Raw genomic sequence first — 72,089 nt, forward strand, 5'->3', positions numbered from 1 at the left:
CTGGCCAACATGGTGAAATCTCATCTGTACTAAAAATACAAAAAGCAATTAGCTAGTGTTCTTTTGATTACTTGTAATCAATGCCTTTAAATCTAGTTAGTTTAGAGTACCAATTTCAGAAACCAACCCCAGAACTAATTCAGAAAATTTATTCTTAAGATCTGGTTCAGGTAGAGCTATTCTTGGTACCAAAATCTGTGTGTGTTAGGGTTCTCCAGAAAAACAAAGTGAACTAACAGGATGTATATAGTCTCAGTCTCTGTCTCTCTTTCTCAGAATTGGTCATGTGGTTATGGAGGCTGGCTAGTCCAAAATCTTCAGAGCAGGCTATGGATTCAGGGAAGGGTTGATGTTGCAGCCCTAGACCAAGGGCAGTCTGGAGACAATTTCATCTTCTTTTTCTTTGGTTTGTTTTCTCTTATGGGTTTCAGTTGAATGGATGAGGTCCACCCATATTAAAGAAGGTATCTGCTTTACTCAAAGTCTACTGATTTAAATGTTAATCCCATCTCAAAACATGCCATCATGGCACCATCCAGGTTAATGTTTGACCAAATATCTGGGTACCATGGCCTAGCCCCATTGACACATAAGATCACTATCACAGTCAGATAACAAATATTTTTAGCTTTGTGGGTCATATAGTTTATGTTACAACTACTCAACTGTGTGGTTGTAGTCATGGACAATACATAAACAAATGGCCATGGCTGTGTTCCAATAACACTTTATTTATAGATACTAAAATTTGAACTTCATATAATGTTCACATCACAAAATAAACTTTTCCTTGGATCCTTTCCTCCTTTCCCCCACCCACCATGTAAAAAAAAAAAAAAAAAAAAAAAGGACCGCAGCCAGTTGCAATGGTAGGTACCTGTGCATATCACTATGCCTGTAATCCCAGCTGCTTGAGAGGCTGAGGCAGGAGGATCACTTGAGCCCAGGACTACAAGGTTATATTGTGCTATAATTAAACCTGTGATCCAGCCTGTGTAATATAGAGAGGCCCCATCTCTTTAAAAATATATACAGGCAGCAGGCAGGATTTGGCATAGTTTGCTGACCGTCAAGGGCTCTCTTTTCTAAAACATAGACATGGTAAGAATATGTGCAAAGGCCATGGGTGAAGAGCTTTTTACTGTGTTGCTTGTGTTCCAGTTGGTGCATTCTCAAGAGTAGGTACTTTCTTTTCTTGCTCATTCTCTTCCTGAGCCTATCTTGGGATTTTCTAAGAAGGTTGCTATTAGTCTAGTCTTTTTCCAGCTGCTCCCTAGATTGAGGAGGGAGAGGAGAAATTCAGCAAAGAATTATCTCTCCTCATCAAGGCTGTCCCTTGCCTGCTTTCCTGTGGGACAGATGGTGCATGTAGGCAAAAGGCTGGAACATGTCAGCTGCCCCTGTTACTTGGTGCTTTGAGCAGAAAGGCCTGTTGGGTTAGTTCCTGGGCTCCAGTGCCCAATGTGTGTGTGCCCTGTTTTGTGTTTTTACCCATCTTTCTGCCTTGGCTTTAGGTTTATATATTTGCATTTATAAAAACTTTTTATGGAATAAAATTATAATGAAGAGGAGCAGCAAAGAGTTGTGGTTGAGAGCTGGCAGTACTGGAACCAGAATGCTTGGCTTGAATCTGGGCTCAAATGCTTGAGAGCTGTGTGACTTTGAGTATGGTTCTTTTCTTTTCTGGGCATCAGTTTCCTAATCTGTAAAAGGGATGGAAATAGGGCCAGGCATGGTTCCTTATGCCTGTAATCCCAGGTACTCAGAAGGCTGAGGTGGGAGGATAGCTTCAGCCTAGGAGGTCGTGGCTGCAGTGAGCCATGATTGTGCCACTGCACTGTAGCCTGGGTAACAGAGCGAGACCCTGTCTCTAAAAAAAATAAAAAGAAAAGATGGAAATGAAATAGTAACTCACACGGTTTTTTGTTTTGTTTTGTTTTTTTTAAGACGAAGTCTTGGAATCTCACTCTGTCACCCAGACTGGAGTGCAGTGATGTAATCATGGCTCATTGTGGCCTTGACTTCCTGGGCTCAAGCAATTCTCCTGTCCCAACTTCCTGAGTGTCTGGAGCTACAGGCACGTGCTACCATGCTCAGCTAATTTTTGTATTTTTAGTAGAGATTGGGTCTCCCTATGTTATGCAGGCTAGTCTCTAACTCCAAGGCTCAGGTGATCCCCCTGCTCAGCCTCCCAAAGTATTGGGATTATAGGCATGAGCCTACAGTAGCCATCACGTGGTTTTTATTTTTTGTTTTTTATTTATTTTTAATTTTTTATAGATCTAGTCCTGAATCCAGAACATGATTTTTAAATGAACTAATGTTAAAGTACTTAGAAAAGTATCTGCTGCATAGTAAGGATATGTGTTTGTACAATAAATAAAAATAAAGGGAGCTGCTCTCATAGAGCGCAGATTTCAAACCATCTAGTCTTTCTAGTTTTATTACATTGAATTTCTGCTTCTGAATTTTTAATTTTGTTAAAAGAAGGATGTTAGTCCCTCTAAAGTATCATTTCCAATATTTTATGTTCCATAAATTTTAAGGTTATTTTACTTCAAATTATTTTATAATGTATATGCCTTTTATATTTGTTTTAGTTATATCAAAATGCAGCTTTCAAAAATATTTTAGTGTGTATAATTATTTCAGATTACTATTAGTAGAAGTGCTTTTTTAAAAGACAAATATTATATTTAAGAGACCCTGCCACAGAAGTACTCCTCATGGCAGGGAAGATGGACTGGGGATGATGTGGCAGTTATACAAAGAAAACCTCACATTATTTTGTATTTAAAACATAACCTGAGGCTGGGTGTGGTGGCTCACACCTGTAATCCCAGCACTTTGGGAGGCCGAGGCAGGTGGATCACGAGGTCAGGAGTTCAAGACCAGCCTGGCCAATATGGTGAATCCCCGTCTCTACTAAAAATACAAAAATTAGCTGGGCATGGTGACATGCACCTGTAGTCCCAGCTGCTTGAGAGGCTGAGGTAAGAGAATTGCCTGAACCCGGGAGGCGGAGGTTGCAGTGAGCCGAGATTGCGCTATTGCACTCCAGCCTGGGCGACAGAGTAAGACTGTCTCAAAAAGAAAAAACCAAAACAAAAAAAACATAACCTGATTTTATATTTTGTTTTGTCATACAGTTGTATTTGTTTTAAAATATCTTTCCACCCCCTCCAAAAGTATTTTATCCAAGTAGCAGCACATCTTATTTCCATGTCTGGGTTGGACTTTATTTATACTTGTTTCAAACTAAGGAAAAAGAAAGTAATTTATATCAGTTAAAAGACCTCTGCTTCTCAATAAGTTGGGGGGTGGAGGAATGGGTCTCAATCTACCACTCACTTTTCTACTAGAATTTCTTAATGTTGCATCAGTGTTTCACAATGTAATCGAAAACTCAAAATAGCAATCTTCCTTTATTTTATTTATGTTTTGAGATGGAGTCTCACTCTGTTGCTCAGGCTGGACAGTGCAGTGGCATGATCTTGGCTCACTGCAACTTCCACCTCCCAGGTTCGAGTGATTCTCCTGCCTCAGCCTCCTGAGTAGCTGGGACTACAGACACATGCCACCACGCCCAGTTAATTTTTGTATTTTTCGTATAGATGGGGTTTCATCACGTTGGCCAGGATGGTCTGAATCTCCTGACCTTGTGATCTGCCCGCCTCGGCCTCCCAAAGTGCTGAGATTACAAGTGTGAGCCACCGCACCTGGCCTCATAACAGTTTATATTTACAAAATTATTTCAAAAATAGTAGAGAGTTCCCATGTGTCTCATATGTTTCCCCTATTAACATGTTACACTTGTTTCATTGATGTACCAATATTGGTACATTTTTATTAACTGAAATTTATACTTTATGCAGATGTCTTTGGTTTTTCTAAAGTACCCTTTTTCTGTTCCAGGATCTCATCCAGGAAATCACAGTACAGCTAGTACTCATGTGTCTCAAGGTTGTTCTTGGTTGTGACATTTTCTCACTTTGTTTTGATGACCTTGACAGTTTTGGGGATTACTGGTCAAATGTTTGTAGAATGTCCCTCAATTAGGGTTTTTAAAAACTGATTTATAATTCACATAGTATAAAATTTACCCTTTTAAAATATATAATTCAGTGCTTTTGAGTATATTCACAACGTTTTCCAACCATCCTATGGTTGGAAAATTAGATAACCTACTAATTCTAGAAATTCCAGAATATTTTTTTTTTTTTTTTTTTTTTGAGACGGAGTCTTGCTCTGTGGCCCAGGCTGGAGTGCAGTGGCACAATCTCAGCTCACTGCAAGCTCCGCCTCCCGGGTTCAAGCAATTCTCCTGCCTCAGCCTCTCCGAGTAGCTGGGACTACAGGCGCCCGCCACCACGCCTGGCTAATTTTTTTGTATTTTTAGTAGAGACGGGGTTTCACCGTGGTCTCGATCTCCTGACCTCGTGATCCGCCCGCCTCGGCCTCCCAGAGTGCTGGGATTACAAGCGTAAGCCACCGCGCCTGGCCTAATTCCAGAATATTTTGATCATCCCAGAAAGAAACCTCATAACCAACAGCAATTAGTCTCCTTTCACTCCTCTCCCATCCCCTATAAATCCCTAATTTGCTTTCTGTCTATATGGATTTGCCTATTCTTTTTTTCTTTTTTTTTGAGATAGAGTTTCACTCTCCTACCTAGGCTGGAGTGCAGTAGCACAATCTTGGCTCATTGCAACTTCCGCCTCCTGGGTTCAAGTGATCCTCCTGCCTCAGCCTCCTGAGTAGCTGGGATTACAGGCATGTGCCACCACACCCGGCTGTTTTTTGTATTTTTAGTAGAGACAAGGTTTTGCCATGTTGGCCAGGCTGGTCTTGAACTCCTGACCTCAGGTGATCCACCTGCCTCAGCCTCCCAAAGTGCTGGGATTACAGGCGTGAGCCACCACATCTGGCCTGGATTTGCCAATTCTTAACAGATCATGTAAAAAGAACTGTAAAAACGCCTGACATGTTGGCTCATGTCTGCAATCCCAGTACTTTGGGAGGCCAAAGTGGGACGATTTTTTGAGCGTAGGAGTTGGAGACCTCTCTGGGCAACATAGTTAGAACAGGTGTCTACAAAAAATAAAAAAATTAGCTGGGCATGGTGGTGCATGCCTGTAGTCCCAGCTACTAAGGAAGCTGAGGTGGGAGGATTACTTGAGCCCAGGAGATCGAGGCTACAGTAAGCCATGATTGTGCCAATGCACTCCAGCCTGGGTGACAGCGTGACACTCTATCTCAAAACAAACAAACAAAAAAACAAAAAAATAAACCCCATAATATGTGGCCTTTTCTATCTAGCTGCTTTCACTCAACATAATGTTGTCAGGGTTCATCCATGTCGTTTCATGAATCAACACTCCATTCCTTTTTATAGCAGAATGATATTCCATTGTACCATGCCATAATTGTTTGCTTTTTCTTTTCTTTTTTTTTTTTCTGGAGAAAGGGTCTCACTCTCTTGCCCAGGCTAAAATGCAATGGTGTAACCATAGTTCACTGCAGCCTCAACCTCCCTGGCTCAAGCAATCCTCCCACCTCAGTTTGGGTAGCTGGGACTAGAGGCGCACACCACTATGCCTAACTAATTTTTAAACAATTTTTGGTAGAGATGGAGTCTTGCTATCAGGGAGATCTTGGGACTCCTGAGTTCAAGCAATCCTCTCGCCTTAGCTTCCAAAAGTGTTGGGATTGCAGGCATGAGCCATTGCACCTGGCCTCATATTTTGTTTATTCATTCATCAGTTGATGAGCATTTGAGTTGTTTCCAGTTTTTTTTTTGTTTTTTTTTTGAGACGGAGTCTCGCTTTTTTTTTTTTCACCCAGGCTGAAGTGCAGTGGCTCAATCTCGGCTCACTGCAAGCTCCGCCTCCTGGGTTCACGCCATTCTCCTGCCTCAGCCTCTCCGAGTAGCTGGGACTACAGGCGCCCACCACCACGCCCGGCTAATTTTTTGTATTTTTAGTAGAGACGGGGTTTCACCATGGTCTCGATCTCCTGAACTCGTGATCCGCCCGCCTCGGCCTCCCAAAGTGCTGGGATTACAAGCGTGAGCCACTGCGCCTGGCCTGTTTCCAGTTTTAAACTTTTATTTCATTTTTTTGAGACGGAGTCTCATTCTGTCACCCAGGCTGGAGTGCAATGGCATGGTCTTGGCTCATTGCAATCTCCACCTCCTGGGTTCAAGCGATTCTCCTGCCTCAGCCTCCCGAGTAGCTGGGACTACAGGTGTGTGCCCCCACACCCAGCCAATTTTTGTATTTTTAGTAGAGATGGGGTTTCACTATGTTGGCCAGGCTGGTCTCGAACTCCTGACCTCGTGATCCGCCAGCCTCAGCCTCCTAAAGTGCTGGGATTACAGTCATAAGCCACCGTGCCCGACCCCCAGTTTTTTAGCTATTATAAATAAGGCTGCTATGAAAATGCATATACATGTTTTTGCATTAATGTATGTTCTCATTTCTTTGTGTGTGTGTGTGTGTGTGTGACAGATTTTGCTCCATCACCCAGGCTGGAGTGCAGTGGTGTGATCATAGCTTACTGCAGTCTCCACCCCTCAGGCTCAAGTGATTCTCCTACCTCAGCCCCCCGAATAGCTGGGACCAGAGGTGTGCAACACCACATTTGGCTTTTTTATTTTTTATTTTGTAGAGACGGGTCTTGCTATGTTGCCCAGGCTGGTCTCGAACTCCTGGATTCAAGCGATCTGCCTGCCTAGGCCTCCCAAAGGGTTGGGATTACAGGCTTGAGCCCCTGTGCCCAGCCCCTATGTTTTCATTTCTTTTTTTTTTTTTTTTTTTTTTTTTTTTTGAGACGGAGTCCTGCTCTGTCACCCAGGCTGGAGTGCAATGGTGCAATCTCCCTCATCGCAACCTCTGCCTCCCAGGCTCAAGGGAGTCTTTAGCTTCAGTCCCAAGCAGCTGGGACTACAGGCGCCCGCCACCATGCCTGGCTAATTTTTGTATTTTTTAGTAGAGACAAAGTTTTACCATGTTGGTCAGGCTGATCACGAACCTCCTGATCTCAGGTGATCCACCCATCTCGGCCTCCCAAAGTGCTGATATTACAGGCGTGAGCCACCGCGTCTGGCCGTTTTCATTTCTTTGTGATCTGCTTAGGAGTAGAATTGTAGGTCATATGGTAACTTCAGGGTTAACATTTGTAAGCATTGCCAAACTCTTCCCCTGTGATGGTGCTGTTTTACATCCCAATCAGCAGTATTAGAGGGTTCCAATTTCTCCACCTCCTCCACAACCCTTGTCATTGTCTTTTTAATTATAGCCCCAAGTGGCATCTCATTGTGGTTTTCATTTGTACTTCTCTAATGACTTAACGATTGTGTCTTTTCATGTGCTTATTGGCCATTGGTATTTGAGAACTATTTTAATCCTTTGCCTATTTAAAAAAAATGTTTTTGTCCTTTTATTGTTGAATAGTAACACTTTTTTTTTTTTTTTTTTGAGACAGAGTCTCCCTCTATTACCCAGGCTAGAGTGCAGTGGCGTGATCTGGACTCACTGCAATCTCTGCCTCCTGGGTTCAAGGGATTCTCCTGCCTCAGCCTCCTGAGTAGCTGGGACTACAGACATGTGCCACCATGCCCGGCTAATTTTCATATTTCTAATAAAGATAGAGTTTCACCATGTTGGCCAGAATAGTCTCGAACTGCTGGCCTCAAGTGATCTGCCTGCCTCGGTCTCCCAAAGTGCTGGGATTACACTTATGAGTCACTGTGCCCAGCCAAGTAGTAACACTTCTTTATACATTCTGGATACTACACTCCTAGTAGCTTTACGATTAGCACATATTTTCTCCCATTCTCTTGACTGTCTTTTCACTTTCTTAATGTCCCTTGAAGCAAAAAATTTTATGTAACTGTGATGAAGTTGAGCGTATTTATTATTTTTGGTTGCTTTTGTTTTAGGTGTCATATCTAAGAAACTGTTGCCTAATTCAATGTTACACAGATTTATATATATACACACGTATATTTATACATGTATATATAAGTATACATGGAATATATATGTAAAATATACACATACACAAATGCTATATATCACATACATAGGTATATATGTGTACCTGTATACATATATAACATGTATATATATATGTTTTATAACAAGTGACATATTTTATTGATCTATTTTGAGTTAATTTTTGTACATGGTATGATGCAAGGGTTCTGATTAGTTTTTCTAGTCTCCTTTGTCTATTTTGTACAGAATAGTTTTATTGCAGGTTTAGTGTCCTTTAAGTACATAACCTTAAGTGTTTGGCTTGGGGATAAATATAGACTTTGGGAAAATTTAATTGTTGGGAGACCTATCAGGGTCTACTAACATATCATAGTGGAGTTTAGTGGCAATGTCTCCTTCTCTGTATCTTCACTCCCCAATTGTAAGATATGCTGAATCAGACCTATTATTAACCAACATAAAATATGAGTGAGCCTAATGGCAGTTCTCTTTGGATTTTCTGTAAAGCCCAGGACACCCATTACGACCTCTCAGACTCCAAAGCAAATTTCCTAATGCAGTAGAACAAACAGGAGATTATGAGGAAAGGCAGTCAGAGTTTGAAAAGAGAACACACCAGAAACAATGGAAGAGAGGTCCAAGAAACTAGATAAGTGTGAGTTGAGAATTGAATATAATTTTATTTAATCTTAATAATACTTTAATTGTAAAAGTAATTCATAATCATTGCAAAAAGTACCAGGCACTGTAAAAATTAAAAATACTAAACAGTCTCAAATTGTGACAGCCAAGAGAAACCTAAAGAAACATGATTATAATGTTTGTGGCATGTAAGTTTGGTGTCTACAATGGAAAAAGGATATTAGGAAAAAAAAGAGGAAATATAAGATATAGAAATTAGTTAAAACAATGAGAATAAAAAATGAACACCCAATTCCTACTCCTAGAAGAAGTAGTACTCTAACATTTGATGAAGTTCTAAGAGCCAACATTTTTACCCTGCTTTTACTAGGACCTGTTCTAAATAGTATTTTAGCTCATTTAATTGTTAAGCCATTGTATAAACAGAATCTCTTCTTTTGTTACAGATTAGGAATTTAATGCACAGAGGGTTATATAACTTCCTCAAAGTAACACTGTTGTCAAGAGTCAAAGCTAGAATTTGAATCAAAAGAGCCTGAGTCCAAAGGCATGGTTTTCATCACTGGACTATAATGATGTGTATTTTTTCATAATTTTTTCAGTGTAAAACTGAACATACAGTATGCCTTTATTTATTTATTTTTTCGAGATGGAGTCTTGCTCTGTCACCAGGCTAGAGTGCAGTGGTGCGATTTCAGCTCACTGCAACCTCCGCCTCCCGGGTTCAAGCAATTCTCCTGCCTCAGCCTCCCGAGTAGCTAGGACTATAGGCATGCGCCATCACGCCCAGCTAATTTTTCTGTTTTTTGTAGAGATGGGGTTTCATCATGTTCGCCAGGATGGTCTCGATCTCCTGACCTCGTGATCTGCCCGCCTCGGCCTCCCAAAGTGCTCGGGTTACAGGCGTGAGCCACTGTGCCTGGCCTACATTTTATTTTTCGATTCACTCCCGTGATCAGAGTCAACTTCCCATGTTATTTTATGTGAATATGTATCAATGAACTATTAGAAATTGCAATGTTTTTGTAGGTCAAAGCAATTGAATATTGACAATTTTATATGATTCAGCCTAATACATCATTTTTTCCATCAGCCATATTGCATGTTATTGTTTATATATACATTTATTTATTTAGCCTGTCTGTTCTCTGTGAGGAACATTACACAGTTTCTGAGATTTTGTTATGATAAAAGTCAGCATTGATAAGCCTCTGTGCACCTGTTTTAATGTAGGATCATTGGGAACTGAGCAGTAGCTTACAGGGCTTGGGAGGGGATTTAACCATTTAGTCAGCCTCCACTAACATCACCCTCCCTTCTTTGACAACGAGCAATTGAGAAAGGGCAGATGTGTGTAAAAACTATGCAGATGCAGTTTCAGGATTATTTTCTTCTTCTCTGCAGTGTCTTTTCCCAAGCTACATCAGCGTCTAAATTTTGGAGTTACCGATGCTTCCGTTATTTCTGCAGATAGAATATTATGTCAAAAATAATGTTTACTTGTCCATTAGTATTATGTAAAAGTACCTGTTTCTCCCCACTCCAGCTATCATTGATTATTGGTAAAAATTTTAATGTATCCAATTCTAATAGGCAAAGAAAGGCTCTCTTACTTAAATCTTAGGTGGGGGTCTAAGTTCATATTTTTGTTTTACAAGAATTGAATAGCCAGTGTTTTTGAATTGAATGATCTATCCATTCCGTATAGGAGAGTTTAATTATATTGTGATTTCGGGGGAGATAATTTTCACAATTTACTCCCTCAAAATGTAGAAAGTAGAAAAAGGGAAGAAAAATCGCACCACATTTGAACAATGTAGCATGCTTTTAGAGTTAGGGATATTTTCTTCTGGAAGGATTTCAAGTCTGGCATATTTGCATTGATTGTGGTTATGGCGCATTTAACTTTTCCAAACCAGCTTTCCTGTACCGCACATAGGAAGACCTGAGGGTGAGTGTAAATTAGGATTGTTTGGCCAGTGGTGTGTGCAAAAATTTCTTGTAGAACCAAGAATTATTTCTTTAGTATTTTACACATTTTAAAAAATAGGTAGACATGTCCATTGATCCCAGGTTGCTTATGGTTTCTAGAGGCCCCCTGTCAATGCAACAGTGCTGTGGAGCCCTAGGGGTCCAGTAGCCCCCTCCCCCCAGGTCATTCCTGTGAAGGAGGGAGCTGGGACCCCTGCACTGCGGCAAACAAGCACGCCTGCGCGGCCGCAGAGGCAGGCTGGCGCGCATGCTCAGGCGGGGATGTGTGCGAAGCCTGCCGCTCCTGCAGCGAGTCTGGCGCAGAGTGGAGCGGCCGCCGGAGATGCCTGACGCATCTGTCTGAGGAGCGGTCAGTGACGCGATGGAGCGGGCAAGGTCAGCTGTGCCGGTGGCTTCTCTCAAGAGACAGCCTGGGGAGCGGCCACTTTTATTCATCAGATATTCCAAGTTTTCAGGACTTGGAGTACTAAATAAATGGAATTTGGGCCCTAAAGTCCTTTGTTCTGGAGAACCAGATCCGGAACGTTCAGAGGCTTGCGGTTGTGCGGTTCTGCCCCGATGGTATCCTGTCCGCTCGCTTTGGGGCGCGTCCCCCATCCGCCCCCGACTGTGGTGTCGCGACAGGTCCTATTGCGGGTGTCTGCGGTGGGAAGGGCGGTCGTGACTGGGAACATGCGGGGTAACCGCAGTGGGCAGGGGACATGGGTGGAGGTGGGTACATCGGGGTGATTGCAGTTCCGTGTGGCGAGGGTACGTGGGGGGACCAGTGCATAGGGATTTTAGGCAGAGGGAGGTATATTGGAGTGATCGTGGTGGGGCGGAGGTATATTGGAGTGATCGTGGTGGGGCGAAGGTACATGAAGTGATCGGTATTTGGGGGGGGGGTGTTGAGCACAGGTGGGTGTATTATAGTGACCACTGCGTGGTGGAGCAGGGTACGTGGGGCGACTGGGGGGGGGGGGATTCGTCGTAGTGACCGAGGCGAGGAGGCTATGGCAGTGGACCAGGGGGATGAGTCGGTGTGACAGTGGTGGGGGTTGTGTTGGTGGTCGCGACGCGGGGAGGGTCCGTAGGAAGTGGCTGGGAGGTAGGGGGAAGGCGGCGGCGGTGGGTATTGGCGGTGGGCATTGGCGGGTAGGCATGGAGGTGGTGGGCTTTGGCGGCGGTAGGCATGGCATGGAGGCGGTGGGCATGGCGGCGGCGGGGCCTGTTGCTGTCTGGAGTGACTAAGGGACGCTGAATGATCTCTGTGGCGAGGAGGGGGCATCAGGAGGGGCAGTGGCACAGTCCGCAGCCTTTAATTTTCCTGTGACCTGCGGTGGTCATCTGGTTTGCCTACCGTGGTGATGGTGCTTTTTTATTAAAACTGCGCAATGCCTACACTGCCGCAGGGGCTGCAGAAATGCGTGGAATCCTTGCGTAGTGTACCCTGTTAATGAATAACCCTCGCTTTAGAGGCTATGGCTTAAGAAGACAGGAATGATGTGCAGAACTTGCGTTTACAGATCTTTTGACTGATAGGCCAGGTCATGCCTGAGGGTTACTTTTTTTTCATTGTTTCTCTCTGTTGGGAACCAGGTCTTGGAAGGCTATGTCGAAATAGCCTGAGGGTCTGCGTTGCGTCACTGCCATTGTGCGGCTCCTTCAAGATGGCCGCTGCTGCAGCGGCTTAGATCTGCGCAAGCGCTTCAGGGTGGGGGTGGCCGCTTCCTCCCTGTAGAGCCGCCTGTGGGGAGGGGGCGGCTGGTGTGTGTGTGCTTAGCTTCTGCTGTTCTGGAGTTTCAGCCATACCCTCTTAAGGGTGCAGTGGTAAGGAGAGGAGGCGGGCCAAGGTGGGCGGCTGCCCCCTCCCCAAAGTGCCGCTTGGGAAAGGATGCAGGTTGCGCAGACGCAGTAGAGGTGACAGTCGCCTTTGCTTGCAGTGGGCGAGACGGAGGGCAGGGGAGCGAGGGCTTACGCAGCTTTTGCCTGGAAGGGATAGCAGCCCTCCCCTTCACCTGGCTGATACAGCAGCTGTTCGTGTCCGGTTGTGGCGCAGTAGAAGGGGGAGGAGGGAGATGGGTTGGCGCAGGCTTCGCCTAGCAAGCTTGGCAGCCACCCCTTACCCTCGGTGCAGCAGTAGAGGACTGGTGGGGAATGTGGCTAGAGGCCAGGCATTTGTACCACCTCCGCGTGTGTGGGATGGCAGCTGCGCTGGGCTCCTGCTTTTCTGTTCTGCGGTAAACTGGAGTGGTGGGGGCCTGGAGGCCATCAAAGGTGCAGCCACCCCAAGACCTGTGCTGTTTCAGCAAGCTTCCATTAATGATAGAGATTTTAAATTGGTTTTCTGACTCCCTAGAAAATTGTACCTTTTCATTTTTGTAGTTCCTCTCTTGGTTGTATTGTGCGCTGATTCTCTATTTTCAAAGTGGACTTGTTAACCCCTTTTTTAACTCCCTGTAATCTTTGATTTCCACTCGACACATTTGATAAATGTCACCATTTCAGATTCACTTATCCTTCTTAATCTCTGGATAGTCCATTCTGATGCACTGCATACTTTCCTTAAATGGGTTGGGGGAGAGGGCATCATGATGGCTCTTCCCGACCAAGGTTGAAAGGTGTTTCAAACACTGGACCTCTTCATCTTCTGGGAGTTGAAAGCTGCAAGTTGTGTTTGCTCAAAGAGAATAAAAGAGAATCAGAAAAGTGGAGACAATCTTATTGGGGTGTGGTTGTGCTTGGGATCAGAGTTATTGTCTTTTTTTGGATTTTTAAATTGATGATCATTTTTGAAGTTGGAGCTATTACAAACATTTGGTGAGAAAGGTTAATGAATAACTGCATTTTTATATTCCAGTACTTTTAAAAAAATCATTTTATTCTAAGGATTTTGTCTTCCTTTGCAGGATTTTCAGTGCTTGCCTTTTTTGTATTTACATTTTCCCTCTATCATAACTGGTATGTCTGGTTGCACTGAGTTGTAATTAACGGAAAAGTTGAGTCTACGAAGCCCGAAAAGCCTTGTTCTGGAATAATCTATTTTTGGGTAGTTTTAAAAATAGCAGGAGTCTGAGATTTTATATGATATTTATAATTTACCGCTTTTTTTTTCTGCTTGCACGAAGATAGCACTTCACATATATTTTTTGGTTTAACTTCTGGTCATTTGGCTATTTGCAAGCTGAATATTTAGTCTGATCCGCCATTTTGTGGTCTTGCATTCAGGCCCAGCATCCTAATATGGCAGATCGCTGTGGAAAGGCCTCTTGAAGTTTCAAGGTCTGTGTCTTACTCAGTGAATTGGCTGTGTGCTAGGGCTTTTTGGAGGCAGGGAGTGGCAGCCCTTCCTGTGATACAGAGGAAGGAAGCTTGGAAGCTTGGTTGAGAGACCCTTATGTTGTTGTCTAAGGCAGGGTACTAGCTGGTTTGGACTTATTCACAGACCTTGCCTTATCTTGATTTCACTATTCTATCTGACCAGTGTGTCATTGCCGAAATGTTTTCCACGTTTATAGTTACTCTGTATCTTTATGTTTCCCTTACCCTGTTCCTTTTCCTTTTTTTTTTTTTTTTTTTTGAGACAGAGTCTCGCTCTGTCTCCCAGGCTGGAGGGCAGTGGCGCGATCTCGGCTCACTGCAAGCTCTGTCTCCCGGGTTCCCGCCATTCTCCTGCCTCAGCCTCTCCGAGTAGCTGGGACTACAGGCGCCCGCCACCACGCCCGGCTAATTTTTTTGTATTTTTAGTAGAGACGGGGTTTCACCGTGGTCTCGATCTGCTGACCTCGTGATCCGCCCGCCTCGGCCTCCCAAAGTGCTGGGATTAAACAAGCGTGAGCCACCGCGCTCGGCCCCCTGTTCCTTTCCCTAATAAACATTTTTGTTTTCCAAAAAATTTCGTTTATAAGGTGTCAACGAGGCCAAAATAACCTCCTTTGTTTGTCACCGCCCTCTGTTTAGCTATTTTTACGAAGAATCATTTGAGCAGGTTGTGAGTACTGCCCTCAATGACTGGGACCATGAAGTTTTAAAAATCTTATTTCTTCCACGTGAAGACCTGTCACTGGTCCTGTCTCCATTTTTTTTTTTTTTTTTTTTTTTTTTTTTGTGGCCCAGAGTCAGAAAGCTTGAGTGAGAATTGTTACTACTTAAGGCAGCCTCTCTCCATTTCTGGATGCTAGCTGGCTCAAAGTTTTTTTTTTTTTTTTTTTTTTTTTTTTTTTTTAGTAGACCAGGGTCTCTCCCTATGTTGTCCAGGCTGAACTCGAACTGCTAGACTCAAGCTATGTCCTCTCCCTCCTCAGTCTCTCTCTGGCCACTGTGGCTGGCCCAAATTCTCTTTTTGTTAATTCTCCTCAGATGTGTTTTGGAGGCATTGAGGTTTCTTATGTTCGTGGGGTACAGATTAGCAGCCTATCATTAACCTTTTTTTTTTGTTTTTAGGAGACAGGGTCTGGCTATGTTGCCCAGGTTGGAGTGCAGTGATGCAATTATAGCTCCCTGTAACCTCAAACTCCTGGATCAATCTAGACTCCTGTCTCAGCCTCCCAAGTGCCTGTTAGTAGGCTTGAGGTACTGTGCCCAGCTAACTTTTTATTTTTTTGTAGAGAGGGGTCTCCTTATGTTGCCCAGACTGGTCTCGAACTCCTGGACTCAAGCAGTGCTCCTGCCTAGGCCTCCCAAAGTGCTGGCATTGCAGCCATGAACCGCTATACCTGGCCAACTTTGTTTATTTTTATTCTTGAGATCTTAGTTAAATTTCATGAAAAATTTAGGCCGTAATAAAATTGGGATCGCATTGCTTTTTGCTTTTCAATATATTTCCAGATTATTAGTTTCAGTGTAAGTGATTTGAGGGCAAACATTTAATACCGTTTCTATATGATGATTTTTTTCATGATATCCTCAGTTTCATAAAATGTTGGTTTCTGTGTTGGGGATGCAGTTAGATAAATGCATGTGTGTGTATCTAGAACATTCAATAAACCAGTGTTTTCAAAATCTTATAGATGACATTTTATATGTAGATTAAAAATAAGTAGATTTAAGGCAGGTGTGGTGGCTCATGTCTATAATCCCAGCACTTTTGGAGGCCAAGGCAGGAGGATCATTGGAGCCTGGGCGTTCAAGCTTGGGTAGTGAGACTCCATCTCTACCTTTAAAAAAAGGTAAATTCAGAAAGCTGAAATAATGGAATATTTTGGTTTGATGGCTATTTTCTCAGTTGACCTCAGACCTTTCATATTGAGCAATTGCCGAATGGGTTTTTTTTTTGTTTGTTTTTTGGTAAGACAGTGTTTGCAGTTGTTCACTATCAGATTAATCATGGTTTAGTTGATAGTTTCTTTAATTGTATTATATTAACGTACTACATTATTAGCTGTATTTGTGTGCCCACCATAATGTAGCACTGATGAGTACTAAATTCCTTTTTATGGCTGAAAGACATTCGTTTGGATATACCATATTTTCCTCATTCATAAATTGATGGACATTTGAGTTGTTTCCACTCTTTGGCTATTATGAATAATGCTACTAGGAACATGTATAATATGTTTAATACAAAGAATTAGTTTCACAAAATTTTACTTAGCCCTTGTATATGCCAGGTTCTTGAAATTTTGTCTTTTTGGAAGTATGAGAGTAGTTGTAGCTGGGAAGACTGCAGGTATAATAGAAAGAACATGAACTGGCCGGGCATGGTGGCTTATGCCTGTAATCCCAGCACTTTGGGAGGCCAAGGTGGGCAGATCACCTGAGGCCAGGAGATAGACATCAGCCTGGCCAACATGGTGAAACCCTGTCTTTACTATAAATACAAAAATTAGCCGGATGTGGTGGTGCATGCCTGTAATCCCAGCTACTTTGGAGGCTGAGTTTGGGTCTTGTAATATTACTCCATCTAGCAGTAGAGTTAGTGTCATATGTTACTTTCATGATTAACATTTTTAGGAAGTTGGCAAAGTCTATATATACCACTTTATGTTTCCACCAGCAATTTCCCCACATTCTTTACAAATATTGTGGTGTCAGATGGTGGCATTTCAGTGGGGTTTTTTTTGTTTTGAGGCAGGGTCTGGCTCTGTCACCCAGGCTGGTGTGCCAGTGACATGATCTCGGGTCACTGCAACCTCTGCCTCCTAGGCTCAAGTGCCCTCTCACCTTAGCCTCCTGAGTAGCTGGTATCACAGGCATGCACCATCACACCCAGCTAATTTTTGTATTTTTTTGTACAGATGTTGCCCAAGCTGGTCTCTTGAGCTCAAGTGATCACTGGCTTCAGCCTTCCATGAGCCATTGCACCCTGCCTCATTAGGGTTTTGATTTGCATTTGTTAGTGACTAATGTTCAGCATCATTTCATATAGATTAGCCACTTGTATATGTTTGGAGGACTGTCTATTCAAGTGTTTTACCCATTGTAGCAATAGAATTTGCCCTTTTATTGTTGAGTTGTGAGCATTCCTTACATATTCTGGATACCAAACTTGAAAAAAGACTTTTTTGAGGTGTGAATGACATACAAAAGCTGTAGATAGTTAATGTTAAAAGTTGATATGGTGAGAGATAAGTACATGCCTTTGAAGTCATTCTTATCAAAATGAGTGGCATAAATGTGTCTATCACCTGAAAAAGTTTCTTTGTCTCTCCCTACCTTCTTTTTTTTTCATTGTTTGGATTTCTTTTTGTTTGTTTTGGATACTAGAAACTTAGCTGTATGTTTAGCAAATGTTTTTTCCTGTTCTGGTTATCCTTTCACTTTCTTTAGTGTTTTTGGAACTTTATTTTTTGGTGTTTTCGGAGCTTTATTTTTTGATGAAGTCCACTTTATTTCTTATACTGCTTGTAATTCAGGTGTTATATTTAATAGACCATTGTGTAATCAAAAGTAATAAACATTATCAGTGTATAAAATTTTACCATTTAGAAATCGAATATGTGGGTATGGCTTGATGAGAACATTTAAACTCTTGGAAGAATAAAACAGCTGTGCGTTATTGGTAAGCTATTTTACCAATCTAAAAGTCTAACATGACTTAAAAACATCTAGGGTTCAGAGAATTATTAATAGCTTTTGGCATGTATCTTTGAATTTTGCTTTTGAGGTATTACTTGTGTTACTTTAGTGAAAGGTCCTGCTGACCTTTCTGATTTATCATCTTTAAAGGTTCATAGGTGGTTTCTGCAGTCCTTAATATGGCTAGTCTGAGTGTGGGATTTCATGTTCTGTTCCCTTGAGCAGCCATTTTATGAGGGGTTCTGCAGATGTAACATGGCAGTTTTGTTTGTTTGTTTTTGCTATGTTGATAGTTTTTAGCTTGAGCAGCTCTTCTATTGCTTTGCAAATCCTAAAGAAAGCACCATTTGCGTGTTTTTTTAAGTAGACATTTTATAATTTAAACTATGTTCTATTCCACTATACAAAAGTATGTCTACTGTATCCTAAAAATATTTTTTGAAACCATTTTTGAAATCAGGTTTACTGTTTTGGGGGGGAAGGTGAGTAGGGTAGTGGTGGTATGTGTGTATATATATCTGCAAAAGTGAGAATTTTATATGTACGTGACTACAAATAGAGGTAGATATATTATTTTAATTTCATTTTCTGATTTTTTTTAAAACCAGGTTTTCTGATGTCATGGGCTTCTAAAAGGAGAAAAGAAGTGGTTATAGCATAGATTCTGACTGTTGGAAGGTTAAAGATCTTGTAATAATTTTACCTTGTTTTAATTAGATTTAAAAATCCATTATATTAAATGTAGTTCTAAATATAACCTTGACAAATAGTTATTTCATAGATTGATGCAATCTACCAAACAAATCCCTCTCTTTTCTGTATCAGGGATCGCTTACACCTGAGACGAACTACAGAACAGCACGTACCAGAGGTGGAAGTCCAAGTCAAACGCAGAAGGACTGCCTCACTGAGCAACCAAGAGTGAGTACAGACTGTGTTGGGAACAAATGCAAGTCAGAATCTCATTTCAGATTAGAACAAAATATCACACAATGAGGGGATTAAAATGAACATAATTGAAGAAGCAGACACATCTAATATAGAAGATGTAGTAAAAAAGCAATGAAATTCTTAACCATATTATCCTAAAATAATTCACCCTCTTAGAGATTTTAGTTTAATTTTCTTTTTTCCTATACGTGTATAAGTGCATTTTATCTTCATAAAATTTTGTAATTACCCTTCAACATAAGCATATTTAAATTTTTCTGCATTCTTATTAAATCACTTTGTATGCTTGCAAAATGTACTGTGCACTGAAGTGATTAATTTACATATTCATTCTTGCTGTGTGATATTTAGGTGTTTGTTTTTGGTTAGTGCATTTATTCTGTTAAAATTTAAAATACATTTGGGTTTTTTATCCTGCTTTTGGTGTATATATGTGGAATGTGTATATAGAATGTATACACAGACACACTCAGACACATATTTTAATTTAGATCTCTTTTTTTTTTTTTGGAGACGGAGTCTCGCTCTGTCGCCCAGGCTGGAGTGCAGTGGCATGATCTTGGCTCACTGCAAGCTCCGCCTCCTGGGTTCACGCCATTCTCCTGCCTCAGCTTCTCCGAGTAGCTGGGACTACAGGTGTCTGCCACCACGCCCAGCTAATTTTTTTGTATTTTTAGTAGAGATGGGGTTTCACCGTGGTCTCGATCTCCTGACCTCGTGATCCGCCCGCCTCGGCCTCCCAAAGTGCTGGGATTACAAGCGTGAGCCACCGCGCCCAGCCTAATTTAGATTTCTAGAAGGGAAATTTTAATTACAAATATGTGAACATCTTACATGACCTAATATATATTTAGTCCACATTGAAACTTTGGCATTTTGTCATTGCCATTAAAATTTTGACAGTCAGTAGGTAGCATTTTTTTCTTAGCTACAATTTTTTTTTAATTATAAGTATTAATAATTCATGAAGATGATTCTTTTTGTAAAACAGTTTTGCGTAAAAAGTAAGTCTCGTTTTAAAGCAACTACCAATTTACTGGCCTTTTCCTCCCCAGAGATAATCATTAAGTAAATAGCCGTCTGTCTTTTCAGGCCTTGTCCTATGCATTGTGTGTGTAGTGGGGAGAGAGGGAGGACATGGGACACATTTGAAATTTGTGTGCATACGACACCATGCTGTCTGTATTTTGACAATATGTCTTGGTGATCTTTTCGTGTCAGTACACATAAATCTACCTTATTTTACAAAGTGTGGATGGTGTGAGAACATTCCTATTTTAATCGTTAGCTTGCTGCTGGATATTTAGTTTGTTTGCATTGTTTGGCTATTAACAATGAAAAGAACAGTCACTTTGAAAACATAGTGTAGGCCAGGCGTGGTAGCCCACGCCTGTAATCTCAGCACTTTGGGAGGCCAAGCCAGGCGGATCACGAGGTCAGGAGTTAGAGACCGGCCTGGCCAATATGGTGAAACCCCGTCTCTCCTAAAAGTACAAAAATTAACCGAGTGTGGTGGCATGTGTCTGTAATCCCAGCTATTTGGGAGGCTGAGGCAGGAGAATTGTTTGAGCCCAGGAGGCAGAGGTTGCAATGAGCTAAGATGGCACCACTGCACTCTAGCCCGGGTGACAGAGCAAGACTCCATCTCAGGAAAAAAAGAAAAAGAAAATGCAGTGCATGAATACTAATTTATTTTATTTTTTTCAAGTTAAAGGTTTTTCCTCATAGTAACAACTGGGTAGTAGTTTGTGTGTCTTTTGTTATTTCCTCATTTTATATGTGAAAAGTTGAGCTGGACGTGGTGGCTCATGCCTCTAATCCCAGCATGTTGGGAGGCTGAGGTGGATCACTTGAGCTCAGGAGGTAAAGACCAGCCTGGGCAACATAGGGAGACCTCCTCTCTACAGAAAAATTAATTAGCCAGGTGTGGTGTTGTCCACCTGTAGTCTCAGCTACCTGGGAGGCTGAGGTGGAAGAGTCACTTGATCCCAGGAGGTTGAGGCTGCAGTGAGCCATGTTTGTGCCACTGCACTCCAGTCTAGGTGACAGAATGAGATCTTGTCTCAAAAAGAAAAAGTTGTAAAACACCTGTTAGCAAGTTTTAAATTATGGTGAGGGTAAAGATTTTTTTTATTTTTTCCTATTTATTTTGCTGATTTTTACTATAGTGAGTATATTTAATTACATTTTCATTTTTAAAATTGCTTTGGAAGATGTATTTTATGTACGTTTTGTTTGTATATTGATAAATTTTGAAAGTATTTTGTGTAATATAATTTGTCCTTTATAATAGGTTATTTGATCATTCATTTTATTTGATATGGAAATCTCTTTTTTCATCTCTTCATTCTTTTTGAGATGGAGTTTTGCTCTCGTTGCCCAGGATAGAGTGCAACCTCTGCCTCCCAGGTTCAAGTGATTCTCCTGCCTCAGCCTCCCAAGTAACCGGGATTGTAGGTGTATGCCACCACGCCTGGCTAATTTTGTATTTTTTTAGTAGAGATAGGGTTTCTCCACGTTGGTCAGGCTGGGCTCGAACTCCCGACCTCAGATGATCCGCCCGCCTCAGTTTCCCAAAGTGCTAGGATTACAGGCTTACAGGCGTGAGCCACTGCGCCCAGCCTCTCCCTTCATTCTTTTGCAGCTCTGACATTTTTTTAAAGTGCCGTTACTATTCCCTGAGTTTCTAGAGGTAGTTCAGAGATTGTGGTGGAGGTAGGGCTGAGGTTTAGGACTCTTAGGTTTAGGACTGTTAAGTGGGTGAAGGTTCTATCTTGCTATATTTTTGTTATAGTTTTTTTCCTATATAACCTCAGTGTGGACTAAATAACAGGTAGTCTCATCCTCATCTTGTTGTGGGTTGAGGTTAGCCTTCTAGGCATCTTGTCCATATTTATGGAAACATTTTGATGGTTTTGAAGAAGAAATAACTTGAGTTTTTCTGGTCTGCACTGCATATATATGTACAAATACTGCAGGGTCTTGAGTTGGGGGAACGATCTGAGTAAAGTGTAGAGTTAGGGAAATAGTATAATTTTTCCCACTTGTGCCTTTTCATTTTGAGAGTAATTGGATTATGGAATGGGTAAGCAGGATTGATTAGCACTGCCTCATTGTCCGTGTGTTTAGGATTCTCAGGATTGGTATACTTAGATTGTTATACTAGAAGTGTTCAGTATTTACCCATTCATCTCCTACTTCCTCCCAAATCATAAGTAGTATTGGGAGGCAGTCTTCCTGGAGGAGATGTGTGGTTATTAGCTCTAAAGATCAATGAAGGAGGCTGGGTGCGGTGGCTCATGCCTGTAATCCCAGTACTTTGGGAGGCCAAGGTGGGCAGATCACCTGAGGTCAGGAGTTCAAGACCAGCCTGGCCAACATGGCGAAACCTCATCTCTAGAAAAATACAAAAATCAGCCAGGTGCAGTGGCATGCACCTGTAATCCCAGCTACTCAGGAGGCTGAGGCGGAAGAATCGCTTGAACCCAGGAGGCAAAGGTTGCAATGAGCCGAGATTGTGCCATTGGCTGTGCCTGGATGACATAGCAAGACTCCATCTCAAAATAAAAGAAAAATAAAAAGTTCACTGATTATTTTAAATTTTTTATTCTGTCTTTCAGTGTATATGTCACTAAATTAGCTCTTATTCTTTGGGGCTGGATGATGTATTGTGAGTTCAAGGGGAAATTGGAAATTGGAGCTGGAGAGTTGTCTTAATTTATTTTATGCAAAGCTTCACATGTCTTTTCAAATTAATATTCTGAGCCGGGCGCAGTGGCTCACGCCTGTAATCCCAGCACTTTGGGAGGCCGAGGCGGGTGGATCACGAGGTCAGGAGATCGAGACCACGGTGAAACCCCGTCTCTACTAAAAAAAATACAAAAAATTAGCTGGGCGCGGTGGCGGGCGCCTGTAGTCCCAGCTACTCGGGAGGCTGAGGCAGGAGAATGGCGTGAACCCGGGAGGCAGAGCTTGCAGTGAGCCGAGATTGCGCCACTGCCCTCCAGCCTGGGCGACAGAGCGAGACTCTGTCTCGGCAAAAAAAAAAAAAAAAAAAAAAAAATTAATATTCTGCACTTAATGAATTAAATACTGTGTAGGCTGCCTCATATTTTCTCAGTCTTTAATCTTCTGTTGGGTTAAAGGTTAAATCTGAGGGGGACATTGCAATAGAGAATTATCTTAGGTTTCGAGATAACTTTTTTTTTTTTTACTGAAACACTTTTTAGACCTTTATTAAATCAGAAACTTAGTTGTCATTTGTAAACAGAGGTTAGAGTGGACAATGCCCAAATTAAGATGTATTTATTCAGTGATTAGACAATGAATTAGAGTATAAAGTAGACTATGAATTAGAGTGTGAAGATTTAAAGGTATGTGCAGTGCAATTCTGACTACCTGGAGTTAGTGCAAATTTCACAGTTGTCCAGATGCCCTCCAGAACATTCCCCTCAATGCAGACACCACTTCCAAGCTCCAGGGTTGGCAGGGCACCCACACTTCCGACCAACTGTCTATAGATTCTGAGTTCCTACTATTTTCTCAGATTTTATAATTGACTAAGGTTTTATAAATGACTAGTAGATCTCAAGAAAGTGCTATACTTACTAGTTTTATTATAAAGGTTACAAATGAACAGACTCATAGAGCAAAATCTGGGCAGGTCCCACACAAAGCTTCCCTGTCCTCAGGATGCATTACCTGCACATTAGCATATATCACCAATCAGGAAGCTCGCCAGAACTCCAGATGTCGATGATTTTTGTTGGGGATTCATTGTGTTGACAAGATTGAATCATTGAATATGTCATTGAATTCAGTCAGCAACTTTCCTGCCCTCCCAGGAGGGCTTGCTCAGAACCCCAACCCTTTAATCTTTGTTTGATCTTTTGTGGCCTGGTTAGTCACCATCTTGAGACATCTCACTCATTACCATGAACTCAGGTGTGATCCTAGGGATGCACCTTGAATAACAAACACATTTCTTTCACTTGGTAAATTCCAAGGATGTATAGGTTACTTCCCAGGAACCAGGAGCAAAGGCCAGCTAAATTCTTTATTATACAGAACCAAGTTTAAAATGTTCCTGAAAAACTATAGAAAAAAGTCCAATTTCCAATTCCTTACATACCAACAAGGGCAGCATTGTTGGTGATCCCCCATCTCCTCACCTCAAGGCAAGCTAACTGTAATTTCCTGTATCTCTTCCTTCTCATGATCAGATTTCACAGCCAGGTTACTGATTCATAGGGGTATGTCAAGGGCTTTTCTCTGGAATTCCCTGCTTACCAGTAGATGATTGGTTTACATATTTTAAGAGCCCTTAAATAGCCCTGGAAGTTCTATATTTCAGGTAGTGACTTGTCAGGAGGATCAGTATGAAGGACGGCCTAAACATCTCCCTGCAAATATTTTAGCAGCATATCCCTCCCCTCACCCCTGGGGAGAAAGGATTGTTCATATAGGATAATTTGAAAGTGTGTGACTATATATGGTACTGATGGTGTTTCTTCAAGGCTACCAGCTCTTGTGTTTTTAGTTCTTTTGGAAATATTTCTAGACTCGGTAAGTATCTTAAGTATCCACTAGTCCCTTGTACAATCTCTGTGTAGAGATTTCTGTTTTGTGTTATAATTTCTCATAAGATAGTGTCATGCTCTGACCCTAAAGAAAGATCTTCTTCCCTGGGCGTGGTGGCTCACGCTTGTAATTCCAGCACTTTGGGAAGCCGAGGTGGGTGGATCACCTGAGGTCATGAGTTCCAGATCAGCCTGGCCAACATGGTGAAACCCCGTCTGTACTAAAAATACAAAAAAAACTAGCCAGGAGTGGTGGCAGGCACCTGTAGTCTCAGCTACTCGGGAAGCTGACGCTGGAGAATGGCGTGAACCCGGGAGGCGGAGCTTGCAGTGAGCCCAGATCGCACCACTGCACTCCAGCCTGGGCGACAGAGTGAGACTCTTTGTCTTAAAAAAAAAAAAAAAAAAAGAAAGAAAGATGGCCAAGCGCGGTGGCTCATGCTTGTAATCCCAGCACTTTGGGAGGCCGAGGCAGGCGGATCACGAGGTCAGGAGATCGAGACCACGGTGAAACCCCGTCTCTACTAAAAATACAAAAAATTAGCCGGGCGTGGTGGCGGGCGCCTGTAGTCCCAGCTACTCGGAGAGGCTGAGGCAGGAGAATGATGTGAACCCGGGAGGCGGAGCTTGCAGTGAGCCGAGATTGCGCCACTGCACTCCAGCCTGGGTGACAGAGTGAGACTCCGTCTCAAAAAAAAAAAAAAAAAAAAAAATTAGCTGGGTGTAGTGGCAGGGCGTCTGTAATCCCAGCTACTTGGGAGGCTGAGGCAGGAGAATCACTTGAGCCCGGAAGGTGGAGTTTGCGGTGAGCAGAAATTGCTTCATTGCACTCCAGCCTGGGCAACAGAATGAGACCCTGTCTCAAAAAAAAAAAAAAAAAAAAAAAAGGAATATCTTCTTAAATGTAAGGGTACCTAGTTTTCTTTCATATGGTTTCCTATAAAAACAAATGTCTTTTTATCATTTATGTATATTGTGCTCTTGTTGTAGGTGTCAGTTGTACCCGAGGCGTTCTCAGCAGCAGCAAGTACCTGTGGTGGATTTCCAGGCTGAACTGAGGCAGGCATTCTTAGCTGAGACACCAAGAGGTGGTTAAAGCCATATTGGAGTAGCAAGGAATCTGATTCCAAGAAAAAACCAGGTTAGAGCTAATGCAGCAATGATCAAGAATAAAGACGTTAAAGAATGGGGTGTTGGGGGTTGTCTTAATTATCAGTGACACATTAATTTTTTTCCTTAGAGCTTCATACAATAAACACATTGCAGAAAGTTTTAAAAAGTTTTGCAGGACCTTAAATTTTCTGCTCTGACACTTTTGTCATGTTTCTGTATTCCAGTTATTGTAGTGCATGCTTTTCAGGTAGTTTTCTTTTGCGTTTTTTTTTTTAATTATATAAAAATATTTCACTATAAATGGCTCTTGAATACCCTGTTACTGAATGTTTATAATTTCTTTTTGTGGGAGGTGTCATTTTTTTCTGCCAGTAGTTTGAAGAAAGCTTTAGTAGATAGCTTTGTTTTTTCAAATATGCAGATGTGAAAATAAATGGTATCAAGGAATATGAACTTAAGGTACATTTTTCTAAATTGTGTTGCAGAGTGTTAGTATTCATTGCTTTCAAAAAATAAAAGGCCAGTTACAACATACTTTCACAGCATTATTTTAATTCGAATATAGTTTATGTCTAGTGAATTATAAATATACAGCACATAATTAACAATGAATATTAGAGAATCTAAATACTTTCTCATGCTTATTTATTAATTCCTTTTTGTTTTGTCTTTTTCTCACTTTCCTGTTTTAACCAATGTATTTCCTATTTGAATCAGCAGACAATGTAATAAAAATATTATTCATAATTTTTCAACGTGATGTAGATTTATTTAGTTTCTTTTTATGTTGCTTTCATTTTTTAGGAAAAAGTTATTACAAAGTTGATTTTGATTTGTTTTCTTGTTTTTCCTCTGTGATTTTTCTTTTTTTCTACTTGAAGTTTTAGAATGCCCTCATTTCTGAGAGTTTACTGTTTACTTTTTACAAAGTAAGAGCAGAGAGGAATTGGGTTTACTGATAAATTCCTTCTAGCCTTTTTATAAGTCTGTTTTTGAAATATTATCCTTCAAACTTGAATCAATTAGGCTTGTTTATGGCCACCATTTTGAGTTATTTATTTATTTATTTAGAGACGAAGTCTCACTCTGTTGCCCAGGCTGGAGTGCAGTAGTGTGGTTTCGACTCACTGCAACTTCTGCCTCCCAGGTTCAAGTGATTTTCCTGCCTCAGCCTCCCAAGTATCTGGGATTACAGGCACCCACCACAACGCCTGGCTAATTTTTGTATTTTTGGTAGAGACGGGGTTTCACCATGTTCTCCAGGCTGGTCTCAAACTCCTGAACTCAGGTGATCCACCTGCCTTGGCCTCTCAAAGTGCTGGTATTACAGGTGTGACCCACCTCGCCCGGCCCATTTTGAGTTTAGATCAAAGGAGACAGAAATTTTCTGAGAAATCCTCCTTTCTTGAATCCTTTATACACAACATTTTCTGGTAATTGCATGAGCAAATTGTAATCTAATCATTGTCCCAAACTTTTCCCTTGACTAAGGGAATTTTTCATTGTATAGGTGTGCACACCTGATTTTTTACTTTTTAGGAATTTCTTAGCTTCTCAGTTCAGTTCACAGATTTTTGTAAATTTTTAAATACAACATTTAAGTCATACATTATAGTCTGCAAGTAGGACCATCTAATTTTATGATACTTAATTATATCTTATTCTAGTCTCAACTGCTAGTTCTACCTAAATAGTACCCATTACTAGTATTCCTGTAGAACAGGGGTTGGTAATATATCCGGACCACTACCTGTGTCTATAAATGAAATTTTATTGGAACACAGCTAAGTTCATTTATTATGTTACCTTTGGCCACATTGGTGCTACAGTGGTGCAGCTTTGAGTAGTTGTGACAGATTGAATGACAGGCAAAGCTAAAATACTTAGTATCTTGCTATTTAAAAGAAAATAATTGGCTGAGTTTTGTTTTAGAGGAGCAGATTCAAAGAAGAAAACACCAAAGTGGGGGCCAGTGAATATAGTCATAATGTCATAAAAGGTGATGAAGAAAGGATTACAGAAGTATATATGAAGTATACATTACAGCGTAGACAATCAGATGTATTTCTTGGGGAAGGGATCAGTCTAAGAATCATGTTAAAGTCTGCTGTGGAGGAAGATGGGTAGTCTTTAACAACATTTAAACACTTGGTACCCTTTTTCATTAAAAATGTAAGGCACATGATGGCCAGGAAAAATAGGGAAATAAACTATTAACGTGGCCAGGTGTGGTGGCTCATGCCCGTAATCCTAGCTCTTGGGGAGGCTGAGGCAGGTGGATCACCTGAGGTCAGCAGTTCGAGACCAACCTGGCCACATGGTGAAACCCCGTCTGTACTAAAAATACAAATATTAGCCGGGTGTAGTGGGGGACACCTGTAATCCTAGCTACTCGGGAGGCTGAGGCAGTAGAATTGCTTGAACTCGGGGCAGAGGTTGCAATGAGCAGAGATTGTGCCATTGCGCTCCAGCCTGGGTGACAGAGCAAGACTTCTATCTCAAAAAAAAAAAAAAAAAAAAAATGTGTTATGAATATTAGTTCTATTTTTGTTTGGTACCTAAATATTTACTAGGGTACATATCCAATTGGATACTTACCTAGTAGTTGGGATGCAGGGTGTAATATTAGTATGACTTTTAAACTTTTTTTTTTTTTTTTTTTTTTGAGATGGAGTCTCGCTCTGTCGCCCAGGCTGGAGTGCAGTGGCGCAATCTCGGCTCACTGCAAGCTCTGCCTCCCGGGTTCACGCCATTCTCCTGCCTCAGCCTCTCCGAGTAGCTGGGACTACAGGCGCCCGCCACCACGCCCGGCTAATTTTTTGTATTTTTAGTAGAGATGGGGTTTCACCGTGGTCTCGATCTCCTGACCTCGTGATCCGCCTGCCTCGGCCTCCCAAAGTGCTGGGATTACAAGCGTGAGCCACCGCGCCCGGCATAAACGTTTTTATTACATTGTTTTCTAAACACATCATGAGAAGTGCTGATGGCCACTAAAAATTAGTAGACCATTAGTTTCTCAGTACCACCCTTTGTATTCTGGTGTTTTTTTGTTTTTGTTAAGTAAACCTTTCCAATAAAGGAAATTTGTTTTCAATTGGAATTATTGTGTATTAATATTTTGCATTTAGTTTTCTTTTGTCACTTTGCATACTCTTCGATGGAGGATCTCTATGGAGATCCTCTATAATTTTAAATTTTAACAGATCAATACCGATATTCCATGGTGTCTCTCATTTGCTATGTGTGCCTTGGCCAACCCTAGTCATCTTATTTTACTGTTTGCTATGTGTGCTTCGGCCAACCCTAGTCATCTTATTTTACTTTTGAATTAAGTAGATTTACATTTTTATGCAGTTTAATCATTTGAAAGTCTACGTTTCCTAAATTTTGAAAACTTGTGCTTCTGTGAGGGATACCAGTTCATTTATTTGCTTATGTGCCCTTTGATCTCAGAAGATACACTATGACTGCTCATCCATCCTTGCGGTGTGATGTTGCTACTCTTGTCGCCTTTCTCATGAAGTTTTGTTTTCTTGTGCTGTTAAGATAAATTTGACCACCCTGCAGTGATTTATTTTCTTCTTTCACTTACAAGGTCATGACTACATTGTATCACATTTAGGGATGAGAGAGAACTGTTTCTAAATTCCAAATCTGTCTCCTAAGGGAATCCTTTTAACTGCTGTAGGAGGTCAACTCCTATTGTGAGTGAAACATATATCTCTTCTATCTATACAGGTTATTATTTTATTATATTGTTTATGAGATATATATATACACATATATATATGTGTATATATATATATAAAAATATAAAATAATCTGTCCCTAATTCTCTAGGTCTTCAGTTCTTTGGGCCATAACTCAACATCCCTAGATGTGTTTCATACATCTGGACTGCTAAGCTTGTGGGAGTTAGTTACATCCTGTTGCTCAAGGTCATCGCCAAGGCCTGATTTTTCACAAAATAATTCCAACCTCTGGCATAAATGGGTTAAAAATGGCTTTAGTGATGTAGAGCTGATAAACATAAAATTCACCCAATTTAAGTGCATGAAGCAATGATTTAAGTAAATTTACAGAACTGTGCAATCATTGCCCTGAACTACTCTGGAAACATTTTCATCACCACAGTAAGATCTGTCTTGCTCATTCACAGTCATGATCCTCGTTGTCTCTTTGGATGGCTGAAGGTCCCAAGTGTTGCAGTGCTATAAAAATGGATATTGCTGGCTGGGCGCAGTGGCTCATGCCTGTAATCCTAGCACTTTGGGAGGCCGAGGCCGGCAGATCACCTGAGGTCAGGAGTTCGAGACTAGTCTGGCCAACATGGTGAAACCCCATCTCTGCTAAAAATACAAAAATTAGCCAGGTGTGGTGGCGGGTGCCTGTAATCCCAGCTACTCAGGAGGCTGAGGCAGGAGAACCACTTGAACCAGGGAAGTGGAGGCTGCAGTGAGCCGAGATCACGCCATCGCACTCTAGCCTGGCCAACAGAGCGAGACTCTGTCTCAAAAAAAAAAAAAAAAAAGGACATTGCTAATGAGTCTCACATACCATGTTTTCTTGGATTTAGACTGCTTTATAAAGAATCATAAGATAATATTCAAAATTTCTAAGTTATAGGCCTTAAACTCTTACTCATTATATTTAGATCAGAAACTACATTTAATTTTTGTGGAAGTCTTGGTTTGCTTATTTGAAAAGTTCTTTTGAGATGTTTATAAGTTTTATTTAATATGCTTTTTAATGTACAGACATCAGATTCATGGCCACTGAATGACAGCCAGGCATTAAGAGTATTCCTTTTTTTTTTTTTTTTTTTGAGACGGAATTTCACTCTTGCTGCCCAGGCTGGAGTGCAGTGGTGCGATCTCAGCTCAAAAGGATACTTTTGAATCCTTTCCAAAAGTAACTTGTGTTTCAATTTTTAATTAGTATGATAAGCACTTTGAGACCCTTTACAATTCTGGCTAGATTTGGTTGCCATATTTAATAGCATTTTTTAAATAATGGAGAAAAGGGAAACATTATGCATGCTTGATTACAGTCATGAGCTGCATAACAATTCCATTCAACAACAGACTGCATATATCATGGCAGTCCCTTAAGATTACAAAATCATGTTTTCATTTTACCTTTTCTCTCTTCCCCATCCCCCCTTAACCCCGAGATGGAGTCTTGCTCTGTTGCTCAGGCTGGAGTGCAGTGGCACCATCTCAGCTCACTGCAAACTCTGCCTCCTGGTTTCAAGTGATTCTCCTGCCTCAGCCTCCTGAGTAGCTGAGATTACAGGCGCCTGCCACCACACCCAGCTAATTTTTGTATTTTTAGTAGAGACAGGGTTTTCACCATGTTGGCCAGTTTGGTCTTGAATTCCTGACCTCAGGTGATCCGCCCACCTCGGTTTCCCAGTGTTGGGATTACGGGCATGAGCCACCACACCCAGCCTCTTCTCTATTTAACATTGTGTTGTGAGTATTCGTAGTATTCAGGATAGTAACATGATGTACAGGTTTGTAGCCTAGGATCTAGCATATAGCCTAAGAGTATAGTAGACTGTGTATCCTCTACGTTTGTGTAAGTACATTGTTCATACCATGATGAAATCACCAAATGGTCCTAATGTGTCCCCGTTACGTGACTTATTTATTTATTTTGAGTTGAAGTTTTGCTCTTGTTGTCCCCCCTCGTTGCCCAGGCTGGAGTGCAGTGGCGCGATCTCGGCTCACTGCAACCTCTGCCTCCCAGGTTCAAGCGATTCTCCTACCTCAGCCTCTCAAGTAGCTGGGATTACAGGCACCCACCACCATGCCTGGCTAATTTTTTGTATTTTTAGCAGAGACGGAGTTTCACCATGTTGGCCAGGCTGGTCTCGAGCTCTTGACCTCAGGTGATCCACCTGCCTCGGCCTCCCCTAGTGTTGGGATTACAGGCGTGAGCCACCGCACCTGGCCGTTAACGTGATTTATAACTTTGTCCTTCATTACTTGATGTATGAAAGTTGTTTATGTGAGTCTCTCTCTCTATATATGTTCCATAGTTGTGTGTCCTCTTTTGACATGGGAAGTCTTAGGCAGGTTTATAACACATTTGGCTCTTAGTGGGGAAACATTACCTGCCGTCATCTTGAAGCGAAATTAGGGGAAGAAAGAATATTGCAAATGACAACATAGGTATTTCAGAAAAATCTGAATGAAAGAGTAATTGAGATGTTGATATAGAGATGACTTCATATTAATTCTGAACTAGAGAGAGACACACTACCTTAAATAAGGATGGAAAGAAAAATACTAAATTTTGGAAAATGATGCTTAGTTTTTGAAACATTTAGGAATTACTAGGTAAAATAAAATTCAGTGAGTTTCATCAGTCCTAAGTGTGTCAAATGTGAGAGTTAAGAATGAGGGACTAGTGAAATTTGGCAGTCCCTTGGTGAGGAAGCTAGTATGAGAGGAACGATGTTTTTGAATGTGTGTGTCATAGTGATTTTCATGCAGAATTGTCTGCCTGTTTCAAAACATGGTAGATTGCAGTGCAGCTTTAACATGCTTTCCTCTGCAGGCTCCATCTACTCTTTGAAGCTTCTGCCCAGCTTGCATTGTTTCTAGGAGAACCCGCATCATACCTTTATCTATAGCCTTCCCCTAGGTCTTCAGAAGCACCACGTTTTAACTGTGGACATTGGATTTGGTGGAACAGCAATCATGGTAAGCTGTATGATAAGGCTGAGGGTTGAAATGTGCTGTAAGGGCCGAAAGAAATAGTTTGCCAGCATGTGCAGTGATCTTGGGTTCGGAATGTTAGAAATAAGGATACACCCATGGATATGGATTCTCATTGCATTGAGTATCAGCTGAAGATGAGCTGATTTTTTTATTTTTATTTTTTTCAGACGGCGTCTTGCTCTGTCTCCCAGGCTGGAGTGCAGTGGTGCGATCTTGGCTCATGCAACCCTGGGTTCAAGAGATTCTTGTGCCTCAGCCTCTTTATTAGAGACAGGGTTTCACTGTTGGCCAGGCTGGTCTCAAGCTCCTGACCTCAAGTGATCCACCCACCTCGGCCTCCCAAAGTGCTGGGATTACAGGCATGAGATGAGCCACTGTGCCTGGCCATGAGAAATGTTTTATGATGTGAGAAAATACAGGAGGTTTTGGTCATGATTCCACCAGTGGTGAAGGACTGTCCTGCAGATGATGGACTCTCAGATCAGATTACAATAGAAATAAAGAGGACTTTGAAAATGGAAGAGTTTTGGCATTAACAGTACAGAGAAAAGCAGTCTGGAGAGAGAGAACACCCTACATCATTGTGGTTTGGTTTAGTTGGGGGAGTGGACAGTTTAGAGCATGCATTGTCACAGAGAAGGATAATCACCTCTAAGGAGGTGAAAATTGGTTCTTGAGATGTGAAAAAATACTTCATAATCCTTTGTGGTCCTCCAAAGAGACATACTAAATATGGAAGAATGTTGGTGAAAAAGTAGGAGAGAGTATTTGTTTAGTTAAGGAAACCAGGCTTAGATTATATAAGGGTGGAGAAAAAACAGGAGAAGATTAGAAGACTAGGGTGTTGGCAAGCTGAACATGACTCTTGTCTTACTGCTTCTAGACTGTTGGCAAGAGTAGCAAGATGCTGCAGCACATTGACTATAGAATGAGATGTATCCTGCAAGATGGCCGAATCTTCATTGGCACCTTTAAGGCTTTTGACAAGCATATGAATTTGATCCTCTGTGATTGTGATGAGTTCAGAAAGATCAAGTAAGGCTGATTTGGGTAAATGGGGGTTGGACACAGGGGCAATGGGAAGGGAAGGCCAGAGCTGGAGTAAGCGATTTCCAAGGGTAACTGAGGTAGTTAGGGAAACTATGGTAGAGCCAGTCTATTGTTTAACCTCTTGACCTGATCTCTGAATTAGGTCAGAGTCTGCATCTAAACTCTTTTAAGTTTGTGAAACAATCATGGATTTATTACTGGGAATAAACGTATATGCTATGGTCAAAATACTCATATTTATTTTTAAAATTGAGAAAAATGCTATTGTTAATTAATTGGTTGGCTTCTGCAGCAGTCTTAGACCAAATAAATCTTGGTTGAAATAGAAAAGAACAGTTGTTCTTCATGGTTGAGGAGCTGGGATATGGTTGCCATTTGATATCCTCTCTTTGCCTATTACCGTTCCCATTATTTCAGTTCTGTGTCACCTGTCATTATGATTTAATTATTTAAGTAATTTTTTAAAGAAATTTCCATTTTAATGTGGAAACCGAGGTTTCAATTTTGTTTTTCTTAAAAGGTATTTTACAAAAGAAATTAGTCTTGTTGTAGTGTAACATCAAAGGAACATTCTGTAAAAGACTAAAGTTAGATCAGAAAACAGCTTTACTATTTACCCTTGTATATTAACTGTGCTTACGGATTTTTTTTTTGGTTTTTCAGTGATAACTCAGTAACTGTTTAAATAGCATCAGTTGTCTTAATTGATACTTGATGTTGTATAAATATTTTGATGAGTGAGTGATCACTAAAATTTATCTCACTAAAATTTAATTCTGATTTGTAGGCCAAAGAACGCGAAGCAACCAGAGCGTGAAGAAAAGCGGGTTTTGGGTCTGGTGTTGCTGCGTGGGGAGAACTTGGTATCCATGACTGTGGAGGGGCCACCCCCCAAAGATGTAAGGAAGATGTAGGACAGGACAGAACTTTAATTTGCAGGGACATCATATTATGTGAGATGTCTGAAATCACGGTAGAGCACAGACACAGTTCAACATGGATTGTGAAATAAAATGTGCCAGGCAGTTAATATCAATTGTTGGTTGCCTATGCTATTCGGGATTAGGAGTTTTTTGGTGAATTATTCTATGTGCTGGGCATTACTTTGGTAAGGGTAGGAGTTAGTGATTCATGTTTGCTTGGTATGTTTATAAAAGAGGTGTTTTCACAATTTGACAAATAATGTGCATTTTATATACAAGATACCTCCATGGTATACTTGCTTGTTTGTTCATTTGGACACAGAACTAATAATATGAGATAGGTGTCATGGAAAATGGTGGAGAGAAGTGATCTCTGATGAATAAGAATACTGAGAACTTGTAAATTGTTTGGTTTTAGGCTATAAATTTTCTTGTTTCAGACTGGCATTGCTCGGGTACCACTTGCTGGAGCTGCTGGAGGCCCTGGGGTTGGTAGGGCAGCTGGTAGAGGAGTACCAGCTGGTGTGCCAATTCCCCAGGCCCCTGCTGGATTGGCAGGCCCTGTCCGAGGAGTTGGGGGACCATCCCAGCAGGTGAGGAACCAGCAGAGGGTTTTATATTATTGGGAGAATATGACTAAGCCAGAGGCCGAGGAGATTTAAAAACCTAAGTGTATATGTCATACAATGTAAACAGCATATGGTCTAGGAGGAACCAACAGACAGATACACAGGGGGAAGGGAATAAAACTAGCTACTTAAAATGGTCATTGGGTGGTTAAAGTTACCCAAATTACTCTTGGCAAGAGTAACTAGCCATTAGTGGTGAGTGAACAGAATGCATGGATATACCACAGTTGAAAAGATCAAAGGGCTTTTTGGATGTCAGTGTACTAAGATTAGTTTTTAAAATATGGGACTAGGCCAGGTGCAGTGGCTTACGCCTGTAATCCAGCACTTTGGGAGGCCGAGGTGGGCAGATCACTTGAGTTCAGGAGTTCGAGACCAGCCCGGCCCACGTGGTGAAAACCCCATCTCTGCTAAAAATACAGAAATCAGCTGTGCGTGATGGTGGGTGCCTATAATCCCAGCTACCCGGCAGGGAGACGAGAATCGCTTGAACCCGGGAGTGGGAGGCTGCAGTGAGCTGAGATTGTGCCATTGCACTCCAGCCTGGGTGACGAGTGAAACTGTCTCAAAAAAAAAAAACATGGGAATAATGAGAGAAGTACAACATTGCAACAGTTGTTTGTATCTAATTGGTCATTTTTCTCATTTATTTTCTGTGTTTGAATAATGTGAAGGTTTGCATCATTTTGACTGTTTCTCGCCCTGCCTTCTCAGGTAATGACTCCACAGGGAAGAGGCACTGTAGCAGCTGCTGCTGTTGCTGCGACTGCCAGCATTGCTGGAGCCCCAACACAGTACCCACCAGGACGGGGCACTCCGCCCCCACCCGTCGGCAGAGCAACCCCACCTCCAGGTAAGGGATTGGTGAACATGAAGACGAATTTGAATCTATGATGAGAGATAGCTTACTGATTTAAGATAAGCCTGAGAGCCTAAGAATTTGGGGAATATGCTTCCTTCTTCTAGATACTGGTTTTTAATGAAAGACATGGAAGAGTAATTGTCATATAGAAATTATTTGACTCTGTTATCGTTGTCTGGCCCATTTCTTTAGGGATTATTTGGGCTAAATTCTAACAACTTTTCTAAGCCATTTTATGAGGCCTTTATTTGTACCATTTTTCATTGTAGGCATTATGGCTCCTCCACCTGGTATGAGACCACCCATGGGCCCACCAATTGGGCTTCCCCCTGCTCGAGGGACGCCAATTGGCATGCCCCCTCCGGGAATGAGACCCCCTCCACCAGGAATTAGAGGTGAGTGGGAGCATAGGGGTTTGATGGTTCAGCTAGGCCCCTGAATATGTGTATCCTCTTTTTCTCAATGTTTCTATTTCCTTTCCAGGTCCACCTCCCCCAGGAATGCGTCCACCAAGACCTTAGCATACTATTGATCCACCTCAGTCACTTTTTCCCCTGCAATGCGTCTTGTGAAATTGTGTAGAGTGTTTGTGAGCTTTTTGTTCCCTCATTCTGCATTAATAATAGCTAATAATAAATGCATAGAGCAATTAAACTGTGAGGTACTGTTGTATATATTTTTTTGCCTGTTGATTTTGGTGAGATCTTAAGTTACTGTGGATGAGGTGATGCCTATTAAGCAGTTGATTCAAACCATATTCTCTTTAATTCTTAGGATAAAAAGGTTTTCTGCTTTCTAACTTTCACTTTGTGCATTGACTGGTGTTGGTTAATGTTTTCATGACCCAGGGGGTTTAAGTGGTTGTGCTGCTTCACACATGGCCTCCTGCTTCTCATGTTGCTGTGTCACGTTATCTGAAGGGAAGTGGGGATGGGATGAAAGGCCTTGTAAGGCCACCTATATACTGAAGGAAATTGTAATGAATCACAATCCGTGCTCATTACATATCAAGGCATTTGAAATAGAAGTTACTCTTTTTCTTGGGATGTTGACCTCAGTTGATGAGGTTTTACAGTGTCCTATGATCAGAATAGAGGATGTGATACTGGAATAATCATTTTCTATCATTGAGTAAGTATTTATAAATTACTAAATGAGTGGAAGATACTGGGTACTGGGAGGCAGGAGGTTGCATATTTGAGATAATAACTTGTACTACTGATAATAAAGATAACTGACACACTAAAACATACTTGGTACACTGAAGTACAAATTACAGTTATGTCCAGTGGTGTCATCAAGTGACAAACTGGGAGCTAAATAGTTCAGGAATGCCCTAGTCTCTAGGTCCAGTTTGAGTTGGTTATGGAACAAAGAAGCCATTTATAAAAGGGAAGAGATTTTTAGGTTTTGCAGCTAAGGTTTATAGTAGGCAGCGAGGGAATGATTGATAGTGATTGTAGCAGGTGGTTTACCAAGTACTATAGAGATTGGTGTTAACTCCATAATACTGATGGACTGATTCGAATTATATTTTTTCTCTTGAATTTACCAGGAGTGGTTGTGAATGTCATCTTTTCCATCTTTTAAATTACATCCTTGCAGGTGGTAGTCACTCAAGGAAAAGGAACTATCAGAGTAACAATAGTTCCTGTTACTGACTTGATATGGTCTCTGCCAGAATAGCTTCTCAGATTAATGGCCACTCTCAGGTAAGGAAAATAAAGAGGCGAAGCCTTAGTTGCTTTAGGAGATTATATAATACAGGTGTGACATCAGTGTTTTCAGAATTTGTAAATGTTAAAACAAACTTCTTGATTTACCAAAGCTGCAACCAAAGTACGTTATCTGGATCTTTAAAGACAGAGCTTCTCAGTTCAGACAAATTGACTGATGATAAGACAAACACTTTCCCTCTACAAACCGTGGGGTAGTATGTAGAGAGACCTGTGATTTCTTCCCGTACTGCTCTGGAACTACTTCTAATTATACTTTTTTCTTTGTTTTTGGAGGGGAAGCATTTCTCCTTGCGTTGGTTTGCTGGTATGGATGGCCCTTAGATTTTGGCATGAGTGATTATGCAGCATATTTGAAGAAAACCTGTTTTCAGGACCTTTTTAATTAAATATGGCGTGTTACATGAGTTAAAGGTAGGTTATAAAAGCTCTAGATTCTGCAAGATGCGTGCTTATTGTAGTTATTTTGCTTGGTGATAATACATTTTCTTTTGTCTGGAGCTTCCTGGACTTTTTGAGAATCCTGATTGTGATGATATAATAGAAGAAAACTTGGGATATAGATAGTATAATTGAGTGTGGTGAATCTTTTGTTGTGGAATGCTAGTCTAAGCTTCTGCATGTTTCCACTAGGGACGCACATCAACATATCAGTCTTAAAACATCCTTGGTAGTTAATGCTTGATGTTACTTAAAAATCATCCTACATTCTTGCATTAAAATACATACGTGTGGCTGGGCGCAGTGGCTCACGCCTGTAATCCCAGCACTTTGGGAGGCCGAGGCGGGCGGATTCCGAGGTCAGGAGATCGAGACCATCCTGGCTAACATGATGAAACCCCGTCTCTACTAAAAAATAAAATTAGCCGGGCGTGGTGACAGAGGCTGCGGCAGGAGAATGGTGTGAACCTGGGAGGTGGAGCTTGCGGTGAGCTGAGATCGCGCCACTGCACTCCAGCCTGGCAGACAGAGTGAGACTCTGTCTAAAAAAAAAAAAAACAAAAAACAAAAAATACATGTCTCATCTAAAACATGGTTGGTCAACAACTTTCTGATTTCCTGATACACATTTTATTAGCCGACTCCTTAAATATATCCATGTTGCATATCATGTTTGACATGCTTTCATTGTAGCGTGTAGAATAATTTCTAATAGAATTTTGGGATAAAAATTATGCTGCCTTAAAATAGGTTATGAAGTATTTGAGGTATTCTCTTTTTATATGATAGGTAAACTTGCCTTGGAATTAAAAAGATTTTGAAAGTTGCTTAGGAAGCTGCTTGCTTTTGTGAACTCATTATTCCTTAATTATGATGTCAAATTTCAGAAGTTTGTTATTAACATACTGGTATTTTGCTTTTTATAGGTTCTTGTAATAGGATATTACAAGTAGAAACTGATTTACATAGATAATTATGTGAAATAGTGCTGCTTGACTAGAATTTTCATGATCTCATTTCAAAGATTAGCAAAAACACCCTTTATGTGGTATGTTTACCTCTGATACTACCTTCACTGATTTCAGCAGTTAGTCAGTTATAATCCATGGATTGAAGTTTTGATTTATTTATTTATTTGAGACAGAGTCTCGCTCCGTTGTGCAAGCTGGAGTACAGTGGTGTGATCTTGGCTCACTGCAGCCTCTGCTTTCTGGGCTGAAGCGATTCTCCTGCCTCAGCCTCCTGAGTAGCTGAGATTACAGGTGTGGGCCACCATACCTGGCTAGTTTTTGTATTTTTGGTAGAGACAGGGTTTCACCATGTTGGCCAGGTTGGTCTCAAACTCCTGACCTCAGGTGATCCGCCCAACTCAGCCTCCCAAAGTGCTGGATTACAGGTGTGAGCCACTGCACCTGGCCATGGGTTGAAGTTTTTAAATGCATGTTTTCTGGTGGTTAATTGCCTGATTCTGTCTTATAATTGCATTTCAGTTCTCTTCATCTTGTCCATACACGTAATAATGCTTAGTATATGAATTTTATGTAATAAAGCAAGGTATATTTTCATGGGATTTTTGTAGTGGGAGAATGACATCTGAGCCTGAAATGGGATATTTGTGTTGTAACTTTTTCAGTGTCATGCGATACCATTTTTTGACCACTTAGTTGATGCCTCTGAAAGGAAGAGAGAATCAGATCGCTAAAATTTGATGTCGTCAGTGTGGATCCTACTCAGTAGTGTCACAACGAGGCTGAAAATCATATTAAGTGCTTTTAGGACAGAAACGTAAACTGCTCAGGTAAAATAACCTTGTAAAGAGAAATAAGCATATATTGCAGAGGCCTTGGCTAGGTTCATGATGACACAGGACCTTGTCTGAACATAGTGATTTCAAAATTTGAGCTTAAAAATGACACTCTGAAATCCAGTCAGTGTGCCTCACTAGACTTTTCGATTTCAAAATTTTCTGCGGAAAATGTTGTGAAAACTTTGAATACTTAAAAATGGCAGGTGTAGTATTGCACTTTGCTAGTTGCTCAGATACCCTTTTTTATTTGTATAGATATTCTGAGTTCCTTTTTTTTTCTACATGTTGTACATTGTCGAAAGCTAAAAGGAAACTTACCCTTGGATCACGGAAGGCAGAGGCACTTGGTGAGATGGAAACAAGGATGTGTAAAAATGAGACTACCACTTCTCGGATAAAAAAAAAGTGCCAGAGTTCTAGGGGGTTCTAAGTGATGCCCAGGAAGGAGGAGGAATAATATTTACGGAGCATATATTATGGAACACAGTGAGTATAGTACATGCCTTTAAATGAATACTGTTGGTTTTTTAGGACAGTTGATTTTGTTTATGTTTTTTCTTCAGCTGTGTGCAGTTGATTAACTTGTACAGATCCCATCACACAATAGATGTTTAAGAAACATTAAGTGAATGAATGAGGCAGCATTGCTAATTTTTGTATAGTGAGACAGTATCTCACAGTCCAGGCTGGAGTTCAGTGGCATTAACATAACTCACTGCAGCCTTGAACACCTGAGCTCAAACGATCCTTTCACCTTACCCTCCAGAGTAACTGGGACTACAGTCATGTGTCAACATGCCTGGCTAATTTTAGTTTTCTAATTTTTTTAGAGTTGGGATCTTATATGTTGCTTAGGTTGGTCTTGAACTCCCGGCCTCATGCCATCCTCTTGCCTTAGCTGGTATTGTAGGTGTAAGCCACTGTGCCAGGTACTAATTTTTTTCATGTTAGAAAACAAGTTTTTAGGTATTTTATAGTTACTTCCTTACGACAATATCTCATCAGAATCTAGGCCTATCTGATACCTGACTCCACATGTTTATACCATGTAGTCAGCCCTTCCCAGATAGAGGTCATTTGAGTTACTTAGTGTTTACCAGCACTTGTTTAGTACCTTGTGATGATATTTACAGTGTATTTTTGGGTATGGTTTTGGGGTTATTTGGTTGTTGTTAAAACGCCTGTAATCCTGGCACTTTGGGAGGTTGAGGCGGGTGGATCACCTGAGGTCAGGAGTTCGAGCCCAGCCTGGCCAACATGGCGAAACCCTTCCTCTACTAAAAATACAAAAATTAGCCTGGTGTGGTGGCAGGCACCTGTAATCCCAACTACTCGGGAGGCTAAGACAGGAGAATTGCTTGAACCCAGGAGGCAGAGGTTGCAGTGAGCCAAGATCGGTGCCAGTGGCACTCCAGCTTGAGTGACAGAGGTGAGACTCCCATCTCAAGGTAAAAAAAAAATAGAAATCAGCAACTGCTATTTGAGTTTATAGGAGTGAGAAGTCCTCTCTTGCATGGTAAGATGGGGAACATTTAATTCAATAGAAATATTTGAGACCAGGTGTGGTGGCTCAAGCCTGTAATCCCAGCACTTTGGGAGGCTGAGTTGGGTGGATCACCTGATGTCAGGAGTTTTGAGACTAGCCTGGCCAACATAGCAATACCCTGTCTCAAAAATACAAAAATTACCCAAGCTTGGTGGTGTGTGCCCGTAATCCCAGCTTCTCAGGAGGCTGAGGCAGGAGAATCACTTGAACCCAGGCGGCAAAGGTTGCAGTGAGCTGAGACCATGCCACTGCACTCCAGCCTGGGCGACGGAGTAAGACTCCGTCTGGAAAAAAAAAGAAAAAAATGAGATATAAAGTTCAAAGGATGTATTTATTAAGCCAATAGAAAGTAAAGAGGTAGGGAATGTTGTAGAAGTATATGTTGATAAAGGGATGAGGTGGTTGTACAATAAGAAGGGGGTTGCAGACATGGAGAAACAGTTCTTCTAGCTCTTCCACTTTCAGCGTCATCTGTGTAGGTCACTAGAATCCTTTTCACAATGCCTGCTTGCCCATGAGTTTTAAAAACTAGTGCAATGTAGAAATGATTAGTAGGAAAAACTTGGCTGGGTTAATTTGCTTTGCTGAGCTGATTCAACTTAAAAATCGAGGTCCATAGTAAGTGCCCAAGATCAAAGACGGAGCCTCACATTTGAACTTGATGTTTAGTTAATGTGAATCATTTTCTGTTGAACTAATGAGAATACAGTGACCTTGAGGGATAGGTTGTACATCTGAGTTGTTCGGACTGTTTCCCGTCTTTTGGATGTTTTGTTTGTATAGATATTTTCATTTTATGTTACATCATTTGTTCTTTGGTAGCAAAAATTGAGTTGAAATGATACAGTTCCTGAAATCTAATGATTTCATGTTTCGGAGATATGTATCAGGAATAATAGTGTGGGTTCTCATGAGAAAATTTGGATTGCATTACTGTGCTACTTTGGTTTCTTGTCAGAGAAGTTAGTAGTTAGTTTAGTCCTCCTTCAGAATCCTTTCTTTGGACTTTGTGTTTCATATGTTGTGCCAGCCTTGATTTTATTTGTCTATCCTCTATCTTTCCATACCATTTGTTTACACTTAACTCTGGAATTTTTTGATGCATGTTTTCAGTGTACTCTAGTCCTAAAATTGGTTTATATTTAATTATTGGGGAGAATAGAAAGTTGTTGATAGTATCTGTGTTGGCATTAGGATATTTCCGTTTCAGTTCTTTGGACAATTTGCTAGTGGAAATAATTATTGTATTTAGCTCTATGAGACCCAACTGGCAGATTGCTCTGTGTGTGTGTGTGTGTGTGTGTGTGTGTGTGTGTGTGTTTCCTTCATGTAGATTGCTGTGTGTGTCTTTTTTTTCATAATTCCCCTTAATTCTGTGTGCTTTGAATGTTACTGTTGTTTTATATCCATTGTCACATAAAACTCTTATCATTTATTCTTCCAGGCCAGGGACTGTCCTTATGGATAGAGATACACTGTCTGCAGGAATTTATTTTTTCACATATTTTTACTAGTTGATGGGAAAGACATTGGGAAAGACCTGGGCTGGATTTGTGATGAGCTGTGTTTACTGAGCATGATGAAGTAAAGCTCAACGTGATTACTCTGAAGTCCAGCCTTACTATTAATCTAAGGACTCAGGACGCAAATACTCAAAACATAAATTCTTAGACTCTAAATTTCACATGGTTTTTCCTATCAATACAGGTTAAGGATAATGGCGTGTTGTAGGTTTTTCCAGTGCAATAGAAGGAAGTTGGTTCTAGATCCTTTAGTACAGTTAATGTTTTGTAGAGTGTGTTCTGTGTTCACTGCATTGTATGTCTCATCTTTGGCATGATCTTGGCTCACCGCAACCTCCGCCTCTTGCGTTCAAGCACTTCTTGTCTCAGCCTCCAGAGTAGCGGGGACTACAAGCATGTGCCAACATGCCCGGCTAATTTTTGTATGTTTTTGTGGAGACAGGCTTTGCCATGTTTGCCAGGTTGGTCTCTAAGTGATTCACCCGCCTCAGCCCCACAAAGTGCTGGGATCGCATGCGTGAGCCACCGCACCCAGCCACACCTTTGCGTATTTCTACTATGCATTTCAAGTGATCACTTCAAGAGAATAAGTACTTAGGAGCTCCTATGCTCTTTTTTTTAAAACCCTATTGCTTGCATCACCCGGTTCCAACCCTGTATGAAAGTTTCATGAGCATGTTTCTGTCACTGAGGCAGCTTCTCCATTTAGCATATAATTGAGAAATTGCTAGTTTGTGGCTGAGACATTGTTTGAGAGGAGACTTAATTTATGTATTTAGCAGAATGCTTAAGTTACATTTACAGAGATTAATTCTACTTTTAATTAAGTTAACCCTTTGCTGTATCTTTACAAGACGTAGGTGGAGATTTAGTTTTGACTCTTAGATTTAGTTAAGGTGATGAAATTGGCATTATATAGTTTTTGATGCTGAGCCCCACGGAGATTAAAAGATTTGCTAAATACCATGCAATTTTTGAATCACATCTCTAATCTCACATTATTCTATACTCTATTTTTGCTTGTGTGATTGATGGGTCTTTTGTTATCTGTGATTGACATTCTATGAGTAGGTGCTTTTGCTTTGCCTATAAGTAGTTATTATGAAGGAGGAATGGTGAATAAAAAGGTAATTTAGAAAAGCCTGTATTAAATATACCACAGACATTGAATATAGCAAGATCTTATTCTCTAGTTGTTACCTTAGTTGATAAATTCTGTATGTGTTATGTGTATACATATGTACATATTAATGATGTGGGTGTTGATACTGTAATCAAATGACTGGTTTATAGTGAAAAGCTGTTGGGGTTCAGAGAAATGGACATTCTTTTAAAAGTGAGATAGCTATTTTATAGTTATTTTATGTAGTTATTTTATAGTTCTTGCCTTTGAGTCTCTGTTCTTCTGGTAGAAATGTTAGTGTATTTATAACCTCTCAGATTTGTTTGGTTCTCTTAGTTTTCTTGATCCAGGCAGTTAGGGATATGTTGGATGAATTCAGAAAAATGAGTTTTTCCCTTCCTACTAACTGAATTAGATTAGAAATAAGCAGTTAAGTGAGAAAAATAGGGAATTAGTGCCAGATCTGTTGAGGTGTAGTGTTGACAGGGGGTCTTTTACCTTCTGATGTTTGGTGCAACTTAGAGAATGCAGTGGTAGTTGCTGGCCCAGCCCATCCAAACAACCTCATTTGTGGGGTGATACTTCACAGATGACTTAAAATAAATCCCCTGAAAATAATCTCTGGAAGAGATGACACGTGTGTGTGTGTGTGTGTGTGTGTGTGTGTGTGTGTGTGTGTGTTTTGGTGGAGGGGTAGGAGGAGGGTTGGCTTAATGATGAGAATCATTATTTCTTGAATTGGATGACACTTTCCATTCCTACAAAGGGAGCGTGAGGTCCAGCCTTGCTAATTCATGATCAGAGTAATTTGCTGAGAGTAGTGGAAGGAATGAGTTAGCAATAGATGGCAATTAATGAGTAGTAGGAGGAGAACAAATAAGCAAATTTTAATGTGGTTGGAACATGTTCTTGAGTTCTATGAAGGGAGACAGGTAAATTGAGAGTAATGTTATGACTGTTTCATTTGTTGGAAATAATGAAAACTTGCACGGTTTGAATTGTGGAACAATAGGTGGTGTATGTTAGGAGTCAGAATTATCATCTGCTTGCAAGTTTCTGTTTTACTTCAGATAAAGAATGTCAGCTACCTTTCCCATGTTAGCTTCTATACCTTTTCTTGAGGTGACCATAAATAGTTAATATTGTCTTTTACTGAGATTGTTTTAATTAGTGAAGTGTGCTGATTAAATGTCTTTTCTTGATAAATTATTAGAATGAATAAAGGACTGTATTTCTAGATAGCTTTGGTTAGTCAGTGATTTGTTTAAATTTAGTGTGGATAAGAATCACCTGAGGGCTTTTTAAACACAGTTTACTGGGTCCTGACCTTAGTGTTTCTGGCTTATTAGGTGTAAGTATGAAAAGTTGATTTTTATCAAGTTTCTAGATGCAACAGATCTAGGAACCACACTTAGAGTGCTATTATATGTCTTTTAATGTACACTGATATGGAAAAAGTAATGATATATCATGTTATCGCATATTTTAAAATGTGATCATGACCAGGGAATCTTGAAAGTTGTCTTACGTAATAATGCAAATCAGTGTAGAATACTATATATTTTTTTCTTGCAAGGTTATTATTAATAGGGATGACTGTTAGTAGCCAGTGTGTTCAAATGCATGGGAGGACATAAACACTTCATAATTTCCTGGAAATATAGACATATATCACTTACAATAATACATTTCTAACATAAATTTAAATTACCTACCTCATATGAGGAAACAAGCTTATTTTTGATAATTTTCCTAGCAGTGAATCAGCTATACCCACTTAAATCTAAATTAAATTAAATTTGAGTAAATTCAGCCATTTCTATATTCAGTCCATATAAATTCACTTTGGGTAAAAGAAGACAAGAATTCCAGAAAACAGTAGATTAAAAAAATAACATTTTAAGAGCAGATACGATCTCAATGAATATAGTGTGGTAATTTCTGCCTAATACCTACCCTTTTGGAGGAAGGAAAGGTGATCCTGTTTGTGTTTAATGTTAATTACTGAACTCTTTATAACTTGTTTTATTTATTTATTGTTTGATTTTAAGCATCTACTTCTCGTGGATTTACATATGTTGGGTTTCGGAAATTTCAACATACAGTTTGGCATTCCAGTGGCTATAGTTGTTTTTTGAAATTTAGTACTGTTTTCCAATGATGATTCTCTTTGAGAATAGACTGTGTTCTCTTTTACTTAAAAACTGTAAAATTAGCCACTTCAGTTGAGACTCCTCCAGGTTTGGAAGTGGTGAAAGAATATGGATATATTCAAGTCAAATCAGTCATTCTCTGTGGTACAGCAACTGAACAAGAAACCCAGACTTCAAACAAGCAGACTTCTTTGGGTTGGACTGAATAAAATGAGAAGAAATTACAGAGGATTTAAAAATATATGTGGCCTAGGAATTATTGAAATTATTTTGGAGGGTGGCAACCAATTTGGAACATTGTACATTTTGTTTTAATGTCAATTGTGTAATGCGTAACTCTAGTGAGCATGGCTGGACACCGTGGCTTCACATTTTAGGTAGACTGGGTGTTTTATCTACTGAGTGAATTACAGCCTTAGACAATGATGTCAAAGCAGCAACAAAAACCAAAAAATCCATCCTTTAGAAATTGTTTAAGTCACAATGATGATACCTTCTTTAAAAGCTTTGACTTACTGAAATAATGCTTTTCATTTGTCTAAGATGAGTACATAGCAGAATTTGGAAATATGGTTCCAAAAGGCTAGACTGACTTTTTTGATGTTTTTCACTTATAGGGAGAAAGAAACATTAATGGTTTATCAGATGCCTTGACTGTACTTTTTACTGCTTTGTCTTCAAGGCCTAGTGTAATAATTAGCATCTAGTAAATGTTTGATGGATAGTCAATTTTTGTTTCATTGGTATGTTGTTACCACAATCATTGGTAGAGTCAATACATGAATGAAGAAAGTATAACAAATTTGCCCTCTAGTAGAGTACAGGCAAAGTATGGCTGTCAGTTTCACCCTGATTTTTTTTCCTCCATTCTTTGTTAGGGTTTAGGTCAAGAACAAGGGCATTTCATTGTACCACATAGCTGAGAGTAGGGAATTGGGACATACTGTCTTGCTTTAAATTAAAGTTGTCTGTTTCATCAAGTAGAGAGGTTCCTAAGATACTGTCAGATTTCTGGCTGGGGGTTTGTTAAAAATAGAGAAAAGGTAGTTCCTTAAGGTTGTATTTTATTGGATGCCTCCACCTGCTTCAGGCTAGCTCACTGGAGAATAAATATTCCAGGTTAAAAAAAAAAAGCATGTGTTCACATGAACTTGTCCTTTGAGCAAACTTGTTGGAAATCAAGAGGGCATTGCTGTTGGAGAGGATAAGAGGGTGTACTTGTTGGTGTGTTAAGAGTAGTTGACAACATAAAAATAAATGTAAATGCATCTATTATATTTGGGTTGGCAAAATATATTGGTTATTGACTCTGTTGATTCCTGTAGTGTACATAACTGTGATCTACAACTCAGTGTAAACAAAAAGGCTTGAAAAATTGTTCTGAAAATGGACAAATCATGAACAGATAATTAAACGAGAAAATAAGCAGAAAGTAAATTTGTGAAATATTTCAAACTCATTTACATTCAGAAACATCTTTTTAAGATCACTGTGATACATTTGACTGTCAATTCTGGAGAGACGTATAAAGGAGATGCCAGCTAAGGAGCAAGGAAACAGCTTTCATTCATGGGCTAAATTGCAGCTTAAAAAAGATGGACCAGGATTATTTCCTTTAGAAACTTACTGTACAAAAGATACTGTTCACTCCATTAGATAACTGATCTGGAGTTACTCTTCCATCTGAGGGCTTTGTCATCTTAACTGTATTCACATACTTTCAACTGCTCCGTTTGCTTCTAACCTCAGATTCTTTAATTCATCTATCCGGCAGAGCTGATTTGGGGAAAACAAGACAAACCTTGTCAGGTTCTCTTAATCAATAAGCAGTTGTCATGTTTCAAGAGTTTTAGAAATGAGCAATAATCAAGGAAGAGGACAACGATTGCCCACATTTATAATATTTAGAACATCTTTTGCCACAGTAAACACTGGAAACCACCCACTTGCGGACACCAAACATTTGGATTAGTATATTTTGTGGCATTCCGTCACTCTAATCCTCTCATCCTTAAAAATTTTCAGAAATTTTTACAGCAAGAAACACTGATTGTAGCATATGATTTAGGGTAGATTTGTGAACCATTTTTTCACTGAAATACATCAACAGGAGTGAGTAGTCTGAGTGACCACCCCAGCATGGAGAAAATTGTAGTTTACAGATTCTTCTGGAGTATTTTTATTTCTAGGCTGCGGTGGAAGTCTAAACCCCCTTGGAGATGTCTGCCTTAAAGGGTCTTTGGCCAGCGTCCACTGTAGAGCCATAGTCCAGATCTACTCTATTTGCATGCTCCTTACAGCATCAGAACAGCAACTCTCAATCCGGATTCATCCCCAAAATGCCATCTGAGTCATAGATTGGCAGGTGCATAAAGAATTATCTACTGAATTGAAAAACATTTCAAATATATAAAACTTGAAATATTTTGGGTAGTCTGTACAAACTCTAGTTGACAAGCCAACCCTGCAGGGGAAGGATAACATTTGTTGAATTCAGCTAGATGCCTCATCAGCTAGAAAACCTTGGAAGAAAGAAAGATTGATACTTGCCTGAACTTCATCAACCAAGAATATTTTTTTCTTGATGTGGAGAGTCTACTCACCTTTTGAAGATTTACCAGTAAAAGCCCTTCACATGATATGCTTGTGTGCACATGCAATAAGGACATCATTCCCCAACTCCTGCTAGCATTGTGAAAGAGCTCCAAATATTCAAATAATATAAACTTTTTTTTCGTGGACATTTAGCTTACGAGTTTGTTTAAATATGGGAAAATTATGTTTGGATAATAGTATCGAAATGAAAATATAAGATACACATTGAATGATAAATGTGTATGAATTGTTCATTGTGCCTTAGGTAAGCCAGACAGTGAAATTAAATGTGTAATAATTGTATTTTTTTTGCATAATCTTAGAATGTAATTAGTTAAAAGCAAACACTTAGATTTTGAACATGAATCTATTAAGCTTGTTAATGTAGTTGCTGTGGCTAAATAACTGGTTTCCTAGGGAAGCTTCTATTTGGTAGAATTTTATTCTGGAACAGTTGTTAGAAAGGAATTCTCAGGTCACCTTTTAAGGATATACACAATTCTCTATTCACTTTTTGAGTGCATAAGGGTAATAGAAAATGATATGGGAAGTGTTAATTAGAAAAAAAGGCATTTTGTTTATGTGCATTTGAGGATACAGTGTATGAAGTTTCTAAATAATTGTTTTATGACATTTTCTTGGTACATAGATATTGCTAACAATTAGTTTGCTGAAGTATATAGAAACATTTTAAGAAATGATTTTAGAAATCTAATTGTTAAAGTACCTCTGAGTGATGTACATTAAAAATCCTTTTATTTTGGTTTATTGCTATGGATGTTTTTCTGGGGGAACTTAATGTATACAACTTCTAACTTAGAAGTTTTATTAATGCTGCTTTATGTATGAAAGTCATGGATGTAGATGTTATTTTGTCAATGGTCTTTCTGTTAAAATTTATTTACATGGTATAAGATTTTCTTTTCATGATGGAATTGCCGAAAAAGCCAGCCTCTAGAACACTTACATGTTAAGGGTTGGGTGGGATTTGTATTACTTTGTATATATAACCAACAGGATTGTGTTACTAAATCTTAACCAGCATAGAGATGGCTGACATTTTGCATTTTGGGGGACATTAAATTGTTAAACAATGATGTCATTGGTTACTGATAGGAGTGTCTAGACTCTTAGATGGCTTTGTTAGTATTAGGCAAATATTAGATGTGGATTTAGGAGATAAGAGGGTGGGGTGTTGGAGCCCTGTGTGCGTATGAGCATATGTTGCAGGGCCTCCAGACTTAAATCCATGTGAAGATGTTGGTGGTGGTCTTACATATATGTTAACATTACATTGTAAACAGGTAGACTACTTTCCTTTTGCTAGTGGGAGTGTTAAATCACCTCTCAGAACATTAATTCATTAAATTGCCCCTAAACATTAATGCATTGCTGGTGGATATGCTTAATGTTTTTAACATCTATTTTTCTAAATGTATAGACGTCATTTTTAATTCATATTGGATAGAACCAGTTTTGCTTGCAAAAGGCAAACTGCTCATTGGATCATTGGGCTTAATTTTTAGGTTGTGGTAGATATAATAGAAATGTTCTTACAATTTATAGTATAATACTGTATATCTCAACATAAATATGTATGTGACTGTTTTTCTGACAGATGCAACATGATGGAAATGTCATCATAAATGTTGGTCTGCCTTTGTTTATAGTTTTCAGATGTGTATATGCAGTTTTTTTATATAACAGAAAAATTGCCACATGAGTCAAATAGCATAGGTTAGAAAAGTTCTCATTTGCCAAAAAAATGTGACTTTCATAATAGTGAGTTGTTTTTGATTTAAAATGTTTCTATCTGTAGAGGCATTTTATTAGTTTTTATGGGGATACTAGCAATGGGATGTGAAACCTGAGTTCATTAGATCATGGGGTGATAATGGAACCCTTATGTGTGTACAATATACATGTATACAATATACATTGTTATATGTTTTTTAAAGCATAAGAGCTATTATGTCTGCATGTTTCTAAATATATATACACACACGTAAACACATATTTATATATCTATATATAGATAGATATGTACATACATATGTAGTGAAAGATTTTGTTCCCTCCCTCACATAGGCAGATTATTTATGTGTATAAATAATTGAGCAGCTGAAGGGGAATTTTGTTACATGTGTATAAAACAGTCACAATATATAATTGTTTTGCTTTAATTGTTTAGTCTTTGATTTGTAGGAATTGCCGACACGTGTATTTGTGTGTATGCAGGTTTATATATACATACATATCACTGTATAAACAACATTTATTGTCATAGGATAGAAATATTCTTAAGTTGCCAGAGATATTGTATGGATGCTAAATATATAGTAGAAAAATGTTACCTTTTGCTTTTTAGCATCTGCATACAGATTACTAATAGGCATATATTGTGACCAGTAAACCACTAGACAAGGGCATAAACACTTTAGTTTGATCAGTAGAATTGCTATGCCATGTTTATATGGGATTTATTTGGTTGGTGCAGAATATATAATTATATTGTATATAGAAGATACATATTACAACAATATTTTTGAATATGCAATTTCTGTCATTTTTTGGAAATATATTTTTATTCAAAAGTAGAATCATTGTTTGCCAATAGAGTTAGCTTCTTTGTGTGCTTGTGAGGTTTGGTTTTGAGGGTTTTCTTGGTTTTGTTTTGGGTTCTGGAGTTTTAAAAAAATGAGATTGTCTAAAAAATTTTTATATAAAAATATACATTTTTATATATTTTTTTCTTATTCCAACCTAATTGGTGGCTTGTCCCTTCCTGTGTTTATTGGGCTGTTGGGTGCCTGGATAGAGCTGGAGACCATTCGACTGCTGTGTGAGTAATAGATAAGTGTCTTGAATAACATCTGAATTTCCTAGATATGTGGAAACACCCACCATGCACATATATGAACATACAGAATATATGAATGTTAAAATATGGTGAAAACAATCTTTTGCCAATAGAAGTGTTAACCTTTATTTGTTTTTAAATTTGGTGTGTATGTAGAGGTTTATTTGATTGTTAGTTGTGTCCATGTATAATATGTCATCTACCTTTACAGATGTGCAGAAGTTTGTTGTATTTAGTGGATATATTTTACTTAAAACTGTAGGGCAGAAGCTTTTTATGTTTGCTGAAGTGAAATGGCATACCCAACCTGTGTGGCGGAGTGGAATTTTTAGATTGCTGTGTTACAGTCAGGTTATATCTTTAAAATACCTATTATTTATATATTAATATATAGACATTGCTGATATATATGTATATAAAAATCAGAGGTATTTTTATTAATATAGGCATTAGCTTCTTGATTCACTTGTTTGTTGGGAAGCACGTGGAGAAGGATGTTTAATACTTTGTCATTTCATTTCTGTGATATACAGTTGTCATGTCAACCCTCCTATCTGTGGGTTTTGCATCTGCAAGCACATGCAGCTGGAAAGTACAGCATTGGCAGAATCTGAAACCCGAGTAAACAGAGCACTTCATTTTCATAACCATGGGTTCTGAAGAGCTGAGGGAGTTGAGTATGCACTGATTTTGGTATGGGGGTATGGTACAGGTACAAATCCCTGATGGATATCGCTAGATATCCTCTTTAGCTTTTTTTTGTTTTATAGACAGTGTGGACATGCATATATTGCAAGCATCACTTTGTTAAACTATGCTTAACCCTGCAAATGATTTTAAGAGCTCTGTGTGGGTGGCTCTCTTGGGTTTACTATTAAATAGCTGTGTTTATCATAGTTGTTCTATAACATTTCAACTTTGTAAATATGTAGTTTGTTGATAAAGAGGATAGAGACATTTGTCTTTTGTTGATAGATTATTTTTCCCCTTTGTGTAGATTGTTTTTTCCCCTTTGCGTAGTCTTCATTGTGTTGCTGGGATTGTAAAAGACAAATTACTTGCACATATTTAAGCTTATATATTAAATGTATATATGCTGTCATGTTAGAGAGGGAGAGTGGTTCCCTCCCCCACATTTTTATTTAAAAGTAAAAATTAATTTTTATTAAATTGTTTGGGTCAGTTTCATGTAAAAATAATCTCTATATTGAAAGCTATATCTTGGCCGGGTGCGGAGGCTCACGCCTGTAATCCCAGCACTTTGGGAGGCTGAGGGGGTGAATCATGAGGTCAGGAGTTTGAAACCAGCCTGGCCAATATGGTGAAACCCTGTCTCTACTAAAAATACAAAAATTAGCTGGGTGTAGTGGTACCCATCTGTAATCCCAGCTACTCTGGAGGCTGAGGCAGAAGAATAGCTTGAACCCAGGAGGCAGAAGTTGCAGTGAGCCAAGATCGTGCCACTGCACTTCAGCGTGGGCGACAGAGTGAGACTCCCTCTCAAAAAAAAAATAAAAGGTGTATCTTACTTTCTTTGATGTACTGAGGTTCATGATGCAATTCATTCTTAAGCATATACTATAGAATCTTTAAATTATATGGTTCTGTGTTCATTTGTGGCATGGCAATAACCAAGACAATTTAGTAAATAATCAGCAAATGAAATATTTAATTTTAAACATCTAGTATTTCTAGATGTATAGAGAGTCTCACAAAGTAGATATTTTTAAATATCTTGTTGTAAATTTGTTAGTACTGTTGTCTTTTGCAATTAACGTGGCAATGAAATTGATTATTGATACACAGGCTCTTGGAGCTAAACAAAATTTATCATGTTTTAATTTGGATATTGGAAGGAGGAAATGACAAGAGACTCTCTGCATTTTACCCCTTATTATATAGCTTACCATTATATGAGATATGAATTGCATATTTTAAAAAACTTAGATTAAATGTCATGTAAATGCATTTGGTCTTTCCAGGTACACTTCCTGATATCATAATTTTTATTTCCTGTTAATATTCAGATATAAATGACTTGATTAAAGAGATTTTCTACTACCTCTAGGAACTATACAAAATTCTGTATGTGTTCCCATGGTTGCATGACAATATTCAAGACAACTGTGTAAATAATAGATAAAAAATTTTAATTTTTAACATCTAGTCTTTCTAGATGTATAGAGTCTCACAAAGTATAATTTTGTAAATAGGGCATTGTAAAATTTCATGGTTTCATTGTGTTTTGCAAATGTCTTGGCAATGAACTTGATAAAATTTTGGGCTTCTTGACCTATACATATTTTGGTATCTCTTTATTGGGTTGTTTACTGTAAGGAAAAAGTTAAAAGAATATGTATTTTCAACTTTGAATTGTAATCAGAAAGAAAATATATTTTAACCATTGTTTAGTGCTTCTATTATATATTAACTTCAGTCTTAATTTTGTAGTTACATTGTTGATAGGGCATTATATAAATATACTTTTATAGTCATTGTAGGAAATGTCTTTTATAAGGAAAAATTTCTTCTACCTCTCTGAATTACAGTTTTGTATTTACTTGGACTGCATGGCAACATTCAAAAAACACTTTAAATAACAGATAAAAATGACATTTTCTAAAGATCTAGGTTTGCTAGATGCATGAAGTCTCAAAGTATAAATTTGTAAATATTTTATTGTAAAATATCATAAATTGACTCCTTTAAGTGTTCAGTAGTACAGTAGGTAATCAATAATTGGCCTCTTGGGACTGACTGTGTAACATTTTGGTGTTTGTGTGTTTTGAGACAGAGCAATAGATTGCCTCCATATCTTTTAAACATTAAGGTCTCTTGTATAAGAAAAATTACCATTGTGGGGTTTTTGTGCATTGTATACTGATACGAAACAAAGAAACAAAACCCCCTAGATATTTTATCTTTAGAAAGACAGAGGAAGACATGAGAAGGGAATGGTCGTTGTAAATTAGATAGATATATTGAGTGTTAGAAGATTATTTAAATAATTGTTCTTTTGTTATTTGTACTCTTTGCAAATTTATTTAAATGCATATCCATGTATATCATAAGTATATATTCACGTGCATGTCTAAATTTAATTTAGTGGCATAGATCTATCTCGGAGTATTAATCTTCCATTTGTGTACTGATTAGTGTTTTATTTTCATTTAAAAAACTGTGGAACCAGTGGCTGGGCATGGTGGCTCATGCCTGTAATCCCAGCACTTTGGGAGGCCGAGGCGGGTGGATCACCTGAGGGTCAGGAGTTTGAGACCAGCCTGGCCAACATGGTGAACCCCCGTCTCTACTAAAACTACAAAAATTGCTGGACATGGTGGTGGGTGCGTGTAATCCCAGCTACTTGGGAGGCTGAGACAGGAGAATTGCTTGAACCCTGGAGGTGGAGGTTGCAGTGAGCCGAGATTGCACCATTGCACTGCAGCCTAGGCAACAAAAGCAAAACTCTGTATCAAAAAAAAATTAAAAAATTGTGGAACTAGTGTTTTATTTCTAAGCTTGCAGATATTGCTAGAATTCCACTTACTGTTACATCTAAATGTATGCTGATTTTTCATTAAATAATAAGCAGATCTGTAAACATTTTATTTATAACCTCTTTCCATATTCATATGAGTATAGAAAAACTGTGGTTATGAATATTTTTTACTTTTTGATAGCTTTTAAAAACTATCAGATATGTGATAATCAGATAGATTTCAAGTTTACTTACAATGTAAATTAGGAAAATTTTTATAAAGATTCTACCCAGTATTGATCAAAAGTATAAATTGTGTGTCTTTTTAAGCAGCAGTTTGGCAATGACAGTCAAATTGATACTATGTAAAAGTTTTGAGACGTTATAGCTGGCTATTGGGGTTTTTATCTATTCCAGTTCTCGAAAATTTACCAAATATAGGTTGGCTATAAAATCGTAACTATCTGAGGTATCTGTCAGTAAATCAAAGATTGCAGTGATTATAGCTTCTGTAACATAAATGTAATTCTAACACTAAAAAATTTCTATATGGAATATGTTTTATAGTCCTAAATTGATATTTTATACCATTTTTCAGTGAACAACTAGTTGTTTACAGAGGTCTGTGCATATGTCTCTAGTTTTTCTAACTAAAATATTAATAGTTAATTATAAAAATATGAATTATGTGGGGCTTCTCATTCTGACATTTAATACTTTAGCGTGGTGATAATGGTGATATACTGTTTGAAATTGTAACACATGAGTTAAAATCAAAAGATAGATATGTACATATTTGTATATTGCTACATGACAAAAATGTAGAAAGAATATGATTCACATGAAAATTGTTTGGAAGGACGTGACAAAGTTTTAACAGCCCTGTATAGTGAAAGGAGTATAGAAGGACTACTTCTACTTTCTGTATCTGAAATTTTCAAAAGCTATTTCAAGATGAACATTTAAACAACAGGAAATTTTAGAGACAACCACTTTGTGCCTGTCTTCATCCTTGACATTCAACATCCTAGGAACAATGGGCTGTTGTATTCAACTTCTTATTCCCAACAGCCATTATGAATGGTTTTTGATTGATCTCACAAAGAGCATGTGATTTAGACATTAATGCAGCGACTACCATGAAACAGAGTATTGGATTACCTAAGGAAAGAAGCAGAAGATGGAATTTGAGGTAGGTGTCAAACAGTGAAATTTCGGTTGAGAAACAGATGAGTGAAAGAAAATAGTAACTGAAGCATTCATTCTATAAGGAGAGTACATTTTAATACTGGCGATGCTGTATTTGTGGGTAATGACTAGATCAAGATGTTAGAGGAGGTATCTCTTGGGATAAGTTGGAAGTTATCCTTCATTAATTTGGTATAAACTGAAAACAGATTGCTTCCTTCCTTTTAGAGTGATTGAGTCTCTGATGGATTTAAAGTAGGCCTTTGGGGATTTATAGATCATTCAAAATTAGCAGGGGAAAATTTTAAATATTCTCTACATCTTTCTAAAAGGTGTGGTTTAAAGTTGGTGAGAAAGTGAAATGGTTGCTGGTTGAACTTGATTTTCTCTATTCACTATGCCTGGCTATCCTAAAATTATCCTAATGGGTATGTTCAGGTGCCTGATTTGTATCTAAATGTTTCTGTATTGAATACTGTTTTTCTTAGGCAATCAGGAGGAGTGAAAAATTTATTTGCAGCTAACCTGCAAATGGAATCATCAGGAACATCCCTTTCTCATGGAATCCCTTAATTTACAAGTTAACTGCAAACATAGGTAAGAAGGTTCTGGTGCTATTTGGGGGTGAGGTTTTGGTGAGGTTTTGCCTAAGCTCAGGAAAATAATACTGGTATAGGTATATTTCTTGGCCACCTTGGAATTACCAAATGAGTTAGTCTTTAAAATATATTTTATCAAAGTGAAGGTATAGTTTGGTTCCCAGACCAAACTCTGAGGGTCGGGCTGCTATTTTTCGTGCCCCAATAATGAGATGCAGATGAACAGGGGAGGAAAAGTTAGAGCTAGTTACAGGAAGAAGGCCTGGAAATTGTCACCACACCAACTCAAAATTACAAAGTTTTTCAGAACTTATATACCTTCTAAGCTATATGTGTAAGTGTAAGTGTGTATCTAAAGACATAAGTGATCTATAACTAAGGTCTGAGTCTTGGAGACCTTCCTCTGGAGCCTCAGTAAATTTACATTAATCTAAATGGGTCCAGGTGCTGAGGTGATTACCATTATCTTGTCTCCTACTAAATCATGGAGGTTTGGGCAGTTCCTTCAGACCCCCAATAAACTCGTTTGTGGAGGCCTGGAGAGTTTCTTCAGACCCCTAATAAAACTTGTTTAATCGTGCTTTAAGGTTCAAGAGAGGCCTAGGTAAAACTTGGTGGGCTTTCGTGACATTCCAGCCTTTGTATAACAAAATGGCTCTTTCAGCTTTTAGTATTTAACTTAACCACTCCGTCAGTACTGCAACAGTTGTTATGGAGGCCCGCATTAGTGGGACCTGGCCTGCCACAGGTGTGCACGCACACACAGATGAGAGTACCTTTAATTAGTTTACTTATCTATGGTCAAACACGACAATTTAACTAATAAAAGAAATGACTAGGCATCTAATTACTAGAAATTATAAAATTGACAATATGTGTGTTTTCATAAATGTACAGTTTTCACAGAATGTTTTCACATACAGTTCTTTGATAAAGGGTGAAGTTCATGGAAACCACAGAAAGATGCTGATACTGTAAACTATTAAAGTCATTACTGAGATTGTAAGTTGACTTTGCTATAGGATTGATAATGGGAAGTGTTTCTAAATGTTAACATAACCTGTAATAAAGTTCAACATGAGCATTCACTTAACCTGCCACCTTAACTGTTTCATTAGAGTGGTATATATCTCATCTTACAGTGTTTCTTCTTTTTCCTTGTCGGGAGATGATAGTTCCAAGAAGGAACATTTTATCGTCTTTGTTTTTGATCTCAAGAATGGTACCTACCATCAGTGAATGACCTGTTGCGCAGTGCTTTCACTGAAGTGTTCTTGATTCCCTCAGCAGTATGATTGTAAGGGCAGTTGAGTGCTAACTTGATTGGGAGAGGGGTGGTTTGGTTAGACAGGACTTGATATATTCTGTTTTTCATAAGCTTGATTTTTTTCCTGGCAGCTACTTGACATTCAGATCTGGTTGGTTATATATTGCTATGTAATAAATTATCCTGAAACGGGCATAAAACAATATTGTTATGTCCATGGATTCCGCTGGTCTGACCATGCCCACGACAGTTTAGGAATTGTATCCTCTCCAAAGTTTCATTGTAGCTTCTGTGTTTTTAGTATAGTTACTATTTCTTTCTCATCAAATAGGCTGAACTCCTTTTGTTATTATCATTTAAATATTTAGGCATTGTTGTCATGTATATTGTGCAGAAATGCATGTATACTGCAGGTAATAATTCTGTATGTGAACAAGTGACCTAGAGGTAAAGGAATCCAAATACAAAGACATTGTGTGGATAATGTGGGAGAGGTCAGTTTTTCACAAGACATAGGAAGGGCCGGGCGCGGTGGCTCAACCTTGTAATCCCAGCACTTTGGGAGGCCAAGGCGGGCGGATCACGAGATCAGGAGATCGAGACCACGGTGAAACCCCGTCTCTACTAAAAATACAAAAAATTAGCCGGGCGTGGTGGCCGTGGGCTCCTGTAGTCCCAGCTACTCGGAGAGGCTGAGGCAGGAGAATGGTGTGAACCCGGGAGGCAGAGCTTGCAGTGAGCCAAGATTGCGCCACTGCACTCCAGCCTGGGCGACAGAGCGAGACTCCATCTTGGGGGAAAAAAAAAAAAAAAGACATAGGAAGGAAAGAGGCTGGGCGCAGTGGCTCCTGTCTGTAATCCCAGCATGAGGCTGAGGTGGGTGGGTCGGTCACTTGAGGTCAAGAGTTCAAGAACAGCCTGACCAACATGGTGAAACCCTGTCTCTACTAAAAATACAAAATTAGCTAGGTGTGGTAGCGTAATCCCAGCTACTTGGGAGGCTGAGGCAGGAGAATCGCTTGAACCCAGGAGGCGAAGATTGCAGTGAGCCAAAATCACACCATTGCACTCCAGCCTGGGCAACAAGAGTGAAACTGCATCTCAAGAAAAACAAACGACAACAACAACAACAAAAGAAGGAAAGAGAGCTAACATCTGACCTCCTTTATTATTAGAATACTCCAAAAGGAATTTTGATCCACTTGCTCTTTCTTCATAATAGAATGAATGTTGCATGTCATTTTACAGACAAATTTTATTCTTGCTGATACAAACTTTGCTTCTAACCTTTTCCCATTTTCCCAACTGTGTCTCTCAGGTGATGACTGAAAAAGGGAAACTGTGCCACTATTTGTACCATCATCTTCACCAAAATCTAAAAATGCTTTTTATGATGTATGGAGACACTCTTCATGTTTGTTTCAGTGGACACTCCTTGCAGATGTAAAAAACTGAGAAAGCTCACTTTTGGAAAGTGACCTAAAGAGTGTCATTGAAGTGAATTTTAAGTAGGCACGATGATTGTTTTCATGGTTGCTGTTGAATCATATCTCAGGAGCTGGAATGACAGACATTATTGTACAAAGAAATCAGGATAGTGGAACTTAAAGGGCTTCATCTCAGTGCTTTCATAAGTATGAAGTGCATATATTTATAATTTTCACTAATCACAGGGTAAATATAAAATTGATTCATTAAAAATGTTTCATAAGAATTCAAAGGACTTAGAATTTTGTGAAATGTAGTATTTTTACTTAAGTGCCTTTTCTCTACTTCTGCCCCACAGCCAATTTTTTATAAACCAGTTGATACATAAGTAGTTTTGGGGGGACGATATATTACTTATACATTTTCTATGTAGTAAACATGTATGTGTATGTGTGTGGGTGTGTATCTAATTACTTTGTTGGAGTGATTCCTATGGTTTGGAACTGCTGGGGCCAAGTTTGTGCAAAAATCTACATTTTTGAGTAAACTTCCCATGACTCTAATAACTATTTTCCACAGTATTTGAGAATTCTTCATTTCCTAAAGCTGTACAAACATCAGATAATGAATATTTGTAAGGATCGATAATTTATAATGAAATTGCTTTCTCAGCTATTAATGTTAACTACATAATCTTCATATAGCCTTATAACTCATTTGTGCTATTCCATTTTCCTCTGTTCCTTTTATTTTCACTTCCCTTGTAATGTTAGTCTCTTTGTTCTGATTTCTGAAGAGTTCATTTATGATTAAAGATGTTAACATTTTGTCTAGAATTGCAAATATGTTTTTTCTCATTTACTATGGTGTTTTATTTTTTGGTTATACAGAAGTTGTATATTGAAATATTTTGTTCTGTTTTATGACTTCGGAGTTCTGTGGTTTTTTAAAACATGTTTACATTAGTATCATTTATTTGTATTGCCTTCTATTTCAGCAGTTATTTTGTCATTTCTTTTTCCATTAATCATCATTCTGGTGTTAATGAATGCATTAAATATTTAAAGTACTCACTTTGACCTGTGTAGTTATCTGTTAAGTTCTACCATAAAGAAAATTTCCAGGTAAAATTGGCTACATTTCTGTTAACTTGCCTTACCATTTTATTGATACTTTAATAATTACTAATTTATACTGTCTTATCTATTCCATTGAGTTCTCATTTCTCTTCTTTTTCAGAATATTCCCTGTCTATACTTGCCTTTTTTTCTATCAATTGATGCTTACAATATTTTTGCAAGTTGGAAAAAAATGCAGTATTAATTTCATTTGCAACAAAGTTAATAGATTAATTAGGAGAGAATAGATATCTTTAAAATTGAGTCTTCTATCCAACTGCAAGGTAGGTCTTTCTATTTTTAATGGAATAATAATTTGGGGATATTGCTAGTGCAGTTTTTTAAAGTATTTTTTAATACTAGGCATTTTTCAGTTATTTGTTAATTTAGTGATTTGGATTAGTCATTCAATTTACCTAATTGATACGTGAAAGCTTTTGGTATGTCTTTTCTAGTAGTCTTTACTGAATTTCTAAAATTATGACTTTTTTGAACAATTTGTCATTTTAATTATCTTGATAAAGTACATTTGTAAGTACTTCTAGGATATATGGAAGTAGAAAATACACTTGGCAATTGGACTGTTAATTGCAATCCCCTTAGGTCATGGTTGTTTTTGTTCTTATTGGTATTTTAGTAATCTTTTAGAAGAAAGATGTTTTACCAAATTTGGTGACAGGTTTAATAAAATTCCTTTTTGTATAGTTGAAAAACTTGTCCTTACAATTATTAAGGTTAAAATTAACATATTCCAAAATTGAACATTATTCCATCCCATGAATGAAGTAAATTATGTTTTAGCATATACTCCTTGATTATAGTTGTTATAATTTCATTTGGAATTTCTGAAATGATCCTAAAGAAACAGCTTTATACTTGTTCTGTTTTCAGAGGTTTTTAATGTTTTACTGGCTCTTTGAAACCATTTTGGGTATTTCTGGCACAGGCTAGAAACAAGTAATATTTTTCTTTAATTATTTTGAAATGTTGGCTTAAAAAGGTGTTGAAATAATAGCGTGTGTTTTTTTTTTTTTGTCCAAAATCAACTAAGCATTTATGCGCACATGTGTTTTTTGGAACCCTGTATTCTATTTCCTTGTTGTTTGTGTTTGCCTTTATGCCAGTATCACCCTGTTTTGATTATTGTAGCTTTGTAGTTAGCATTTTGAAATTGAGCACTGTGACTCTTCCAGCTTTGTTCTTTTTCAGGTTTGTTTTGCTCATTTCAGTACTTTGAAACTCTGTATGGGTTTTAGGATTTTTTTTTATTTTTTGCAAAAAATGTCATGGGAAGTTTACTAGGGATTAAGTCTGTACATTGCTATGAGTAGTATTGACATAAACAATACTAACTCTTCCAGTCCATGAACATGGGATGTCTTTTTATTTATGTCGTTTATTTCTTTGAGAAATGATTTGTAAATTTCATTGTACAAAAAATTTTCTTTGATCTTACTGGTTAAGTTACTTTCTAAGTATCGTATTTTTTAAATGCTATTGCAAGTGGAATTGTTCTTTGAATTTCCTTTGTGAATTGTTCATTGCTATTTTTGCATGCTGATTTCGTAGCCTGGTATTTTGTGGAATTTATTAGTTCTAAGATTTTTTTTTTTATGCTCCAAAGGAAAATTTTAGCCCGTAATATTTTTTTTTTGAGACATAGTCTCACTGTTCTCCAGGCTGGAGTGCAATGGCACTATCTCCCAGGTTCAAACAATTCTCCTGCCTCAGCCTCCCGAGTAGCTGGGATTACACGTGCCTGCCACCACGCCTGGCTAATTTTTGTATTTTTAGTAGAGATGGGGTTTCATCATGTTGGCCAGGCTGGTCTCGAACTCCTGAGCTCAAGTGTCCTCCTCCCTTGGCCTCCGAAAGTGCTGCAATTACAGGCATGAGTCACTGTGCCCGGCCAGCCTATAAAATTTTAGTGGATGCCAGGAGAGATACTTTTACTTCTTTTCTGACTTGGGTGTCATTTCTTTCTTTTTGTTACTTGATTGCTGTGGCAAGGATTTGTAGTACTGTGTTGAAAAGAAGTGGCGAAAGCAGGCATCCTTGCTTTGTAACTGACACTAGAGGAAATCCTTTTAGTATTTAACCTTTGAGAATAATATTTGAGTTTTTCATTTATAGCTTTTACTATGGTGATGTGATTTCATTCTATTCCTAATTTGATGAATGTCGAATTTTTTATTCCTTAGTCTTTGTCTTGCTTTGGTAAGAGGGTAATTCTGGCCCCATAAAATGTGTTGGGGAGTGTTTCCTCCTTGAATTTCTTAGAAAAGTTTGAAAACGCTTGTTATTTGTTATTAAGTTTTTCTTTGATGGAAGTTTTTTTTCTTTTTTTTTTTTGAGACAGAGTCACACTCTGTCGCCCAGGCTGGAGTGCAGTGGCTAGATCTCAGCTTACTGCAAGCTCTGCCTCCTGGGTTCATGCCATTCTCCTGCCTCAGCCTCCCAAGTAGCTGGGTCTATAGGCGCCCACCACCACACCCGGCTAATATTTTGTATATTAAGTAGAGACGGGGTTTCACCATGTTAGTCAGGATGGTCTCGATCTCCTGACCTTGTGATCCGCCTGCCTCAGCCTCCCAAAGTGCTGGGATTATAAGCGTGAGCCACTGTGCCCGGCTGGAAGATTTTTCGTTAATAATTCAATACTGTTAATAGTTTTGTGTGCGTGGTTTTGTTTTGGTGGCCTTTAGTTTCCTAGGTTTGTAGGAATTTGTACATTTCATCTAGATTATCTAATTTGTTAACATTCACTTGCTTATGGTACTCTTACAATCTCTTAGTTCTGTAGACTTTACCTTATGTTTCTGATGGTAGCAATTTGAGTCTGCCCTCTTTTTTTCTAGTCCACTCAGCTGAAGGTTTGTCAGTTTTCTTGATTTTTGTTTATGAAAAACCAAGTGGTTATTTTGTGTTCATTTTCTGTTTTATTCATCTCTGTGTCATTCTTTATGTCCTTTTCCTCTTTGTGTTTACTTTGCTTTTGTAGTTCCTTAATTTGTACAGTTGGTTGATTTGAAATTTTTTTCATGTTACATTTATAGTGTAAGATTCATAAGAAAACATGTTTTATTTTCACTTTCATTCATTCCCACATATTTTCTAATTTTTCTTATAACTTCTCGGTGTACTAGTTGTGTTTTCTCATGTCCACAAATTTGTGACTTTTCCAAGGCTTTGTTTCTGTTACTGATTTCTAAATTCATTGTCGTTCTGTGGTCAGAGAAGAGGCTTTTTCTGTCTTTTCAAAATTTATTGAGACTGAATTTTTGAATTAACTACACTTGTTGTGAAAAATATCTCATGCACTTGAAGGGGAGTGTGCATTTTGTTGTTCAGAGATTGTTGTGTGCATATCTGTTAGATATAATTGATTTATTGTGATGTTACACACTTCTATTTTCTCTTTTTTTGTGGGGTGGGGGGTGAGACAGAGTCTCTATCCCCCAGACTGGAGTGCAGTGGCGTGATCTTGGCTCACTGCAACCTCTGCCTCCCAGGTTCAAGCGATTCTCCTGCCTCAGCCTCCCAAGTAGCTGGGATTACAGGCACCTGCCACCACACCCGGTTAATTTTTGTATTTTTAGTAGAGACAGGGTTTTGCCTTGTTGGCCAGGGTGGTCTCAAACTCCTGACCTTGTGATCCACCTGCCTCGGCCTCCCAAAGTGCTGGGATTACAGGCATGAACCACCACACCTGGCCCACACCTCTATTTTCCTACTTGTTTTCTGGTTATTCTACCCATCATTGAGAGTAGGTTCTTGAAGTCTCCATTTTTTAGTGAGGAAATGTCTACTTCTCCCTTCTTTTATGTCAATTTTTGTTTCATATATTTTGATGGTTTATTAGGATCATAAATGTTGATTATCCTTATACATTAATAAAAATTACAAGATAATGTACATTTTTGTTTGTTGTAATATTTTGGATTAAAAGTCTGTTTTGTCTGACTTTAGCAGTCTACAAAATAACTGCTTCTGTAACACCTTCACGCCTACCCCTTTCAGTTGATATTACAAAATTATACGTTTAACATATTGTGTGTCTATCTATCTATCTATCTATCTATCTATCTATCTATCTATCTATATATATATATTTGAGATGGAGTCTTGCTCTGTCATCTAGGCTGGAGTGCAGTGGTGTGATCTCGGCTCACTGCAAGATCCACCTCCAGGGTTCATGCCATTCTCCTGCCTCAGCCTCCTGAGTAGCTGGGACTACAGGTGCCCTCCACCATGCCTGGCTAATTTTTTTGTATTTTTAGTAGAGACGGGGTTTCACCGTATTAGCCAGGATGGTCTCGATCTCCTGATCTCATGATCCACCCACCTCAGCCTCCCAAAGTGCTGGGATTACAGGCTTGAGCCACCATACCCGGCCCAAAATATATTTTTTTAAATTTATTTTTTGTTAAATTTTTTAGAAGTTAACTTGTAGAGTTATAATCAAAGTTACAATAATATTTACTGGTTTTTAGCCTAAAGTGTGGTTTTATAATTGATCAATTTCAAGTCATGTAGAATCTAAAAAAGGCAACAGGCTGGGCATAGTAGCTCACGCCTGTAATACCCAGCACTTTGGGAGGCTAAGGAAGGAGGATTACTTGAGACCAGGAGTTTGAGACCAGCCTGTGCAACATAGCAAGAGGCTGTCTCTACAAAACAAATTTTAACAACAAAAAATAGCTGGGTATGGTGACATATTCCTGTAGTCCAGATACTCAGGAAGCTGAGATGCAAGGATCTCTTGATCCCTGGAGGTTGAGGCTACAATGAACCATGATGATGCCACTACATTTTAACCTGTGCAACAGAATCAGAGCCTGTTTCATAATGAAAAACAAGTGGAGGGACAGTACACCATTATTAACCTCTCATAATTGCTCAACTATTTACCTTTAACCACATCTTTATTTCTTTATAGGGCTTCCATTTACTGTTTATTTCAACCTTCAGGAGTCTTTTCAGTGTTTCTGTTTGGTGGGGGAGCAGATCTAATGTTAACAAACTCCTGTTGTTTGTACATCTGGGAACGTATCAATTTCTCCCTTACTTTTTAATTAACAGTTTTGTTGGATATTAGATTCTTAGTTGAGTAGTTTTGTTTTGTTTTGTTTTGTTTTTTTAGCACTTTGAATGTGTCAGTCCACTACTTTCTGGCCTTAGGAGAAATTAACTGATAATCCCTGTTATATGATATCATTTTTCTATTGTTGCTTTTAGAATTCTTTCTCTTTTGCTCTTCATAGTTGAAAGATAATGTGTCTCATTGTGGGTCTTTGAGTTCATCTTGCTTGGAGTTTGTTGAGGTTCTTAGATGTTAGTATTCATGTCTTTCATCAAATTTGAGAAGTTTCCATCTAGAATTTCTTCAGATATTCTTTCTATTGCATGCTTTCTCTTTTCTGAGAATCCTGCATTGTTTGTATTGGTTAGCTTGGGTGGTGGACCGAAAGTTGTTTAGACTCTTACCTTTCTTCAATATTTTTTCTTTTTGTTCCTCAGAATTGATAAAATTCTGAAGGTTGCTGATCTTTTCTGTTGCCTGCTGAGATAATGCATTTGAATCCCTCTATAAAATTTTTCATTTCAGTTAATTGAGTGTTTCATGTTCCAGAATTTCATTTGGGGTTCCTTTTTGAAATTTTTTTTATTTTTGATTATTGATCCTTCCATTTTGCTCATGCATCATTTTCTTAACCTTCTCCATCACTTCCTTTAGTTCTTTGAGCAACTTTAAGACAGTTGTTTTAAAAGCTGCTTACCTGTTTTACTATCTTTGAGATTAGAAGTGGTAAACTGATGAGAGCACAGCCTCTCAGTGTTTGTATAACAGAGTGGTGTGTTTTGTTTTTTGTTTATGCCTACCCTCACTACTTCTGCAAGCTGTATGTAAGTTGTCCCAGAAATGTGTACAGCTACCTTCCGTAAGGCTGTAGGAGTTAGGGATAGGTAATTTGTACTTTGCTAAGAGTTGATGTTGAGTGAAATTAACTTCAATAAACCTGAATTTAGAGGTTAATACAATCCTCCAGAGTTCCAAACCAGTTATATCATACTGATTATTCTGGTGTATTTATCATCTCAAGGGGAGAAAGAGTTCTGGTGCATCCTGCCCTGCCATACTCCCAGAATCCTCAGCTCACCAGTTTTTTTGTTTTGTTTTGTTTTGTTTGGATACAATTTCTCATTCTGTCTCCCAGGCTGTAGTGCAGTGGCACTATCATAGCTCACTGCAGCCTCGACTTTTTGGGCCCAAGGGACCCTCTTGCCTCAGCCTTCTGAGTAGCTGGGACTGTGGACATGCCCGAATAATGTTTCTTTTTTAAAGAGATGGGGTCTTACTACATTGCATAGCCTCATCTCAGACTCCTGGACTCAGGCAGTCCCCCAGTCTTAGCCTCACAACGTCCTGGGATTCTAGGCGTGAGTCACTGTGCCCAGCTTGTTTTACAGTAGTCTGATGAATCTGCCCATTTATACTTTCTGATTATCAATAAAAGTTGTGTTCTATAATTTTGTTACTTTTCAGTTGTGATAGTTTATGCATCACATAAAATTTGCCGTATTAACCAGATTTAATTGTACTACTCATTAGCATTAAATGCACTCACAGTGTTGTGTAACTATCACCATTTTCAAAACTTTTGTCATCTTAATTGGAAACTCTATACCTGTTACTCTAATCCCTGGTCCCTTGTCTCCCCAGTCATGTTTTCTACATTTGATTTTGCCTATTGTAGGTATTTCTTACAAGTTGAATCACATAGTATGTGTTTTTTGGTTCCTGGCCTATTTAACCTAATGCTTTCAAGTTTCATGTAATACATGAGAACTTCATTTCTTATTATGACTGAGTAAATCCATTTTATGTATGTATATGTGTGTGTAATATATGTGTATATATGAGTGTGTGTGTCTACACATAAAACAGCATAGTTTTTATCCATCTGCTAATGGATAGAATTTTAAATCTATTCCTCTGCTAATGGACATTTTGTATGCCAATGCTCACCAAAACATTCACAGTGTCCATTAAGAGATGAATATATTTAAAAATATGCCTATTAATATTTGAGCATTGGCATACAAATATCTGAGTTCATGTCTTCATATCTGATTATGTATATAGGGGAATGAAATTGCCGAGTTATTTGGTAATTTAATGAACTCACTTTTTGAGGAAATATTTGTTATTTATTATGAGAAATTGAAGTCACCAAAAATGAGAACTGAATAATGAACCTTCTTATATCTAGCAACTAGAGTTAATAACTATCAACATTTTGCCATATTTTGAAAATTGCAGTTACCATGGTGATTTAATCCTGAACAGGTTTATATTTTTATGTATCAATTTTTAAAATAATCGCAATATCCCGTCTCTACCTAGTAAAATTTACTAAAATCCCTATGTGTCTTCGAAACACACAAAACAATCCTCATTTAAATTTCTCAAGGTTGTGCATGGTGTCTCAAGCCTGCAATCATAGCATTTTTGGAGGCCAAGGCATTTTGCTTGAGCCCAGGAGTTCCAGATGAGCGTAGGCAAATAGTGAAACCTGTCTTCACAGAAAAAAAAAAAAATTAGGTATGGTGGCATGCACTTGTGAACCCAATTATTTCAGAAGCTGAAGCAGGAGGATCACTTAAGCAGTGGGCTACAATCACAACACTGAACTCCAGGCTGGATGACAGAGTGAAACATTGGCTCAAAAAAATAAAAAATTCTCAGTTGTGCTAATGATACAACAGTTTTTTGAGCAAATCTGGATCCAAGTGAGTAATTCACTTTTATCTAGGCTATTTTTATGTTAGTCTTGACTATATTAATTTATTTTCAATCTTAAATCTCTTTTAATTAAGGTATGAAAGTCGACCCTTTTTTGGTTCTATATTTAAGTAATTTAAAAAAAATATTGAATTAAAAAAATTATTTAGAAATAACTTTCATATTCTACTGGATTTCTTATTTGCTGGTTTTTTTGGGGGGATTGATTCTACCATTTGGTATTCTGAATGAATTTTAGTGAGCTACTGTGGTCCAAAATATATATTGTATGTACACCATACATAGTCTGAATTCTTGTTTAACAAAGTACAGTCCATATTTGTAAGGGGTGCTTGGAAAGGTATATTAGGTATATTACCTTACATGTGTAGATCTTCATAAGTAATAGTTGGCAAGGTCTACTATAAACTTGTTACATATTTCTATATTCGTTATTATATTAGAGACCTTTTTAGTCTTTGGTGTTATTTTTCCCATTAATTTGATGTCCTGACCTGGTCATGCTTTCCGTTTTTCATGAGATCATGCTAACGAAATTTCTTAAAAGTTTTGCAAATACCATCTGATAACGTACTTTGATTTTTTGAAAAAAAGCCATCTCTTACCCAGTAAATATCAACTAATTGCTGGTTTTCTTTTGTAATTTCTTCTCAATATATTTTATATTAAGGTTTGGAGATACCAGTCCTTTTAAGCATAATCCTCATGCTATCTGGTAAAAATTATTAACAACTAAAAATTACTTAATGTATATTACAAAGAAGATAGTACCATCTATGAAATATTTTTGATAAATCTTATTCCACTCTGTCTTACGTATGTTTAAATGAGCACCAGAAGAATTATGCATTACATTTCATTTGATTGGTTAATCTTTGAGGTCTTGGTTTTTAACATTTGTTTCTTGCTGTTTTCTCTTTGAGGAAATGAGTTATTTGCCATATAAAACTTCTACATTTCTACATTGTACCCATGGTAGGATGCCACCCCTGTGGTCATGTTTAATAGTTTTTTCTCAGTGTTTCAGTGTTTAATATTTTCTATCATTTTTTTCAAAAAATATTAAACATTGAGACATTTTTCTCAATGTATTCTCAAGATCTGATTTTCTTATCTGACTAGTTTTATCAAATCATTAATTGAGCCATTATATGAACAGCTTTTGTAAAACAACACTAATTTATCACATATCATATTTTCATATATATTTTGTGATATTGAGAATCGCTAAGTATTTTATCACCTGCTTTTTACAAAAACACAATAGTCTCTCATTTCACTGGTAGATATACATTTGCTCTAAATGTCAGTATATTTACTCTGAATGATAAGTTCTTCATTTAAATAGGAACTTAATGAACTTTTTTGGGATTTCAGTTCAAAAGGAAAGATAAATAAATGTTTATTTCCCTTATCTTACCATTTATATAATAATGAATTGATGTGCAAGTAATCTTCAAAGGTGACTAGTTTAAATTCATGTTCTTTATTCAGAAGACAGAAAGCATTTTCAGGAGATATGAATATTTGAAGTTATATTTTAAAGATGATAATGCTAATAGCATAATTAAAAAACAGTTTATGTGTGTAAACACATGGTAGAATAAAACAGGTAATATATATTTGTAATTATTTTTCTATTTCATGTTTATTCAAATGTATGTACAATCTCTATAGCTTGTAGTTTGGCTATGTTATCCTTTATAAAATTTATTTATCTGAGACAGGGTCTCACTCTGTTGCCCAGGCTGGAGTGCAGAGGCATGATCTCAGCTCACAGCCTCTACCTCCCAGGTTCAAGTGATTCTCCTGCCTCAGCCTCCCAAGTAGCTGGGACTACAGGCATGCACCACCACACCTGACTAATGTTTAGTATATATTTTTTAGTAGGGTCAGGTTTTCACCATATTGGCCAGGCTGGTCTTGAAGTCCTGAGCTCAAGTAATTCACCTTCCTTGACCTCTCAAACTACTGGAATTATAGGCATGAGCCTCCACACCCGGCCATAACATTTATTTTTTATTTTACTTTGTTTTTTATATTTTATTTTTGAGGTGGAGTTTTGCTCTTGCTTGTTGCACAGGCTGGAGTGCAATGGCACGATCTCGCATCACCACAGCCTCCAGCTCCTGGTTTCAAGCGATTCTCCTGCCCAGGCTCCGAAGTAGCTGGGATTACAGACATGTGCCAACATGCCCAGATAATTTTTTTATTTTTAGTAGAGTTGGAGTTTCTCCATGTTGGTCAGGCTAGTCTCAAACTCCTGACCTCAGGTGATTCACCCGCCTCAGCCTCCCAAAGTGCTAGGATTACAGGTGTGAGCTGCCGCACCCAGCCCATAAAATTTATTTTTATCCCAGTTGTGTGTATTTACTTATGTATTTATATTTATTTATTTATTTGAGATGGAGTCTGACTCTCTTCCTCAGACTGGAATGCAGTGGCACAATCTTGGCTCACTGTAGCCTCTGACACCAGGGTTCAAGCCATCCTCCCACCTCAGCCTCCCAAGTAGCTGGGATTTTAAGCATGTACTACCATGCCCAGCTAATTTTTATATTCTTAGTAGAGACAGGGTTTCACCATGTTGGCCAGGCTGGTCTTGAACTCCTGACCTCAGGTGATCCACCTGCCTCAGCCTTCCAAAGTGCTAGGATTATAGAGGCGTGAGCCTCTATAAGGAATATGATTTTTTTTTTTTTTTTTTTTTTTTTTTTTTTTTTTTTTTTTTTTGAGACGGAGTCTCGCTGTCACCCAGGCTGGAGTGCAGTGGCACGATCTCGGCTCACTGCAAGCTCCGCCTCCCGGGTTCACGCCATTCTCCTGCCTCAGCCTCCGGAGTAGTTGGGACTACAGGTGCCCACCACCACGCCCGGCTAATTTTTGTATTTTTAGTAGAGACGGGGTTTCACCGTGTTAGCCAGGATGGTCTCGATCTCCTGACCTCGTGATCCGCCCTCCTCGGCCTCCCAAAGTGCTGGGATTACAGGCGTGAGCCACCGCGCCCGGCCCAGGAATATGATTTGAAGAGGAAGAGGGGATATGAGTTTGAGGTAAATGTTTTCCTATTTAAATATTGAAATATAAAAGGCTACTCAGTTTCCATTCAAGTAACATTTGAAAGCTTTTTATTTCGTAATACTTTTTTGTGTACAAACCATTACTGTTTGTATTTGTGTAGGTAAAAAGTATTACGAAATTATGTAATTACAGTATTTTCTTCACTCTGACAAAAAAAGAAAAATAATAATAACTCGGGTATCTAATGATTGAACATTTAGTAATTCTTCCCTGATTGTAAAAGTAGCACATTTATATTTTGGAAAATAGAACAGCATGTATGGGAATAGAGTAAAATAAACATACAGAAATTCCATCACCTCCCTTCCCCTCTCCTCCAAGAAAAAGTGGCTTACGCCTGTAATCCAAGTTCTTAGGGAGCCAGAGGCAGGAGGATAGCTTGAGCCCAGGAGTTCGGGACTTGCCTGGGCAATATAGTGAGACCCTGTTCTCCGCTCCCCCAAAAAAAGAAAAAAGTAATTCCATATTTTACAGGTTTAGTGTTGACTTCGTAAAAGATGAAAGGGCAGGTTATCAGAGTATCCCATTATAGTGATTATAGTGCTCAGATTCTAGCTCCATACCTATTAGAACACATTCCCAATTGTCAGCTTAAACTATATTTTATATATGTGTTGTTTGTCTGCTTTGTATTAAAGGCAAAAGCGCATTATCAATTAGTTGTATGTTTTAAAGAGTTGACCACAACATCCATCATAAGACCTATCTAAAGAGGAATACATGATGTCTTAGTACAAAGGAGTAGAGATACAATGAATGTATTTATTTTCATGTTTCTTAAGAGGGAATGCATAGCAATTGACGGTAAAAATAGATACAAATCAAGTAAAGAAACCAGTATATTTTTAGTCATTATGTCACTTTGAACAACAAT

General features: G+C 38.7%; 2 protein-coding genes and 3 non-coding genes across 6 annotated transcripts; all 5 read left to right on the forward strand.

The window, feature by feature from the left end:
• Positions 1 to 10,873: 10,873 nt before the first annotated feature.
• SNURF (SNRPN upstream open reading frame) lies at positions 10,874 to 25,293 on the forward strand. Its single transcript, XM_055278414.2, has 3 exons — positions 10,874 to 11,009; positions 18,456 to 18,551; positions 25,151 to 25,293. Exons 1-3 carry the CDS (start codon positions 10,996 to 10,998, stop codon positions 25,254 to 25,256), a joined length of 216 nt encoding a protein of 71 aa, XP_055134389.1. The 5' UTR covers positions 10,874 to 10,995; the 3' UTR covers positions 25,257 to 25,293.
• SNRPN (small nuclear ribonucleoprotein polypeptide N) lies at positions 25,167 to 36,125 on the forward strand. 2 transcript variants are annotated; one of them, XM_055278410.2, is made up of 7 exons: positions 25,167 to 25,301; positions 32,885 to 33,036; positions 33,839 to 33,950; positions 34,415 to 34,567; positions 35,318 to 35,456; positions 35,735 to 35,860; positions 35,949 to 36,125. In XM_055278410.2, the coding sequence occupies exons 2-7, from the start codon at positions 32,906 to 32,908 to the stop codon at positions 35,984 to 35,986; spliced, it is 699 nt and encodes a 232-aa protein (XP_055134385.1). In that variant the 5' UTR covers positions 25,167 to 25,301; positions 32,885 to 32,905; the 3' UTR covers positions 35,987 to 36,125. The 2 variants fall into 2 exon arrangements, with proteins under 2 accessions (XP_055134385.1, XP_055134384.1); XM_055278409.1 differs by lacking the exon at positions 25,167 to 25,301 and adding an exon at positions 31,838 to 31,983.
• A 3,367-nt stretch (positions 36,126 to 39,492) lies between these two features.
• On the forward strand, positions 39,493 to 39,567 carry LOC129483787 (small nucleolar RNA SNORD107). Its single transcript, XR_008658282.1, has one exon. It is a non-coding gene; the product is annotated as a small nucleolar RNA SNORD107 (small nucleolar RNA).
• Positions 39,568 to 42,542: 2,975 nt separating this feature from the next.
• On the forward strand, positions 42,543 to 42,609 carry LOC129483774 (small nucleolar RNA SNORD64). The gene has a single exon (XR_008658270.1). It is a non-coding gene; the product is annotated as a small nucleolar RNA SNORD64 (small nucleolar RNA).
• A 1,740-nt stretch (positions 42,610 to 44,349) lies between these two features.
• Positions 44,350 to 44,420, forward strand: LOC129483786 (small nucleolar RNA SNORD108). The gene has a single exon (XR_008658281.1). It is a non-coding gene; the product is annotated as a small nucleolar RNA SNORD108 (small nucleolar RNA).
• Positions 44,421 to 72,089: the final 27,669 nt, after the last annotated feature.

This window comes from Symphalangus syndactylus, chromosome 5 (assembly GCF_028878055.3).
Source record: "Symphalangus syndactylus isolate Jambi chromosome 5, NHGRI_mSymSyn1-v2.1_pri, whole genome shotgun sequence".
Taxonomy (NCBI): domain Eukaryota; kingdom Metazoa; phylum Chordata; class Mammalia; order Primates; family Hylobatidae; genus Symphalangus; species Symphalangus syndactylus.

Excerpts from the sequence above, each read along its gene's own strand:
- SNURF (XM_055278414.2), top strand. Across the intron at positions 18,552-25,150 it reads GCCTCACTGAGCAACCAAGA|GTGTCAGTTGTACCCGAGGC; the intron begins GTGAGTACAGAC and ends CTCTTGTTGTAG.
- SNRPN (XM_055278409.1), top strand. Across the intron at positions 33,037-33,838 it reads GATGAGTTCAGAAAGATCAA|GCCAAAGAACGCGAAGCAAC; the intron begins GTAAGGCTGATT and ends TCTGATTTGTAG. Across the intron at positions 35,457-35,734 it reads CAGAGCAACCCCACCTCCAG|GCATTATGGCTCCTCCACCT; the intron begins GTAAGGGATTGG and ends TTTTCATTGTAG.